Genomic DNA, 67,591 nt, shown 5'->3' with positions numbered 1-67,591 from the left:
GAGGCGGGGTACACCCTGGACAGGTCGCCAGACTATCAATTCAATTCAACTTTATTTATAGAGCTCATTTCATGCACAAAGCAGACTCAATGTGCTTCACCATGGATATACATAATTACAGTTAAAAAACAAAACAACAGAAAACAAACAAACAAAAACAAACAAACAATTAGAAAAATCAATTACAAATTAATTGAAGAGTGCAGGTAGACAAGCTATGCCATATTCACCACATACACACTTACTTAGTCACACATGTGCATGTGCACCCACTCCCACAACCACACATGCACACACGCACGCACACAGTTCAACTGAATGCTGTTGAAAAAAGATAGGTTTTTAATCTGTTTTTAAAAATGGCTACTGATGTGGCATGTTTAACTGTGTCAGGCAGGGTGTTCCACTTTCGCGGGGCATGAACACTAAAAGCTGCTTCTCCTTCTTTGTATGTGGTGTGAGGGATGAGTAAGTTGCCACTGCCTGTTGACCGAAGTGTTCTTGCTGGGGTGTAAGTGATGAGCATATCTGTGATGTACTGAGGTGCAAGGCCGTGTAGTGCTTTATAAACCAGGAGCAGTATTTTGAAATTGATTCTTGTTCTAAGAATCACAGGGCTGACACACAGAAACAGATAATCACACTCTCATTCACACCTAAGGCAAATTTAGAGTAGCCAATTATACATAAGTGCATGTTTTTGGTCTGAGGGAGGAAGCCAGAGTACTCGGTGAGAACCCGCACTGACACAGGGAGATTGGCATTGTTACTTTGTTCAGATTACTTAGTTTGTCATTTGGAGACTCGTTCAGATCGGCAGCTGTCTGTGAGGGCTAATGTTAGCTAATGTTAGTTGGATACAACCTGTTACCTCACAAATCCATAGCTAGGTAATGTTCACCTGATAACGACTGATATCACTCATCAATCCATTTGATATAATAAAACCGGTAACGCTTTATATTAAAGTCCTTGTAATAACCATTAATTAACAAGTAATGAGGCCTTGAAAGTCCTTACAAGATGCTTATTAACATTATTGTGTGTTTATAAGCTTATATAAGTGTTAATAATGGCATTACAAACACCCATGACCCACCCATTATGTCTTTGCCATGCCTTTATTAATCTTATTTTGTTTGCTTATTGATATTCAAATATACTTTATTGCTCATCTATTATAAGTTAACTATAAGTTAACTATGCTTTTTGCAACGACCGGATCTAAAGCGAGAACAATGCCTTATTACTTGTTAATTAATGGTTATTAAGGACCTTAAAACCTTGTAACGGTACGTTTCTGTTGTAACAGTAACATTGTGACATGTCATTTAATGCTGCATTGAATGACCATTATCTGTGGAATAATTAAGTTTTAGTTCCAAAAAGTACACTGTAAATTGGGCAGAACTACACTGAGGCTCCTAATCTATAAAAAAAAATCCAATTATGTTTATAACTTAACATAATACAATTTCCATAGTATTAAAAAATCATATTTAATGAGCTGTAAATGAATGCACTGCTGCTCTGTTGGGATCTCCCAGTGTCTCCTTAAACCACTAACATTTCTCATTCCTCTGTTTGGGGTCTCCTAGCTACCTTTAAGATCTATTTCTGCCAAGTTTGAAGTCCCCGTTTGGTCTGTAACTATCACTTCTTGCCAAAACAACAGAGCTATTTGTCTTTTGTTCAGCTAGTTCACTGTTTGTGTCTCTGCATTAATTAGCCTTGTATTTACTGGTCTGTGTCTGTGACGACCAAAGTTGTAGAGGATTTGAAGACCAAGGCCAATGCCCTGATCATTCTGACCTCCAAAAAAGCAACCATTTATAAAGCTGTTTGCTTGTTGTCTTGCAGATAGATCTGACAAAGCATGAATTCAGACATTATACACACCTGTATCATGATGTAGTCACATATCGATGGCATATTTTTAATCAGTTTATTGCAAATAATAGCAAAATCAGTTTATTTTGAGTACATACTGCTGTAGTAGTGCTGTAGTCAGTCATCCAGATGCAGGTCCTGGAAAAGGCAATGACATTCACCAAACTGTATGCACCTCCAGATGATATTATTAATCCAGGCATGATAGAGTTTGGTTTTCCGATGAAGCTGGGACCACAACAGCTACAAATCAGCAATAGGCCATGGTTAATCACAGCTGTGGTGGTGCTATGTACACTAGTGTATATTGTGAGAGTAACGTGAATAAACAGAAATATAATCCTGTGGTAGAATTTGCAGAACGCTTAAATGAAAATAATTATGTTCAGCAATGCACTTGTGCTGCATAGGCAAACATTTGGCCTACAGCAGACTACATAAGGCTTGTTTTAGCTTAGCTGATTACTGTAAATGCCTTTGCAATGTAAGTGAATCCGTTTTGGGTTACTTTTTAAAGGATTTAAAAGAATCAAAACCTGTGAATCACCACAACCATGAGAGGTCTTTGAGCAAACAGTCATAAATATGCACTAAAAGCACTGGTCCAGAAGTAAGAGCAATTAGACGCCGATAATAGACGTTTAAAGAGCTCCAATTATTGTTCTTTTTCGCTCATTTTTTTTCGGCCGTCCCATTCATTTCAATGCAAAATTTTGGGCAGTTTTTCGCAACTTACGTCGCGAAAAATTCATATTCTGTAGAGAAAAGTAATAGCACACCGATCCCTATCAAACCGCACGTTTTGATATATAATTTGTCTTGCAACTCTTCAAGTTGTAGGACTAGTAGTGGGACGAAATTGCGTCCGGAAGAGGAAGAAGAAGAAATCCACAGTATAACAGGACTGGTCCCTACGTGCTCGGTGCGATTGCCCCGAGGCCCTAATAACAAGAAAACTTAAAAGAAAAAAAGTACTGTTCTTCTCTACATTCCGTTTTAATTAAATCTTTCAAAAATATTCACCCATTATTAATACTTGTTAAAAAAATATTTTAATGATGCAATGTTTCTTTTTCTAGTCCAGTCTTAACCTGATATATTGATCAATACCACTAATCTGGAGTTAGACATCTCAACTCTCTTCTGTGTTACTGCTGACTAACCCTAAAATATGTCAGAGGTCAGGTGCCCTCCCCCGGGACCACCTTTCAAAAAACTGAATCATAACACAGTTTAATTATGAACAAGAAATGTTGGGATAGTTGCCAACTCAAGTCAGATTGAACAAGGTTTAATCCCCTCAGAATGACCTGACCGGACCCCCAACATCCCATAAAAACATGTTTAATATTAAAGCCTAGATCTAGTGGGAGATTTTGATGTCTTGTGCATCATGTGGCCACATATTCAGTAGGCTGGAGGGAACAATGGAGACAGCATCAGTCGACCTCAGTGATGCTGACATTGCCCAGTTATATATATATACACACACACACACACACACACACACACACACACACCCAGACACACACATTCACCTGCAGCAGCCAGGGATTATTACTAAACCAACACTGCCCTCCAGTGGAATTATAAAAAATGTTTCATTAAATTCTATAAAAAGTGGGATTGGGTTCAAGGCAGGTCATGGATTATTTGACCAACCCCTCATGAGAACAGTCTTATTAAAGCAATTGGAAGAAACTTTGTTTTATCCACAAAGCCTCAGACATAACATTCGCCACATCAATAAAGATCATCCTATCCCTCAAGCACTTAACATTCTCCAGGCATCTACTTCCTTACCCAACGGAAATACCACCTAAGCCACCGTGAGCCTTTTTCTGTTTAAAGCATCATAAGACTCTTATTTTTTTATCTGTTTGTGTGATGGAAGGCGCATATTTTCAGACAGCGTCACGCCAATAAAGCCATAAAGTAATGACGGAAATCTAGAACGCTATGGGAAACGTTACGTTCACTCTATATGATTTACATAAACAATAAATGGAAAGACTGAATGCTTCTCCGCAATGAGTCACTTTTGGAGCAGACTGCATCATGGGAGAGTTTGTGCAGGCAAAAAGAGGGCAGCAGAGTGCTTTGTGATATGTTTGCTGTAACATCTGACTGTGTATCAACAATATTAAAGTGGATATATAATGTGATTATTACTAACCGCCAAACACACTCACACAAACACACACAGCTGCACCACACAGGCATGCAGGATGCAGCCAGATGCGCACACATGCATACACATGGCGGTACACCCACGAGTCCACACACACACATACACGAGTTCGAGTGCGAAACCACATATACACACAGGACCACTCGCTCGCCATAAACCACATTCATACACACACGCACACTCCTGCAGTGAATACCTCCCCACTATTGGTCCAGACCCAGACACCGCATGCCAGTGCACCTCGCTCCCTGAGCCGCAGGCCGCAGGAGTAGAAGAAGAAACAGATGGGTACCAGCTGTTTGGATGAGAGCCTCGGGTACACAGCTACTGTATTGCAACCCACACACACATGCATGCATGAACACGAACTCATTCAAGTTGTTTAACTGTGCCCCTGCCTATACTGCTTCTAGTATTTACTCACACAGCATTTACAGGTGATGTATTGTTAGTGCGCTGCTAAACAACTGAAGATGTGAGGTCATCCACTTTCAACTGATGTTAAAATGCAACACAGACCAACCTTAAAGAGGATATGCAGTGTAGTTTGTAAGCGTTTGGACTTCTGCATTATTTTAGCTCTCTACCAAAGCAAGAAGACCTTATTTAAGACAAGAGAAAATGGGAGATAAGAGAAGTTATACAAAAAGGAATATGTAATCTACAAAATCAAAGCTGCAAAGTCAAGAAAAATCCAAAGGAAACAAATGGGTTTTGAGATGTGCACTGATTTGGTTTCTGTGAGACGAGCCCATTGCATTGAAAATGAAAGAATAACTATGAGGTTAAAGTGCTGACTTTGAATGTGTTCACATCCATATTAAACAGAGCAGGAATGGTACAAAGCAACCAAAGAGGTTCTTCGGCCAAAATGTTAAAAGCTATTGACTGACCGAGCCAGTCACCCCAATGAACATGTGTTTCACTTTGTGAAGAAAAGACAGAATGTTAGAAGTCCTCAGAAAAAAGACTGCTGTACTACAGGCTTGACCGGGTAGAAGTTTCTGCCAACTTCAGACAAAGAATTTGGGACCAAATATGAGATTGTGTCAGTGTGAAAGCTTTCCTAGCCTCAGGCTAGTAGCTCCCTTTGCCTTGGGCTAAGTGCAGTGTTGAAAGCCCTAGCACACAGCTAGTATACATAGTGGTTTAGGATTGCACCAGTGTGAAAAGTTTTCTTAGCTTCAGGCTAACAGCTACCTTAGATACACAAACCCTGAGATAACTTTCTGTGTAACATACTTATTTAAATCCATAGCAAACCTTTATCTAAACCTAACTAAGTAGTTTTTGTGCCTAAACCTAACTAAGTAGTTTTAACCTTAACCCTAACCAAACTGTGGCCGAGTGGGTGTCTCATGTACTGTGTCTGGGCAGATAGACCTACCTGCTTAAGCCTGATTTCCACCGGATGCATAACGGCCGTGCCGCGGTCACCATTGCTGATCGCTGCCACTCCGCTCAGCTGCGCAAGCATTCCGTAGCATTTCTATTTTCTCCGCCAGCCGAAAACCTAAACCTCACACCAAACCTCAAAAGCTAAACCTCGTAGATCTCAACAGAGCAGATCGCATCAGAAAGGAAAACCGACACAGAATCAACATAATACACATCTGCCCCCTTTGAAAATAAAACACAATACGCAGTTCATGCAGCCTAAAACTACTTCACATCAACATTACATCTTGATAGGGTGCACCAGATCAGCAATCAATCAATCAATCAAAGGATCTCAGAGGATCGGCGACACGGACAACAAGAGTCAGATTTTTGAAGTGGAACAGCATACAATCATTTATGACATAACACATTCTTTCTAAAAGGATAGATGGTCAGATCAACAGATCTTCCATGTCGGAGAAGCAAAGTAAGCTGTTTGTTTTTGTAGTTGTTTACTTTATACACAGTTTATCACAGGATCTCGCAGTCTCCCGTATGTTCAGGATTATTGCATGTTCTCGTTATCTCGCGTGTATATGGCTGGCTCGCTACGCGGCCGTTCTGCGCCTGGGGTGAATTGATGCTGGACATAAGACGGAGTGAAACCGCGGCAGAGCTGTTCCGCGCCCGATGGAAATCCCCAGTTAGCCTTGGGCTAAGTGCAGGATATAAAGCCCAAAAGTAAGCACGTAGCTGGTGAAGACAGCAGAGAATTAAGAGGCTAAAAGAGACAGATTTTTCCTTTAGGAAATGGTGGGGACCAAAAAAATAGCTAAAAGGGAGACAGTAGGCCTACTCACATTTGTAAGCTGAATGAATGTTAATGTTACTTCCAATCTAACGGATGTGTAAATGCTGTAGGTTACGTGATTGCAATAACAACTTTATATGGCGTGTCTTTATATGGTTACATATCATGTAACATGGTGTTTACAGCTTCTGCTGACCCCAACCGTCATTTAAAAATATGTTTTTATTAGGATGACTTCAAATGTTTATCAACTGTTAACATTATCAATGGTCCACTAAACATGGGGGCTACAATTCCATGTATAAATGATTAGTTGTAACTAACACCCTAAACTGAGGTACTATAAATGTTAAATGTTATCATTACAAAGCAGCAGAATGTATCTCATGACTGTTTAGACAGCAGGTGTATAGGCCTATGTTAGAATAGTTTCTCTTCATAACAATAAGTCAAGTATAGTATATTAAAAATAGGATATGAAATGAATTTATCTTAAGATGTTTGTTTTCTCTACAACTGTGACCACTGTTCCCTAAATTGACATCAAGTTAACTGTCCACAATGAGGGCACTGGATGCTGTTTTCGTTCTTTGTTTCCTCCCAGAACCCAGCAATTTCTGATCCAACCTCAGCTATCAACTTTCTTCCTATGAGTCAACCGAGGTGGTGACTCTTTCAGCTCATTACAACATGACTTATTGAAACCAAAAACTCTGCCTCTAATGCCCGAAATGCACGTTTCCTCTGTCTGATGCCATTAGTTACAGCCAGTGGTTGTTCCCTCTTATTACATTCACTTTGAACACAATCTGTCTCATTAAATAAAAACTCAGCATTGTGTGAAGTACAGTAAATTTAGGGTTTAATTCATCAGTATTTGAGGGTTTCTGTGACAATCCTGCCACTACAAACGTGACACTAAACATCACAGAATGCCATCTGCGCAGCTTACCGGCATCCTGGGGCAACACTCGCTGCTGTACCAGCTATTGAACACTGTACAGGAAAGAAATGACAAATGGAAACGGTATTGTGTGTATGGTTGACCACGGCCGTCCTGTGATTTCCAGCTTCAGCGCTGATGTGGTCTGGCCAGTGTGGGTTTAGAGGGCAGACCGGAGCAACAGTAGGCTGGTTCGGGATCTTTTTCCCTCTTGAAGCCAACAGGATGTCTTTAATGAACCACAGTGTGTTTGAACTGTCGCATCTCACCATACTGCAGTCCAGCCCTCATCGCTGGCGTGCACAACATGAAAAGGAAGACGCAGTGAAATAAGAAACATGCTAAAATCTGAAGATGTATCAAATCCAGGAAACGCAGTCTCCGAGACAAAGACCACAAATCAAACGTTGGCCATAATGGAGGGGAATGTCTTTGGGTAACATATTGTGGAGGTTTCAAGTGACTGGGGCAGCCCTGTTCTTGTTGTGTCCAGGCAAGTGTTTTTTACTTCCCTGCCGCAAACGTCTTCATGTCAGACTTGATGTGACCTCAGAATCAGATTGCAGCCAATGTTTTAGTGAAGACTGTAGTCGCTTGTTGATTTATTTCTGAGGGTTTTTAGGGAAACACTGTTGTTTACCACAGGTTCCACTGTACTGGGGTTGACCCTGCTTGATTTTGACTTGCTGGTGAGTGAGTTTACCTGTTCTGTCCACAAGATGGTGTTGCTGGTGTATCATATAACTGACCGAGCTGTGGCGCTGCCAGCTATTGTGGCAGCAAACAAAGAGAAAACAAGCTTGCATCATTATCACGATATCTGCAAACTGGTGATGGTTCAGTAACTGTGAGTGTTGATATGCTGCATATTGTTTCAATTACTCCAAACTGTTGTTCCAGACCATGCCATAGGAAAATGCTCAAAATACTCCATGTTTGATCTTGTGGGCTCTTGTGAAACTGGAAATGAATGGTGATTAACTATAATGATGATCATCATGGTGAAAGGTTTTGTGCCACAGGTTATTTGACTGTGTGAGCCAGTCAACGTAGAGTAAGCTTAAAAAAGGAAAGCCCCTTAACCCGTTCAGAACCCAATTATGTTACAAACACAAATAATATTGTTATGGTGGGGTTATACTACAAATGCTCTCACAAATCATTAGCAATAAAAAAAAATATTGAAATACTTATAACTTGATTTGTTTTCCCTGTTAATTCCAATGGATGGAGAATCTGAATGAAGAAACCACCTAATAGTTAAAATGACCTTTTTCAACAAAAACATGAGTTTATCCTCATTTCATGAACGGTAACTTATGATTACACACTGCATGTGTACGGTCGCCCGTAAAGTAGGAATAATTTTGTTTTCAGACACAATCCTCCTGTTAATTTTAGTCTTGGCGGAACATGCCCATGATTGTATCATTAGAAAATCTAATCTAATCAGATCCTTCAACCATTCCATTGGAGAGTTGTTGTTTTTTTTTAATCCTGTGAGTAAAAGTAATACATCTTTAATGTGATATTATGACATCAGCGATTGGCTTAAATACATCCAACCTGTTAAGTTTGTGCATTTGGGTGGAGTCAGTAATCATAGATCTAGACATCCTTGAAAAGTGATATTGCACGTGGAGACACATTCTAGGTGATTAAAACAAAATGAAATCATCACAGTCAGCAAATAAACTTTTGTTTTATTTATTCAAAGAATGACTTCAACAAATTCTAAAAACGTGTGACAAAGTTGTTTTCCTTTCCACGTTGCATGGCAGTTGGAAATATATATGAAGTGCTTTGGTCGAGCTCAGTTTTATTTGTGTGTGCGTGTGTGTGGTGTTGTAGTGGGAGACTTTGTAGTGTTGAGTGAGAAAAAAAGGATATGGCTATGATTAAAGTAGGCACTAAAGCAAAGGTGGTAATTGAGATCATAAACACTCACTTTTCCATTTACCCCTCTAATGAAGCGTTCCTGTTTATTCTGAGCAGCAGATTCATCAGAAAAACAGCATCCACTCTGAGCTAGTCTGAGTGTTTAGCACAATTCAAATCTGCTTATATTATGGCGGCAGCATGATGAAGGATGTCAGCAAATACAGATTGTTATGTACAGGATGCAGCATAAACAGGCTTACACTGTTTGTGTGCAAAATTAAAAAAAAAACAGTTCTACTGTGCCAGTGCTATGTGCTAAGTCTGCTGCAGACTGATGTTACACGCCAGTTCCAACATTTGAGATGAAAAAATGAAATGAAAAAAAAAAGAGGATAGTTGAAACAGCCACATACAGTATTACACATTTCCATCTAAATGTAGCAGAAACTTTGAATGGATTGCCAGAAATTCTGAAAAACAAAATGCTAATATATTTACATTTTTATTCACTGGTATAAGCAGATATCAAATTAATGAACCGGTACATGCACAGAACGGATCGAGAACCAGAATAATGCTATGTTTTTTATAATTTGTCTACTAAATGAACAGCTGACTCCTTAGAGTGTCCTTTAGTCCAACCAAACACTGAACAACATATTTTTAAGCCACCATAATGTTCCATTTAACTTTGATGAAGTGAAAACACACTGTCAAAGTGTCAAAGTTGGAAGACAAAAGCACACAGCATGCTATAGTAGTGACCTCTCAATCACAAGGTAGCCCGCTCTAAGCATACCCTGCTTTATTGTCTATTTTACTCTAAATGAGAAAATAATTTACAAAATGATCGTTATGCTGTATTGGAGAAGACTTGTAACCAGCGAAAGCATGAACTCATTGAGATAATGTTTACTGAAGTAATAAATGAGGTAAGAAGTAATTTTCCTTATTAGACTTTTATACAAACAAACTTCTTTTTGCAACCGTGGACCCGCCCCCTGCTGGTCATTAGAAAGAATGCAGGTTAAAGGTACTTCCACACTGGTTCATGCCCAGAGGTTGCAGCTTGATGAAAACAAAAAATTACCATCTTCAAGATTTCCATTTCGTTTTCTTTAGTGGCACCTGTGGCGATAAACTGTAGGTGCAGGTGTGTTTTTCAATCACATTTCCTGGAGATCCAAACGGATTGTGATTTTTTTAAGGGAATGTCGCCACTCTCTGTAATATTTGCAAATTCAAGGGCCACAGGGGTATTCACTCTTGTGTATTTCAAATCCTAGATAGTACTTTAACACTAAGCTTTCTATTGAAAATTGTGGCCGTCCATCCTTTCTCAATTTTGAAAATGTAATATGGAGTTTTAAAGTGAGCTGATATATGATTTAGTGACAAAAAATGTAGACAAGATGAAGACGACCTGCTGAAGTTCAAAGCGAGAGTATTTCACAAGCTGCTGATCTACTGGGTTTTTCCACACACAACCAGAAAATGGTCTGAAAAAGAGAAAATATCCAGTGAGCCAAAATGCCTTGTTAATGCCAGAGTTCAGAGGAGAATGGCCAGACTGGTTGGAGATGATAGAAAGGCAACAGTAACTGAAATAACCACTTGTTATAACCAAGGTCTGCAGAAGACCATCTCTGAATGCACAACACATCTAACCTTGAAGCAGCTGGACTTCAGCAGCAGAAGACCACACCGCCACTTTAGCTAGTTAATACAGTGGGCGGTGTGTGTGTGTGTGTGTGTGTGTGTGTGTATTTATATATTTGTTGGCGTTGTAAGTAATCAAAATGAAAGCAGTATCAAGTTAGTTAGGACATGATCTCACTTCCTACAGTGATAACTACACCCCAATTTCCAGTAGTGGGCAGTATTTATGGTGTCTAATGTTCATTTGTTAAGCCATGTTGACCTTTCTGAAGCCTCAAGTTTGCCATTTTGGCTATTGCTATCTTGTTTTTTCAGAGCTAAAAGTGATAGAAATCCAGAGCTACATGGCAATTTAAATGCACCTGGTTCCTGGCTAAGTTGTGTTAAAGTTGCTGCTAGTGAAGTTATCTTCCATGATTCATGGTGTACAAAAAAAACAAGTTCAGAGGCTTTTTAAAAGCACACCATGCCTCCATCCTGATTAATAAATCACAGTGGTAGTGACCTGTCAATCACAAGGTAGCCATGCACTAAAGCACACCATGCTTTATGGTGTATTTTACTCTGAATGGGACCATCATTTATTAAATGGACATCATGGTGTACTGAAGAAAACTTGAAACTAGAGATTGAAACCATAAACTTACTAGGAAAATAGTTAGGTAAGAAATACATTGAGAAGTGGGTTCATTTTCTCATAGATTTCTATACAATCAGAGTTCTATTTGCAGTCAATGCAGTGGCCTCCTGCTGGCCATTATCCCATTTCCCCCCCTCTGTTTATTCATAATAAACACCTTGAGATATATAACACGTCTCTCTCGGGAGAGCCCTATCAGAGCACCACTGAGCAGAACAGCAAATACAAAATTGGTAAAGGTTGAGTCACTGTTGTGGAAACTGGCAATATAATTGAAGATTTAATCACAGGAAAATATTAAAGATAATTACTTTTTGGCAGGTTGAGGTCAGTTTTAATTGCAGGTTTTTACTCTGAAGCTGTTAATCAAAAGATGGGGGAAACATGCTCAAAAATCATACAATATCTAAACATTATAAAGAATTGTTTCTGTAAACTGATATATTGGTTTCAGCCTCACACACACACACACACACACACACACACACAGCAGTGCAAGAAGATGTAGTGTCTTTCGTCTTTGGGAAACTGCGATCATAAAACATACTTTATAGCTAAGATATGGGAAAGTAAAACTTAAGATTTGGGGGTTATGACAGGGACAAACCTTATTCTTAGCTAAACATTTTTCATGAATTTTTCTGCAATTAACCTTGCATTTGTGACTCTGTCTGGTCTCCAATTGTGTCTTTGTACAGGTAGTTATCACTAGAGGACAAAGCTGTCAGACCGGGCAAAACACAGGCTTACTTTACTTTACTACTAATGCAGAGTGTCAGACAGAAGAGATTTAAAGTAACCGGCTGCTCATAATTGTAAATATCAGGAGGGAAATTCCACTGTTGCAGTATTAGAGTTAAAAAATTATGAGCAGCTCATCAACCGTGGCTGTATTTTCACTGCTTTGACAGATGCTTTATTACAACTGGAAGTGTTTAACTAAATATTACGCCTGCCCTCTGGCTGCTTATATTAGGATCTGTTTAACATTCTTCTCTTTCCCTTTAAAAAGCAACATATATCTATTAGGCCATCTGCGTTTCTAGTTCGACCCCACTCTTAAACATGATTCTTTTCGACTTTGCCGCTCACCCAGTACAAGGAACGTTAATTTATCGTAATCCTTTGAAGAGGGGACCTGGAGGAAGCTCGCCCAGTCAGTGCGCTCCCTTCAACCTTTCCTAGTCCAAATGCTGTGTGGCATGTTTGACATAGCGAATGAAAAGAATAACGCAGGTTGTCAGGTAGGAAAGAGCCAGGCTACAAGGCCACAGCAATCAGGAAAACTCGGTCCTGCACTAGGCATGACTTCAATAAAATACCTCCAGTCCTACTTTTAAAAGCATTAGTCGAGGGCAAATTAAAAAGTAGAGTGCAATTAAAAGAAATCACTGTGTAAATGTTAGCATGTGGAAGTTTTTCTTTTCCTTTTCCCCCTTTTTTCCCCTTTCCTCGTAGTTGAACAAAGAATGCCCCAGAGGCAGAGCTACGCAGCTGCTGAATATTACTTCACCCATGTGTTTTAAATAAGACCCCATTATAATCAAAATCATAAAAAAGGTAATGTGGCTCTCTTAAACATTTAAATTTAAGTTAACCAATGTAGGGTTCAAGCCTTTGTGAGCATTTTTGTAGTTCCTAATTTAATCTTTGGAAGAAACAGATCAAAGAAGTCGTTATTTGTAATTGTAACAAATATATTGTTCTGTTGAAAGTATTTAAAGAAACAGTACATGTGATTACACGTTTTATTTCTGTAAACATGAATGTTTGCCTTTTTGACTAGAGGATGCAAACAGGGAAATGCCTCTGTGATGCAAGACCAGTGACTGATACAATCAGCTGTAGCTCATTGAAAATGTGTTAGGTGTGCTGTCAATTCCAACTATGCACAATAATAACATTAGAGTTATGGGACGTCCTGATGCTTACATAATGGATTCCTTAGTCAATACGAGATAAATTTCATCCTCCCTTTATTTCCTCTCACTCTTCACTGCCAAATGTTTGTTTGCAGGTGGTTGGTAGTCTTACCCAGATTTAATTCAAGATTGGTGGAGGAATGAGGTGGAGGGCAGAGTTACCCTGACTGAAACATATTTGTGATTATGTCAAAAAGAAACATAATGCAGGAGAATATACATTTTTCTCGAAAATATATTTTTTGTTAAGCAGTGCCCCCTTGTGGCTGTGGTAGTTATGATCAAAGTGAAACAGGAAGTGATGTGAAAGACCAAGAGAATCTGTTTCTGGTAGCTGAAACAATCAAAGGACTTTAACCCAGGAGACCTGTGTTCATGTCTTGTATTGATATCCCGTTACCTACGGGAATTAAGTAACCCTAAAAAATGCAGTTATTTTAACCCAAGTCATGATCTTCCCCTAAACCTAATTTTGTTGTCTTGAAATAACCAAAATGCAACCTAGTCGCCAGAATAAATGTTGGTATTTTACCTGCAAACCACAGATATGTTTTTGATATAATATAATTTCAATATTTTTAAACATAAATATGTTAAATATGAATGTTTCTGGAACTCTGCAAGCCCTTCTCATTGTGACACACGATGACTGCCACTTTAATTAAACCTGCTGAAAATATGTGACGACTGCATCACATTGTATTCACGTGACAGTTGCTGTTTTATACATGTGAAGATCACTGTTTCGAAAACTTTAAAAACAGTTTGGTTAAGGTTAGGTTCCATCAACAGAACACAAACACAGAACTTCTGGACAAAACTTCCAACAACAAATTTCCCAGTTTAAAGTTTGGGGTTGGTCGATCTCATCTGCCTCCCTATCACCCACCTGACCATGGACCTACGTGGCTTTTAACTCCACGACTTTGTCACTGGACAAAAAAAAGTTACAGATCATCGTATCTGTAGTTCAGAATACCAACATTAATTTAATTTCAGTCTGTTAACCTTGTGTTTGAAATTAATTTAATTTCGTCTGTTACAGTTAGGTATAAGGAAGTGTTGATCTCCTGACACTGGTAATGATGCTTATCTAGGATACGCTCCTCTAGGTCATATTAGAAGGTTAGAAAAATCTCTTTGTGCTTGCTTGCATGGATTAGAGGACTTGTTGATATCCTCAGGTTGTAGACTTTGGGGGAAAAAAAAGACATAGTTATAATAGGATCAACTGTCATTACACTTGACATTTATAACCTTATTGGAGAGAAGGTGAAAAAAATAACACAAAAGGAACATATGTTATATATATATATATATATATATATATATTATTTTATTTTATTTTATTTTTTAAATAAGAACATTAAAAACAGCTTAGGCAACCTGCAGTAGTCAGAGGAGCTCATACAAAGTGGATTTGAAGTGAATTAATTTTCAAAGAAACCAGAGGACCAAATTGCAGATACATTCTGTGGGGCCTACTGGTCTGCAGAAGTCTGCTGTGCTCAACCCTTTAGTTAAAAGTCACTGAGGGTGTCGCCTCACACCAGGACAGATGAGTTTCCATGGGAGGAACGAAGATGTCTGGCCAAATCCACTTTTCCCCCTTATTAAAATGGATATTTCCGAGCTGTCAGAGGGTGAAGTCTGGGTTTTTCAGAGACTCTCGCTGACTTCTCGCTGACAGTGGGCTTCCTTTCCCCATAGGTTCAATATCTCCTGTGGCTCTCCCTCCCACCGTGCGGTATAGCGGGTTCCCTATGGGTACCAAGCCAGTACAGCTCTGGCAAGCTGTTCACTTTTCACTTAGCGGCACACACTAATTTACTGAGACTCTACACTGTTTTGGGTCCGCGGTGCATTTCCCACGTTCCAGCTGAGAAAATATATCATTAGTCCCTCATCGTGTAATGCTTGCCACGTTACGTTATAAAAGCTGGGTGTAAAGCGACATGGATAAAACAGGAGCGATTTCCAGTGTGCCTCATTTTCACCGCCTGCTTGGAATAAGTGGTGGGCGTTAAGAATTTGAAAAGGGGACAAGATGCGGTGTTGAAAAGGCCATTTTGCTTACTAAATGCTCCTGGGTGGCTGGAAGAGTAAGCGTTTCCATTGCAAATGTCTCCAATAACGCATTACAGCCATACGAGTCTTTACGAGCCAGCCTTGAAAGTTATATGGATTAATTAACTTTCCAGGCAAATTAAGATTCCATGCTAATTGTAGTCTAGGTACATTTAATGAGATCTAAACAGAAGATGGGTACTGCACAAATAAGCTCAACCCCCCCAAACACATATGCACACATGTTTACTCTCTGCTTTAATGCTCGATAAAAGAATAAAAAGAAGTTTGTTTACAGCTCCGAGGCAAAGACGGAGCGACTTCACAGCAGAGCTGTCGCCGAGTGTGTTGCTCTGTCATTACGCGCTGAGAGTGAGTGAAGACCCTTTTTTGGCACAGGACCACAGTTTTCTGGGTTCCTCACTTCACAAACATTTTTACAGCCGTGACAGGCTGCGACCAAGTGGGCCGCAACAGACAGCTCTGTCACCTCAAAACAACCACCCCGCAGGGCCACACGAGACGGCTAAATATATCGCCTCCCAGGAAGCGAAGCGAAAAAAAACAACTGTTGAGTCTGACTGGCTATCTTGTGGCTTAATTAACTAACACAGGACACAGTCGCAGCAAATTAGAGGCCAGTGGAAGCTCTTTGACTGGATGCTTTGTAGGCTTTACCACATGGCGACCACAATAGAAATGGCTTCTCATATCAGTCATCGATGCCATATTTCACACCCAGTCATGTTTACTCTCTTTTTGAGTATTTTCTTTAGTGCTCCTACCTATCAGGATAACTTCAAAAACATCTCCTACACCTACATCCGTCTAGTTCCTTAATCACAAGTGCACGAGTCATTCATGTGGCAGTAATTTGGGCCGGCCGACACCCAGTGGTGAATGTGCCTGACCCCCTTTCTGCCCCCTCTAGCTCCCACCTCCCCCCCAACCCCAACACCCTCTGGAAAGCCACATCTATCGCAGGAGCCTTCAGGGCCCTGACTGGCGGCCCCAGCCCATTAAAGTCAGGCTGTCAGGGTTGTGTGTGTGTGTGTGTGTGTGTGTGTGTGTGTGTGCATCCATGAATTAGAGGTATTACAGGTTACAAAATGAAACTCTGGGAATGTACATCATTAAACTCATGCAACAGTTTCAGAAGCTCCATAATCCTATTTAAACAACCTTTCAAACACAATCCCAGTTCCAAAAAAGTTGGGTCATTGTCAAAAATGTAAATGCAACAGAATGTGAACATTTTTGAAAACTGCACAAAGACAACGTATTAAATGATCAAAGTGATACATTTTTGTTTGTAAATATACACTGAATTTTGAATTAGATGCATTGTTGTTGTTTTTTCCGTGTTTCATTATTTTTGCAATTGGTTTTGTAGCCAAAGATTGAAAGATTAAAGAATATTTAATATAATTATACATTATACATATACAGTTTTGCATTGTCAACCAATGAAAACTGAGTAAATAAAGAATAAATAAAAATAAGATAATGAACTAACTCCATGTCTAAATCACACCATTGTTTTTGGCATGTTTTGATAAAAATAAAAAATAAAATTGGTGCTTATCAGACAACTTACTGTATATGCCAATACAGACAGATATAGACAATATTTTTTGATTGGCCAATATCAGCTAATAGATTCAGCTGACCGTTAAAGGTTAAAGTTTTAATGAAAGTCATTAAAATCAATGTTATCTAATTATAACCCCTGTGGTGTTGCAGTGTTTTTCATATATTTTATGAGGATTCGTTGAAAAGTATATAAGGATCTTAAAGAAATACTTTTGCCCTTAAAATGACCATTTGTCTGTAAATTACTTATTGTGTGTTATCTTAAATTTTTGGAAGGAAACTTCTGGCATGCCTCAACAGTGAATGAAGAATCTGAAAACGAACGAATGAGTGATGTTTTGATTTAGTTTTGCTGTTGTTGAACCTGTCCTCGATTTACATGAATCCATTGAGGATTTACGATTTTTTTTGGATGTTATTGGATTCTCCGTTCACTGTGGAGGCATGTGAGGCAAAGGTAACACTAGATGAGTAACGATATCCCATTGCTTATTTTAATGATGAAGTATTCCTTTTAATTTCAAGCAAAAATCCATTTATTGCATCCTCATATCAGGAAATAGAGTAGGGTTTTTTTGCATCCACAGTAGCAGAACTCAGGTTTTGTTAGTGCAAGGGCTCCTGTTAAATTGTTTCATTGGCACAGAAAAGCAGTGGCCTTTGACTCTGTGCAGAAGACATCATCCGCTTACAAGCTCTTACAATAAAACCCATGCGCCATAATAAGCACCGCTTTGTTTCGAATACATCCAAGTGAAAACATTTATTGGACTAATTACAATGGTCTCTTATTGGATTTTCTTCCTGCGTTACACATGCTTTGGCAACGTTCCCAGTATTGTGTCAAAGCGTCTCACTGGTCCTGCCTGTGCTACTAACTGCCATGCATGGAGAGGCAAGGAAAGAGGGGGAAGCACAACGGAAGCAAACTAAGAATACTGGATTAAAATTATCAGTTCTCATTTTTGTTTTCACACAGAAATGTAAATGAAGTACCAAACCTGTTTCTGAGGTCAAATTTAATGATCCAGAGCACCAGAACCCAACGTACCACTCCTACCAGCATGGGTGCTGTACGTAGTGGGTTTGGTAACAATTAACCCTATATCAGGCAAAGAACTATATTTGGTAGTTAGAGTCAGGTAATATTTTGAGAAAAAAGTTGCAAATTTACTAGATTAAAGTGGCAAACCTACAAGAAAAAAAGTTGCAGATTTAAGAGATTTAAAGTGGCAAATCTGCGCGAAAAAAGTTGCAGATTTGCGTAAACTTTTTTCACAATGTTATTTTCGTATGTTTTTTTTTTTTTTAATACATTCTGGCACTATGTAATATCCTCCAATATTCTCTAGGGTTGACATTTTGAATTTGCAAGTATTTCAATGAGTCCTATTAAGGGTTAAAGTGGTGAATCTGGGAGAAAAAAAGTTGCTCTTTCCCCACTTTTTTCTCGTAAATCTGCGACTTTTTTCGCGCAGATTTGCCACTTTAAATCTCTTAAATCTGCGACTTTTTTTCTTGTAGATTTGCCACTTTAATCTAGTAAATTTGCAACTTCTTTCTCGAAATATTACCTGAAGTTACCAAATATAGTTCTTTGCCTGATAAAGGGTTAAGCTGTCATACAAGTTGAAGTTATTGCTTGAAGGAACAGAAATGAGGTAAAACAGGGTGTAAGAACTGAACACACACAAACAGGAGCATGTTGAGACAGGGACAGACAGGGTCAGTGCCCCAGACCAGGGCATTGATCTGCCTGAAGAGGTGAATCTGTGATTGTGCCAACAGTCGCTTTATTTGGCCAATATATTGGTAGCCAAGGTATCTGACAAATATTCAGGAACACACAGGTCAATATAGGTAAGCATGTTGTTGAAAGCTACATATAAAAACGATATTAAACAACAAGTGTTTAATCAGTAATTTTGATTAAACGGCAAACCTAAGACCCATTGTCTGGCGGCTTCAAGTTGAAAATGAGCAGTTTCTCATAACCACCAGTGTATATTTTGGTTCAGTCAAGTTTTATCTGTCTCACACCCAATCAAACATGGTACTATTAGTACACGAGACTGCTTCAACAAAGCCATCCGTTACTATCCTTCTGAGGCTGTTCTGTATTCTGTACTAGTGGAAGTTGACCCTACACAAACATTTGGCAGGAAAAAATCCTGGAGTGGCAAGACTTCTGCAGCTGTCACTCCATGCTACAGCAGTTGATCTGCTCCTGCCTAGATTACAGTTGTGGTTTTAAAAATGGTTAAACATGGTTAATGTTTTACATCCAAGTTTGCATAGGTTTAGGCACCAAAACTACTTGGTTAGGCTGGGGGAAAAGATCATGGTAAAATCAGTCAGATGTGATGCACAGTTGATTACTGGAAGCAGGAGAGCTGTCCCTTGGGTATTTGTTTCCCTTAACATACATTTTTGTTTGTGGCATTAATCTTAAAACCAGACTAAGCCCTCAAACAGGCCTTCAAAGAAGTGAGGACAAATCAACATGTCCTCACTTGGTTAAAGAATTGTTTCGGTCCTCACTTAATGGAAGTGCAAGTAAACACAGACACACACAGAGCTTTTGCCAAAACAGCAGATCCATCTTACTCTCATGTCACTGCACAGCTTGTCATCATGCCTTCACAAGCTTCAAATTTATATTAAAACTATTTTCAAAAAAATAATTTGCTGTGTTCACATGATAAACATTCTTTAGACTTTAGACACTTGTTTTGCAGGTTTGTTCAACAGATCAGGTGATATTTGACAAAATATGGTCTGAATCCAACAGATTTGGAGCAATGTGTGGTTGTTTACATGGGTGTTGTTGAAGTCAGCACCTGGGCCAGCAGTGAAATAGGTCATTTTCATTATTGCAAGGGATATTTAAAATAATAAGGTCTTTCAACTATTTTTTGTAAAATAAAATTTAAAAAAGGATAATCCTAGCAAGCCAAATATGGTTTGGATCTTTTGAAAAATTATTCTGGATACAATCTGGATATGCAAAAAAAGATCAATCAAAGGTGGATTTTCTCAAACTTCCCCAGACAGTTAAAATGCATCCACTACCCTAAAAGAGGGATCAATCTGTCTTTTTAAATTATAATGTTCACATGATTAAACTTTTTAGACTGAGCAAGATAAGATCAAGTAATATTTAACAAAATATGGTCAGAATCCAACAGATTTGGAGCCAATTTGTGGTTGTTGACACCAATGTTTTGGTCACCTGAAGTTGGCACATGGTTCTGCAAATAGGGGAATTTGATAAGCCTTTTTAATGCAATAGATGTCTGAATAAATAAGGTATTTAAAAAAATCTTTCTTAATTATACATATTAAGCAAAAACACCCGAGACAGTGCGACTATAAAAGACGATTTAAAACTTCCTTTCGCCTCCCCATTGATTGGGATCCAAAGTCTGTTACTGGAAGCAGATAAGTTTCTGCCAATGATGAGGCAACAATGACCCAACTTAGTATAAATACCAGTACTTTTTACACACTTAATCATCAGAGAGATAGAATTTTAAAGACCCGACAAAAGTCACCAGAAGATCTGAAAAGAAGATGAAGACATTCAGTGTTGCAGTTGCAGTGGCCATCGTTGTCATCTTCATATGCATTCATGAGAACTCTGCTGTCCCTGCTGGGGTAAGAACATAACTTCATTCGTTTAATTTACTTATTTGATATTTGTGTTGAAATATAAAGATGTCATTCCTTAACCCTTTATCGGGCGAAGAACTGTATTTGGTAACTTCAACGGATATCCAAAATGGGGTCCCCATGTCTCTCTGTGAGGTCATAGAACCACACGGATTTTGGGTAATATTTCGAGAATTTACTAGATTAAAGTGCTAAATCTACAAGAAATAAGTGGCAGATTTAAGAGATTTACAGTGGCAAATCTACGCGAAAAAAGTCACATATTTCAAGGAAAAAGTGGGAAAAAAGCAACTATTTTCTCGCAGATTCACCACTTTAAATCTCATAAATCTGTGCATTTTTTTCTCGTAGATTTGCCACTTTAATCTTGTAAACTTTTTTCTCAAAATATTACCTCCCCTCTCCCGGGTCCGTATGTTGTTTTTTTTACACATTCTGGCAGTATTTAATATCCTCCAATATTCTCTTGGGTTGAAATTTGGAATTTGCAAGTATTTCAATGAGTGCCCTATTAAGGGTTAACATTGAAAATGATTAACAGGTGCAAAAGCCGGAGGAGCTGATGAGCAATGACAATCCAGCTGCTGAACATCAAGAGTTGCCAGGGAGACCGGAGAAGGTACGTTCAGTTAACTGAACCAGTTGATGTTGTCTCCAGAGAAGGACGGAGAACAAACGCAGTGAATGATAATGTTGGAGGTGAAAGCTTTACTCATGTCTCTTGTCTTTCACACAGATGCCATCTAACATCAGGAAGAAGAGGGGATGCAGTTGCGAATGCTGGCCTGATCCTGATCCTAAGCTCTTCGTTGTATGAGTCGTATAGTCGTACAGTCTGTGAAGCCCTTTGAGGCAAATCTGTGATTTGTGATTTTGGGCTATATAAATAAAATTGATTTGATTTGATTCCAGATGCATGAATGAAAATGGGTACCATTTTGCTGTGGTGTTGCACAGATCTCGGTGTATAAATGTATTTTTCTGGAGGGGCTTTGGACCATTTCTTTCTATTCTCAATAAAAAATGGCAAAATTTAAGACCAAATGTGTGTAACAAATGGTGTCAACCCAAAATATTGCTCCAATTTATAACAGATATGATGAGGAGAAGTTGAAACACAGTCCTGAGTTGCAAATTAAACTTTTTAATTAAACACTTTTGTGTGAGATCGACTGTTGACTTGCTATCTCCCTGAAAAAATCCTCTGACCCAGCGAATTTTGTACACAGAATGGGGCTCAACCTCAATACACTGATTTCAAGCTCAATTTCTCACTTATTTTCTAATCCCACACAAAAAAACAAAACAACAACAAAAAACAACAACATTTAGTTGCACTGTCAGGTGTTTTTGCGATACAACAGTATGTCCCCATTTTATGTTTTGAAAAAAAAGATCAAAAAGTAAAGTTGAAATAACAGGATTCCTTCGTTTTAGGCATTCTCAAGTGGCCAGCAGCAGCTGAAATGTTACTTTTCAGGAGCAAAGTCTTGAAGGGCATCAAGTTGTAGGAAGGATGTCAAATAGATTAATATGTAATAAATTGTTTTCCATAATTTCTGTCATGTTTTAAAGTAAATGTTAATTAGAAGTTATTGTCATTGTTACTTCTCGTATAATCTTATGTATAATAACATAAAACACAAAACACTGTGAATTAATGTAGCCTATTTATTACTTTAAAATCTTCTAAAATCTTCTATTCACATGATTACACACAATTTGGAGTAAAAATACTTCTATATTTTGCCAGTTTGTTTACAGGACACAATGGCCCTCATTTATCAAGCGAGCGTAGAAACGAGCGCAGATCTGAGTGTATATTTCGTCTTACGACAGGGTCCACGTGTGATTTATCAAACGATCGTATCTCTCCAATCACAGCGTAAGAATGATCGGCTGTTGATGAATGTGGCGGCTCGAAACATGCGTAATTTAAATACCACGCCCTAATATATACCCGATTCAGAAGACTCGCCTTCAGAGTTTACGACACCGAAGGGCGCAATATGGCCAAAAAGAGGATTTTTTCACCCTCTATACTCAGCTTTATTAGCAAAGTGCACCGTTACAATTAACAATAGGGGTAATATAGACATATTAAAGAAATACGCAGCGACGGAGGATTATGAAATAAAAGTACTTATAGTTATAAACTCAAACAAGTTCACTGAATATTTTACATTTGGAGCACGGACTTAACAGTTTTCAGCTTTTTTTTTTTACTTATAGTTATAAACTCAAACAAGTTCACTGAATATTTTACATTTGGAGCACGGACTTAACAGTTTTCAGCTTTTTGGTTGAAGGAGGTAAACAATGTTTTAAAGTAAGTTTTAATTCTAAAAGAAGAGGAATTTCTCAGTCAGAAAGTGAAACGCTGACGTCCAACAGCTGCAACACAACAAACTGGTTTTGTTTGGCAGCAAAAAAAGTGAAAAAGAAGGAAATGACTTCCGGTTATGGCGCTGTGCTGAACACACGTGTGACGGAGCTCCCATGAAAATTCAGAGAATAATCTAACCAAATAGCCAGTGTAGGACTTGTGAATTGTCACAATTTGTGCGGAATCAAGAACAACCAGCCCTAATGCCTCCGAAATATGCTGCAAAAACTCAGAAATCATCTAAAGCAGAAGCTACGGGTGATCCGGGAATGGCAGATACTAATGCTAGCAGTTGCGACTCAGATGTGGCGGCTAGCCCAATTCTTAACGCCATTAGCGCAATGAAAGGAGAATTTGTACTAAGGTTTGACGGCCTGCTCAGTGCCATTGAAGGAATACAGAGTGATCTAAAGGCAGTGTCAGCACGTGTCACTGAAGCGGAGGACAGAATTAGCACCAATCAAGACGATGTAGCATCATTGAAAACTCAGACCAACACCATGAAAGCGGCCATCGAAGAGCTAGTTTCAAAGGTGGATGACCTGGAAAACCGAGCCCGCCGCTCGAATCTTCGCCTGGTCGGTCTCCCAGAGAAGGTAGAAGGGTCTGATATGTGTGCATTTCTGGAAAGGTGGATCCCTGAAATGCTAGGTGAACATAATTTTCCACGACCCGCACTGATAGAGAGGGCGCATAGAATCGGCGGAGCCGGCGCTAACGAGGCTGCGGCAGGCGGCCGCTCTGGTGTGCGTCCCAGAGTGGTAATAATGAAGTTCCTAAACTACGCGGACAAGTCTCGGGTCATGAAGGCTGCCAGGAGCAAGGGGGAAATATTCTACGACAACCAGAGAGTCATGTTCTTCCCCGACGTTTCTGCCGATCTGGTCAGACGGAGGAAAATCTTTGACTCGGTGAAAAAAGAGCTGGCTTCCCTCTCCATTCCGACTCTGCGCTATGGGATAATTCATCCGGCTAAACTTCTGGTGACTGTTAAGGGGAGACGACACATCTTTGATACCGCAGCGGGAGCAAAGGTCTTTGTGCGTGGATTGAAGGACTGTGTCCCCGGATCCGCGGAAAAAGAGACTACCTGAGACCTGACTGTATGGCTGGTATGTTTGTTTAAGTCACTGAACTACGCTCTCTGACTTCCCAGGGAGCTAATTTAAACACTGTTTAAATCGTGCAAATAGCTGTTTGGTTGCTATAAACGTAGTTTTACCTATATCAATAATATCTCATGTGGAGCTCTGCTACGGTTGTTGGGCATGCTGTTCCTCGCTGCGCGGTGGACGCAGGCGGACCAGTTAGGCTCCATGGTTTGGATGTGTGTATTGTGGGAGGGATGGGTGTATCTCAGTTGGGGATGTACTCAGTTATGTTCATAGTGTTATAAGGCACATATTTTTCACTTCATTTATTTATTATCTTTTGCCTTTAGTTTTCAGTCATTCCGAGTTTATTACAGCCAATTTCTTTGTCATTATATGTCATCTGAACTTCAGTTTACATCTTGGAATGTAAGAGGTTTAAACAAACTTGTCAAGCTAAAAGAGGTTATGAGTAGGATCAAACATTTAAAAGCTAAAATAATTTTTATTCAGGAGACGCATTTGACCCCTGAAGATGTAATCAAAGTGAGGAGGAGGTGGCCTGGTCGAGTATTCTCAGCTTCTTTCAGTTCACACTCACGTGGAGTAATTACATTGATACACAATTCTGTGCCTTTTCACCTTATTAGAGTGGATGAAGATCGATTAGGCAGATACCTCATTATTCAGTGTGAAATTCTCTCAGTTCGATTAAATCTGGTTAATATATATGGGCCCAATGAAGATAATCCGTCTTTTTTTAGACACCTGTTTTTGTCCTTGGCCACTTTATCTGGCAACTTTATCATAGGTGGGGACTTTAATTGCGCTCTACAGCCTGGAATGGATAGATCTACTGGAATCGATGTTTCCCATAATCAGACAAGAAAGGAGCTGCTACAGTATATGAAAGAATTTAATTTAATTGACATTTGGAGAAAGAACCATCCTGACCAACTAACTTTCTCTTGTTATTCTAGTACATGTCAGACATTCTCCAGAATCGATTATTATTTGGTTTCTGCCTCCTTGGTATCTACAATCTCACGATCCTGGTATGATAGCATTATAATTTCAGATCATGCTTCGGTTTCATTTATCCTGAACATGCCCCAATCTTTGAATTACTCCCCAAGGTGGCGTCTCCAGGCATTTTGGCTTAGGGATCCAAAATTTATAGAATTTATTGGAACACAAATTGATTATTATTTTGAAATTAATACAAATCAGACATCAGCTGCTATACGTTGGGAGGCTTTTAAGGCCTTTTTGAGGGGCCAGATGATTAGCTTCACAAGCTTTAAACACAAGCAATTTAGATTGGAGATGGAACAACTGGAAAAAAAGATAAAGGATACTGAAACAAACTACTTTGCAAATCCTTCTCAACACTTATTTGTGGAACTTAATGAGCTAAGAGCTAAATACAATGTTTTATCTACAAATAAGGCAACTAAAAACTTGATGAAACTGAAGCAGTCCTATTACGAACAGGGTGAGAAAGCTAGTAAGCTCCTAGCTTGGCGTATTAAACAGATGGAAACTGAAAGGGCAATAAATGCAATACAAACAGATGAAGGCTTGGTAACTAGTGACCCTAAAGAAATTAATAAGACTTTTTCAAGCTTCTATGAAAATTTATACAGTTCGGATTATTCAACCTTAGCTTTTCAAAAACAAAAGGATTTTCTTGATTTATTAGACTTTTTCCCCTTAAAGGAAGACTCTCAGGCTGCTCTAGAGCTAGACCTAGTGGCCGAAGAATTGTCTGCGGCTATATGTAGCATGAAGGGGGGGAAAACCCCTGGACCGGACGGGATTCCCATTGAGATATATAAAACCTTTAGAACTAAACTAATACCACCTTTGCTTGATATGTATCGTGAGTCTTTAGTTAGCGGATCCCTTCCTCCTTCTCTCAATACAGCGGTAATTACTTTGTTGTTGAAGCCAGGGAAGACACCCACTCTCTGTGGATCTTACAGACCAATTTCATTGCTTAATAATGATCTCAAAATTCTTTGTAAAGTATTGGCTAGGCGGCTTGAACTGAGTTTGCCGGAAATAATTCACTCTGACCAGAATGGCTTTGTGCAGGGAAGGCAGGGCTTTCACAATATCCGTAGAGTACTTAATATAGTGTTTAACAAATCTGGCTGTACGGACACTGCCATTCTGTCATTGGATGCCGAGAAGGGCCTTGACAGGGTGGAGTGGCTGTATTTATTCGAGACTCTGCAAAGGTTTGGTATAGGGGGTACATTTCTTCGCTGGATTCGACTTCTTTATGCTGCTCCACAGGCCGTAGTTTTAACAAACGGATTATTTTCAACACCTTTTGAACTACACCGGGGGACAAGACAGGGTTGTCCCCTGTCGCCCCTGTTATTTACCCTTGCTATCGAGCCACTTGCTATGGCGATTCGAAAAAGCACCAACCTGAATGGAATAAAGATAGGAGATATCGAACATCGCATAGCTTTATATGCAGATGATGTTATTCTGTTTTGTTCTAACTTGAAACAGACCCTACCTACTTTACTTTCTCTCACAAACACTTTTGGGGTCTTTGCAGGTTACAAAATAAATAGCACCAAATCAGTAATATTATTTATGAATGAAAATGAGAGGATCAACCCTCCAATTCATACTTCTTTTATGGTTTCATTGAAAGGCTTTGTATATTTGGGTGTGATGATCACTCCTACCATTGACAAAATTGTCCCAGTGAACTACAATCCCTTAACAGATAGAGTTACAGAGCTCATAAACAGGTGGACGAGATTACCTATGTCTATGTTCGGGCGCATCAATGTTTTGAAAATGTCAATTTTACCCAAGTATTTGTATCTCTTCCAATCTATTCCACTTGCTCCCCCACTTTCTTTTTTCCGGTCACTTGAAAAGCTTTTCTCCTCTTTCATTTGGAACAACAGGCGTCCCAGGCTTAGGCTTACATTGTTATATCTACCATATGATAGAGGTGGGTTACAGCTGCCAAATCTTATGTGGTATTACTGGGCAGCTCAAATCAGAGCAGGAATATTTTATTTTGTGAAGGACCATCCCCCAGCCTGGGTTTCATTAGAATCTCACTCAATTAATATTCCTTTGAATTTGTATTTATATTCAGCCAACAAAAACAAATTAGTCAAACAGACCAAAAACCCCTTCCTCAAAAATACAGTAATGATTTGGCACAGTGCTTTGGAATACTTGGGAGAGACTTCCAAGTTATCACAGTTTTCTCCTATCTTTGGTAATGACGAGTTTCAGCCTGGAAGAGCAGACAGCGGGTTTAAAATCTGGTCATCTCGAGGCGTAGCTAAAATAGCTGACCTCTTTAAAGACAATCATACTTTCATGTCTTTCGAAGAACTTAAGGCCAGGTATGAAATGCCCTCAAAACACTTCTTTAAATATCTTCAATTGAGAAGTTTCATACTGTCTAGGCAATGTAATAGGTTGAAACTTCCCCGGCTGTCTACTCTTGAAGATTTTTCAATGAGATTTTCAGACTCCAAGGGGCAGGTGTCCTTTCTTTACAACTTGTTTGTAAGTAAATCCAAAGAGTCATCACAAAACATATTACAATCATGGAGATCCGATGTGCAAGAAAATCTAACAGAGGAAGAATGGGGTAGAGCTTGTTTAACAGCTCAAACTCAAACAGTGAATACAAACTCTAAATTATTACAATACAAATGGATAAGCAGACAGTATATAACCCCAAGTAAGCTGCACCTTTTCAACCCAAATATTCCAGATACTTGCATTAAATGCAAGCAACAAATAGGTTCTTTATTCCATTGCATGTGGGAATGCCCTCTTATACTTTCTTTTTGGGGAAAAGTGTTGAACCTGGCCAGTCAAATCATCAAAAAAGAAATACCTCTCATACCAAAATTATGTTTACTGAATATTTACCCGGACAATTTTGTGACCTCCAAAAATGAACAATCCTTACTCAATATTTGTTTTCTGGAAGCTAAAAGATGTATAGCCTGTGCATGGAAAAAGGATAAACCTTGTACTACTTCACAGTGGCTAACAGGGATGTCTTTCTACTTGGCTTTAGAAAAAATAAGCTACACCTCGAAAAACAAGCTTGACAAGTTTTGGAAAATCTGGAAGGTTTTCTGTAATTTCCTTGAGAAAAATGATATTGAAGTAGATGGCTGGAATGATGAGCTGAACTGAAGATTTATTTATCTTTATCTTTTTATCTTTTTATTTTATCTTGATTTAGCATACACATTTAGAGCTTTACGGACATGTATATGTATCTGTGTGTGTGTATAGATATAAGTATGTATATATTTATTTACTTATTTTTTTATTTTTTTTATTTTGTGGTTATAAAGCCCCCCCCCCCCCCCCCCTTTTTTTTTCTCTCTCTCTCTCTTTCTTTCCCCAGTTATTTATTTATTATTTTTATTTATTTATTTATTTTTTATCATAATTATTGCTATCATTATTGTTATTATTTTTTTCTTGTATGTGCCTTCTTGTTCTATGTTGTTCACCGTTTGTAAATTAACAAAATGTGCAATAAACATATGTTTAAAAAAAAAAAAAGAAGGAAATCAGTGCTGCTGTCAGCAGAGTAGCGGACTATTAAACTCCCAGCGAGGTTTGAGTAATTACATCGTGATATATAAAGCCTAATAACCTATGTAATATCCGAATATTGCTATTATTATGATGGAGAGATATTATTCACCTCTTTACATTTACTAATAATGATGTCCTATTCAGAGGAACGTGTGACAGCGCTGATTGGAAATGTTTCTATTCGGGCAGCACCGCTGGTGAAGGAGACGCTGACACTCCGGTGTCGGAGCTGGATAATAATAATAATAATAATAATAATAATAATAATAATAATAATAACAGTAAACAGCAGAAGACAACAACATTTAATATCCTCGGCTGGTATTCTGTTGAAAGAATTTCACGATCGCAGGGTGTATTTATTTTTGGATGATGTTTTAATGATAAATGATGTAGTCTTAACATGTTTTGCCTGTCACTATTAAAAATCAAAACACCACAGAGTTTTATCAGCTCCAGGCATCGATACAATAGTCTAAGATCAATTCTCCGACTCAGACGTGTGCACTTCACGCTGACTCAAATTTGCGTACACGAGCTGAGAGCAGACGTGAGATCTGATCGTACCGTCCGCTCACGTCCAAATTGATAAATGCCGAGGCTTGCGTAGAAATCATCTTACGCCCACTTTACGCACACTTTCTGACGTACGCTCGTTTGATAAATGAGGGCCAATGTGCCTAAAAGAGAAGATATGGTAATATTTATAACACATTTGGAGCCATGTGTGGTTGTTGACACTGACACTGTGTTCAGCTGAAGCCAGGACATGGGTCAGCAGGGTTATCAAAAGAATAATTCACATTAATAGCCCATGGTTCATTTGCTTTTGTGTAACAGATAATATGTCAAACGATCAAAAGCTGAAAATTTCCCATTTCTGTTTGAACATCAGTCAGTCATGATGCAAAGTCCATCAGTGGAAGCAGGTAAGATTCTGCCAGTGATGAGGGAACAATGACCTGACTGAGTATAAATAACAGTACTCTTTACACACCTAACCATCAGACAGACAGAACTCAAAGACCTGACAAGCGTCAAAGCAATTGCTGCCATTGCTGCCATGGCTGTGAAGGCAGCCATTGCCATCACTGCGATGACTGCCATCACAGCTGCTCTCATGGCCACATGCCCTTAAGATACTACTGTGTACTATCACAATAAAGTTTATTGTTACTTATATACAATGTGTGAACACTTTCCTTTAACAATGAGTACAAAAATATAATCTGATAGCATTAACAGGATGATTTGTCTTGTGGTGTTAATGGTGAGCACAAACTTTTCTTTAACTGTCACACATAAACAAAAGTATGAAAAGTTGTATAAATGTTTAAAAAAATATAATGTACCACTGATTTGTGTAAATTGTAAAACCAGATGAGATAATTGGAGAATGTATTTGATTAATTAGATTAACTTGAAGTCTGAATGGACAGGAAGTACCAATATATACTAAATACCCAAAAAGCTGAATAATTTTAGGTGAAAATATGTTTTAAACGAGTGTGCAATTATTCTATGGTAAATGGACTGCACTTGTATAGCACTTTTCTAGTTATCACGACTACTCAAATTAATTTTACACTTAAGATCATCAATCCCCCGTTCACACACACATTCATACATTGGTGGCAAAGGCTACCCTCCAAGGAACCACCTACTAATCACTAAATAACCATTTACACAAACTCACACACCAATTCAGTTATATATAACATAGTTTTACATGGAAATAACAGGACAGAACTGTTTAAGACTGAGATGACTGAGACACTTTTTTTATTCCTTCAAAGAAAGGGAACCTTGTTGAATGTCTTTGCTCAGTGTAAAAGAAGCACTTAAACAGAATAATTCTGAGTAACTTCATTTCTTCTTTCATACACAGGAATCTGCATTAAGACATAATGGTAAATGGACTACACTTATATAGCGCTTTTCTAGTCTTTACGACCACTCAAAGCACTTTATACTACAGACAGTCCTCTTTCACCCATTACAACACACATTCATTAGCCTGGCTAACGCCAGACTATATCACAAATGAGATATAGTCTGGAGACCATCTATTCATTTTTCCGTAGAGGAGGCGTGGTTTACGATCGTCCAGAGCCGTTTATTGGGCGCTATGAATGTCTATCAGAAGTGTCTGTACGTAGCTCTTAGCCAATCGATGACCACAATGACCGGGGTCTCACTAAACCCCATTAGCTCAGCCACTAACAGGGGTTAGTTGGTAGATTAGGCTTTTGCCAAATCCTGTTGGAAGCAAGGCTAAAACATCCTTTTTGGTGGTGATAAAGGAGTGTAAAGCCAACCGTTGTTCTTCTTTTAAAATAAACTTTCACTCTAAACTATCTAGAACACTGTCTACAGCTAGATCGAAAGAGAGCTTCGCGTCTGCTGCAGCCATGTTGGATCCGTAAGCAAACTACAAGCATCCGTCCCTCCCCGTTCTGTGATTGGATACCAAAAGCAGGGCTAAGAATCGGCCATGGACACCATGCCCCCTTGCAGTTCGAAACGAAATTGTGCATGCTAGGCAGCATGGGTATACCCAGACTACACATTCATATTGGTGGCAGAGGTTACCCTAAACAGTGCCACCATCGGGAATTCATTCACACACCGATGAACACAGCATCAGGAGCAATTTGGTATTGCTTGCCAAAGGATACTTCGACATGTAGGCTGTTATGGTCAGGCAATTGAACGACCGACCTTCGGATCAATGGGCGCCCACTCTACCAACTGAGCCACAGTATAGCAAAGCCCCCCATAATGACTCCTCTTGAGAGCAGAGAAATACTATGTATAATAAAGATGAACAATGTATCAATTGCAACTAGAAAATTTCCTCTGGGGAAATTCTGAAAGGGCCACAGTGTGTGTGTGTGTGTGTGTGTGTGTGTGTGTGTGTGTGTGTAATTAAAATCACATAAAGTTACCTGTGTGTGTGTGTGTGTGTGTGTGTGTGTGTGTGTGTGTGTGTGCGTGTGTTTGAAGCATGTGTGAGGAGTGTGCGTGCTTACGCGCATGTGTGTGTGTGTGTGTGTGTATCTGTAACTGTAATCACATCAAAGATCAAAGGCAATCAGATCAAAGCAATCAACAGAATTTACTGACACCTGTTAATGAAAGAGTGACAGCAGCCAGAGGTGGACTGGAATTTCTGGCCTCGAACAGAAAGCATTTTTGGCAAAACCATAATACCTATCATTGATCCGACTTCACTTTGAGCGTCCTTAGTTTTTCCTGAACGTCTACATATGTTGGTTTTTTTTAAGAAAAATGAAAAAATAGCTTTGTTAGAGCGATCTAAAAAAACTGCTCCATCTCCCTTTTTCCGAAATCTCCCTGCGTTTTTAATATGGGAGCCAATGAGGCTGTTGGTGGTGTTGGTGGATCATCTGTGCGTTCTACGCCCAAACTATAACTCTGGCAGCTTTACCAGAGGATTGTGAGGGAGAAGACAAATTTTCCTACGTTTCTATTTATAAATTATTTCTGTAGAGTGGAATTTGCGGCCTGGAGCGCAGTTTTCAAATTTATTTTTTGACAATTTTTTCTCTCCCTCTACACTCTGGCGATGATGTCACACACTGTGACACGAACATTCCGTGCAATACACACCCATTATAATCTCATAATTTCTCCAAAAATGATCATGGTCATTGAACAGGGACTGATAAAAAACTATATCACCTATCGAAACGTGGATTAATACACCGATACACAAGACTTGTGTCTACTGTTTAAAGTTTAAATGGAGTCTCTAGGTGAAATTATGCCGGAGAAGTAGATGTTTAAAAATCTCCAATGATTGTTCTTTTTCGCTCATTTTTTGTCGGCCCCGAGCACTGGTCCCTACAGCTATTGCTGTATGGGACCAGTGCTCGGTGCGATTGCCCCGAGGCCCTAATAACCAAAATCCCCCATTTATGTGAACTACTTATTTAATAACCCTGCTGGCGCATGTGCTGGCTTCAGCTGAACAAAGTGTCAGTGTCAACAACCACAAATGGCTCCAAACCTTTTGGATTCAGCCCACATTTAGATCAATATTGCCTTATCTTCTCTTTCAGGCACATTGTGTCTCGTAAACAGTTCTGCAAAATAGAAAAGTATAAAGTCCAAATATTGGGTAACATTGTGAACAGAACAGCATTACAAAAAGTTATTTTCAAGTGTTATTTGAATAATAAATAGGTTACAGTATATTACAGTGTAGTGTGTTCTAGTTATTACTTTTTTATATTTTCTTCTCCAAACATCAAATAGGGACACATTGTATTGCAAAAAGACCTGAGACGGTGCAACTACAAAGGGGCTTTAAATCTTACATGTTGTTTTACATTTGTACAGTTCTTTTCTGTTTCCCTCAGGTAAATAGGTTTAAGTTTATTCCATATAGTATGATTTATTTTAAGTCACGATGCAAAGTCCATCAGTGGAAGCGGATAAGATTCTGCCAGTTATGAGGCAACAATGACCTTGCTGAGTATAAATAACAGTACTTTTTCCACACTTAACCATCAGACAGACAGAACTCAAAGACCTAACAAGAGTCACCAGAAGATCAGAAAAAATCTAGTTTCTATCTGCTGAACTAAACCACCTGTCCTCTCCTAAGATGAAGACATTCAGTGTTGCAGTTGCAGTGGCCGTCGTGCTCGCCTTCATTTGTATCCAGGAGAGCTCTGCTGACCCAATCACTGGGGTAAGAACATGACTTTACTCATTTCATGCTCAATAGCTTCATTTGCTGACTGAGTGTTTTGCTAAGTTCTTTCTAAAAGTGCAAAATTCATCAACAGGTACAAGAGCCTGAGGAGCCGATAAGCAACAGCAATCCAGCTGCTGAACATCAAGAGTTGCCAGGGAGATTGGTGCAGGTACGTTCAGTTAACTGAATGAATGAGGCCAAATACCATGAACCAGTTGATGTTGTGTCCAGAGAAAGAGAGAGGACAAACACAGTGAGAGGTCATGTTGGAGGTGAACACTTGACTATTGTCTCTTGTCTTTCACACAGATGCTGTCCAACATCAGAGAGAAGCGTGAAGTCATTTGCTGCCATAACTGCCATGGCAAGCCATCAGGCTGCGACGGCTGCCAACACTGCCATCAATGCCATAATGGCATCTGTCCATCGTAGAGCTTTTTTAGCTGAATTATCTGAGGATATTACTGTTCTTAGGGATGTGAGCATGATCCCCACACTCTTTGGAATATCTGCAGATACTACTGTGTACTACCACAGTAAAGTTTATTGTGACTTATATGTGAACATGTTCTTTTAACAATGAACATAAACAAACAATTCATGAAAGCAGTAAGAACATATTTAGTCTTGTAGTGTTGATAGTGAGTGCTAATTTTCTTTCAACTGTCACAAACAAAAAAGGTTTTATAAAATAAAAAACGTTATCTGAGAATGTTTTTTTATGCAGCATGTTTAACTTGAAGGCTGAATGGTCGGGAAATACCTGCTGAATACACACAAAGCTGAATTATCTGTGGTGAAAATCTGCGATAAATACCCTACTCTGCGATTATTCTACTAAGAGCACTGACCTCCTGATCAGAGGGCGACTGCTCTACCATCTGAGCCACAGCAGACCCTTGCCACTAGCCTCAATCCCCTCTTCTGTGAAAAACCACTTGGTTAGAGTTTGAAAAAGGACAATCTGTCAGATCAATGGGATATTGGAACAATGACACTCGTACTACACAACTACACTGCAAAAAAAGAAAAGTTGGGTGAACTCAAAATTTCAAGGCAACTTCAATAAAATTTTAAGTTGGACAATTAAACTAAATATTTTAAGTTTTGTTTTTGAGTTTGCTGAACTCTGAATTCAGATTTTTGTCAACTACTATAAGTTGTACTAACTTTTACATTGTAATAACTTTTAATCCTTACTTCTGCTAACTTCTTCAATGTGCTGAATTGGCCCGATTGTAACGCTGCTATGAAATGTCAGCTAATGTTGCGACCACAATTTTGAGTTAGCATTGATACCCTAATGGCTACTCTTGTAGCTGTAACATAGCCTGGCTAACACCAGACTAATTTGTGATTGTCTGGAAACCAGCCGTTCATTTCTCCGTAGAGGAGGCGTGGTTTACGATCCTCCGGAGCCATTTATTGGGCGCTTAGAATGTCGATCAAAAGCGTCTGTAGGTAGCTCTTAGCCAATCAGATCAGTTATACCAGATGACGTATGTAGAGCGACAGAAATTGATGTTTGTTGTGTGTGTGTCTGTGAGAGAGTGTTGCTCGCTGCTTTGCTTCTCCAGTTCTCGCTTTCTGCAAGATTATTTATTTTCACGCTTTATTCCCCCTCATGTCATTCAGCCACACACATCCACTGATTTTATGGGCAATAAACAAGCTGCTGTGGGTCTCTCGGCGGCCCCGATGTCCCCTGGCTCGTAGCGAGATCACCGGCGTTACGGTATATATATATATATATATATATATATATATATATATATTAATATATTTAATATATAAGGTACCAGTGATTTGTGGAAATTGTAAAACCAGATGAGATGAACATTTAACTTGAAGGCTGAATAGACAGGAAGTACCTGCTGAATACAGTTGAATTACCAGTGGTGAAAACCTGCTATAAAAACCCTACTCTGCAATTATTCTACTATGATAAATGGACTGCACTTGTACTCAAATTGCTTTTACACTTGAGATCATCATTCACCCGTTCACACACACATTCATACACTGGTGGCCAAGGCTGCCCTCCAATAAGCCACCTGCTAATCAGTAAATAACCATTTACACACACTCACACACCAAGCACAGCATCGGAAACAACTTGGGCTTCAGTGTCTTGCCCAAGAATACTTTGACATATAGACTGCCAGGAGCACTGACCTCCTGATCAGAGGGCGAGATTTATTTTAAGTCATGATGCAAAGTCCATCAGTGGAAGCGGATACGATTCTGCCAGTGATGAGGTAACAATGACCTGGCTGAGTATAAATAACAGTACTTTTTGCTCACTCAACCATCAGACAGACAGAACTCAAAGACCTGACAAGAGTCACCAGAAGATCAGAAAACATCTAGTTTCTATCTGCTGAACAACTAAACCACCTGTCCTCTCCTAAGATGAAGACATTCAGTGTTGCAGTTGCAGTGGCTGTCGTGCTCGCCTTCATTTGTATCCAGGAGAGCTCTGCTGACCCAATCACTGGGGTAAGAACATGACTTTACTCATTTCATTTGCTCAATAGCTACATTTGCTGACTGAGTGTTTTGCTAAGTTGTTTCTAAAAGTGCAAAATTCATCAACAGGTACAAGAGCCTGAGGAGCCGATAAGCAACAGCAATCCAGCTGCTGAACATCAAGAGTTGCCAGGGAGATTGGAGAAGGTACATTCAGTTAACTGAATGAATGAAGCCAAATACCATGAACCAGTTGATGTTGTGTCCAGAGAAAGAGAGAGGACAAACACAGTGAGAGGTCACGTTGGAGGTGAACACTTTACTATTGTCTCTTGTCTTTCACACAGATGCTGTCTAACATCAGAGAGATGCTTCAAATCAAGTGCTGCCATACCTGTCAGGGCATGAATTCAGGCTGTGACGGCTGCCAACACTGCCGTCAATGCCCTCATGCCTTCTGTCCGCCATTGTAGAGCTATTTTAGCTGAATTATCTGAGGATATTTCTGTTCTTAGGGATGTGAGCATGATCCCCACACTCTATGGAATATCTGCAGATACTACTGTGTACTACCACAATAAAGTTTATTGTGATTTATATGTGAACATGTTCTTTTAACAATGAACATAAACAAACAATTCATGAAAGCAGTAAGAACATATTTAGTCTTGTAGTATTGATAGTGAGTGCTAATTTTCTTTCAACTGTCACAAACAAAAAAGGTTTTATAAAATAAAAAACGTTATCTAAGAATGTTATTTCATGCAGCATATTTAACTTGAAGGCTGAATGGTCGGGAAATACCTGCTGAATACACACAAAGCTGAATTATCTGTGGTGAAAATCTGCTATAAATACCCTACTCTGCGATTATTCTACTAAGAGCACTGACCTCCTGATCAGAGGGCAACTGCTCTACCATCTGAGCCACAGCAGACCCTTGCCACAAGCCTCAATCCCCTCTTTCTGTGAAAAACCATTCGGTTAGAGTTTGAAAAAGGACAATCTGTCAGATCAATGGGATATTGGAACAATGACACTCGTACTACACAACTACACTGCAAAAAAAGAAAAGTTGGGTGAACTCAAAATTTCAAGGCAACTTCAATAAAATTTTAAGTTGGACAATTAAACTAAATATTTTAAGTTTTGTTTTTGAGTTTGCTCAACTCTGAATTCAGATTTTTGTCAACTACTATAAGTTGTACTAACTTTTACATTGTAATAACTTTTAATCCTTACTTCTGCTAACTTCTTCAATGTGCTGAATTGGCACGATTGTAACGCTGCTATGAAATGTCAGCTAATGTTGCGACCACAATTTTGAGTTAGCATTGATACCCTAATGGCTTCTCTTGTAGCTGTAACATAGCCTGGCTAACACCAGACTAAATTGTGATTAGTCTGGAAACCAGCCGTTCATTTCTCCGTAGAGGAGGCGTGGTTTACAATCCTCCGGAGCCGTTTATTGGGCCCTTAGAATGTCTATCAAAAGCGTCTGTAAGTAGCTCTTAGCCAATCGTATCAGTTATACCAGATGACGTATGTAGAGCAACAGAAATGGATGTTTGTTGTGTGTGTGTCTGTGAGAGAGTGTTGCTTGCTGATTTGCTTCTCCAGTTCTTGCTTTCTGCAAGATTATTTATTTTCACGCTTTATTCCCCCTCATGTCATTCAGCCACACACATCCACTGATTTTATGGGCAATAAACAAGCTGCTGCGGGTCTCTCGGCGGCTCCGCTGTCCCCTGGCTCGTAGCGAGATCACCGGCGTTACGGTATATATATATATATATATATATATATATATATATATATGCAATTATTGCTGCAATTATTCTACTATGATAAATGGACTGCACTTGTACTCAAAGTGCTTTTACACTTGAGATCATCATTCACCCGTTCACACACACATTCATACACTGGTGGCCAAGGCTGCCCTCCAATAAGCCACCTGCTAATCAGTAAATAACCATTTACACACACTCACACACCGAGCACAGCATCGGAAACAACTTGGGCTTCAGTGTCTTGCCCAAGAATACTTTGACATATAGACTGCCAGGAGCACTGACCTCCTGATCAGAGGGCGAGATTTATTTTAAGTCATGATGCAAAGTCCATCAGTGGAAGCGGATAGGATTCTGCCAGTGATGAGGCAACAATGACCTGGCTGAGTATAAATAACAGTACTTTTTCCACACTCAACCATCAGACAGACAGAACTCAAAGACCTGACAAGAGTCACCAGAAGATCAGAAAACATCTAGTTTCTATCTGCTGAACTAAACCACCTGTCCTCTCCTAAGATGAAGACATTCAGTGTTGCAGTTGCAGTGGCCGTCGTGCTCGCCTTCATTTGTATCCAGGAGAGCTCTGCTGACCCAATCACTGGGGTAAGAACATGACTTTACTCATTTCATTTGCTCAATAGCTACATTTGCTGACTGAGTGTTTTGCTAAGATGTTTCTAAAAGTGCAAAATTCATCAACAGGTACAAGAGCCGGAGGAGCCGATAAGCAACGACAATCCAGCTGCAGAACATCAAGAGTTGCCAGGGAGATTGGAGAAGGTACGTTCAGTTAACTGAATGAATGAAGCCAAATACCATGAACCAGTTGATGTTGTGTCCAGAGAAAGAGAGAGGACAAACACAGTGAGAGGTCATGTTGAAGGTGAACACTTTACTATTGTCTCTTGTCTTTCACACAGATGCTGTCTAACATCAGAGAGAAGCGTCAAATCATTTGCTGCCATAACTGCCATGAAAGGAAATCAGGCTGCGACGGCTGCCAACACTGCCATCAATGCCCTCATGGCCACTGTCGGCCATCGTAGAGCTTTTTTAGCTGAATTATCTGAGGATATTACTGTTCTTAGGGATGTGAGCATGATCCCCACACTCTATGGAATATCTGCAGATACTATTGTGTACTACCACAGTAAAGTTTATTGTGATTTATATGTGAACATGTTCTTTTAACAATGAACATAAACAAACAATTCATGAAAGCAGTAAGAACATATTTAGTCTTGTAGTGTTGATAGTGAGTGCTAATTTTCTTTCAACTGTCACAAACAAAAAAGGTTTTATAAAATAAAAAACGTTATCTAAGAATGTTATTTCATGCAGCATATTTAGCTTGAAGGCTGAATGGTCGGGAAATACCTGCTGAATACACACAAAGCTGAATTATCTGTGGTGAAAATCTGCTATAAATACCCTACTCTGCGATTATTCTACTAAGAGCACTGACCTCCTGATCAGAGGGCGACTGCTCTACCATCTGAGCCACAGCAGACCCTTGCCACAAGCCTCAATCCCCTCTTTCTGTGGAAAAACCATTCAGTTAGAGTTTGAAAAAGGACAATCTGTCAGATCAATGGGATATTGGAACAATGACACTCGTACTACACAACTACACTGCAAAAAAAGAAAAGTTGGGTGAACTCAAAATTTCAAGGCAACTTCAATAAAATTTTAAGTTGGACAATTAAACTAAATATTTTAAGTTTTGTTTTTGAGTTTGCTCAACTCTGAATTCAGATTTTTGTCAACTACTATAAGTTGTACTAACTTTTACATTGTAATAACTTTTAATCCTTACTTCTGCTAACTTCTTCAATGTGCTGAATTGGCACGATTGTAACGCTGCTACGAAATGTCAGCTAATGTTGCGACCACAATTTTGAGTTAGCATTGATACCCTAATGGCTTCTCTTGTAGCTGTAACATAGCCTGGCTAACACCAGACTAAATTGTAATTAGTCTGGAAACCAGCCGTTCATTTCTCCGTAGAGGAGGCGTGGTTTACAATCCTCCGGAGCCGTTTATTGGGCCCTTAGAATGTCTATCAAAAGCGTCTGTAAGTAGCTCTTAGCCAATCGTATCAGTTATACCAGATGACGTATGTAGAGCGACAGAAATGGATGTTTGTTGTGTGTGTGTCTGTGAGAGAGTGTTGCTTGCTGATTTGCTTCTCCAGTTCTCGCTTTCTGCAAGATTATTTATTTTCACGCTTTATTCCCCCTCATGTCATTCAGCCACACACATCCACTGATTTTATGGGCAATAAACAAGCTGCTGTGGGTCTCTCGGCGGCCCCGCTGTCCCCTGGCTCGTAGCGAGATCACCGGCGTTACGGTATATATATATATATATATATATATATATATATATATATGTGTGTGTATATATATATATATATATATATATATGTATATATATATATATATATATATATATGTATATATATATATATATATATATATATATATATATATACACACACATATATTTAATATATAAGGTCCCAGTGATTTGTGGAAATTGTAGAACCCGATGAGATGAACATTTAACTTGAAGGCTGAATAGACAGGAAGTACCTGCTGAATACAGTTGAATTATCAGTGGTGAAAACCTGCTATAAAAACCCTACTCTGCAATTATTCTACTATGATAAATGGACTGCACTTGTACTCAAATTGCTTTTACACTTGAGATCATCATTCACCCGTTCACACACACATTCATACACTGGTGGCCAAGGCTGCCCTCCAATAAGCCACCTGCTAATCAGTAAATAACCATTTACACACACTCACACACCGAGCACAGCATCGGAAACAACTTGGGCTTCAGTGTCTTGCCCAAGAATACTTTGACATATAGACTGCCAGGAGCACTGACCTCCTGATCAGAGGGCGAGATTTATTTTAAGTCATGATGCAAAGTCCATCAGTGGAAGCGGATAGGATTCTGCCAGTGATGAGGCAACAATGACCTGGCTGAGTATAAATAACAGTACTTTTTCCACACTCAACCATCAGACAGACAGAACTCAAAGACCTGACAAGAGTCACCAGAAGATCAGAAAACATCTAGTTTCTATCTGCTGAACTAAACCACCTGTCCTCTCCTAAGATGAAGACATTCAGTGTTGCAGTTGCAGTGGCCGTCGTGCTCGCCTTCATTTGTATCCAGGAGAGCTCTGCTGACCCAATCACTGGGGTAAGAACATGACTTTACTCATTTCATTTGCTCAATAGCTACATTTGCTGACTGAGTGTTTTGCTAAGATGTTTCTAAAAGTGCAAAATTCATCAACAGGTACAAGAGCCGGAGGAGCCGATAAGCAACGACAATCCAGCTGCAGAACATCAAGAGTTGCCAGGGAGATTGGAGAAGGTACGTTCAGTTAACTGAATGAATGAAGCCAAATACCATGAACCAGTTGATGTTGTGTCCAGAGAAAGAGAGAGGACAAACACAGTGAGAGGTCATGTTGAAGGTGAACACTTTACTATTGTCTCTTGTCTTTCACACAGATGCTGTCTAACATCAGAGAGAAGCATCAAATCATTTGCTGCCATAACTGCCATGAAAGGAAATCAGGCTGCGACGGCTGCCAACACTGCCATCAATGCCCTCATGGCCACTGTCGGCCATCGTAGAGCTTTTTTAGCTGAATTATCTGAGGATATTACTGTTCTTAGGGATGTGAGCATGATCCCCACACTCTATGGAATATCTGCAGATACTATTGTGTACTACCACAGTAAAGTTTATTGTGATTTATATGTGAACATGTTCTTTTAACAATGAACATAAACAAACAATTCATGAAAGCAGTAAGAACATATTTAGTCTTGTAGTGTTGATAGTGAGTGCTAATTTTCTTTCAACTGTCACAAACAAAAAAGGTTTTATAAAATAAAAAACGTTATCTAAGAATGTTATTTCATGCAGCATATTTAGCTTGAAGGCTGAATGGTCGGGAAATACCTGCTGAATACACACAAAGCTGAATTATCTGTGGTGAAAATCTGCTATAAATACCCTACTCTGCAATTATTCTACTAAGAGCACTGACCTCCTGATCAGAGGGCGACTGCTCTACCATCTGAGCCACAGCAGACCCTTGCCACAAGCCTCAATCCCCTCTTTCTGTGGAAAAACCATTCAGTTAGAGTTTGAAAAAGGACAATCTGTCAGATCAATGGGATATTGGAACAATGACACTCGTACTACACAACTACACTGCAAAAAAAGAAAAGTTGGGTGAACTCAAAATTTCAAGGCAACTTCAATAAAATTTTAAGTTGGACAATTAAACTAAATATTTTAAGTTTTGTTTTTGAGTTTGCTCAACTCTGAATTCAGATTTTTGTCAACTACTATAAGTTGTACTAACTTTTACATTGTAATAACTTTTAATCCTTACTTCTGCTAACTTCTTCAATGTGCTGAATTGGCACGATTGTAACGCTGCTACGAAATGTCAGCTAATGTTGCGACCACAATTTTGAGTTAGCATTGATACCCTAATGGCTTCTCTTGTAGCTGTAACATAGCCTGGCTAACACCAGACTAAATTGTAATTAGTCTGGAAACCAGCCGTTCATTTCTCCGTAGAGGAGGCGTGGTTTACAATCCTCCGGAGCCGTTTATTGGGCCCTTAGAATGTCTATCAAAAGCGTCTGTAAGTAGCTCTTAGCCAATCGTATCAGTTATACCAGATGACGTTTGTAGAGCGACAGAAATGGATGTTTGTTGTGTGTGTGTCTGTGAGAGAGTGTTGCTTGCTGATTTGCTTCTCCAGTTCTCGCTTTCTGCAAGATTATTTATTTTCACGCTTTATTCCCCCTCATGTCATTCAGCCACACACATCCACTGATTTTATGGGCAATAAACAAGCTGCTGTGGGTCTCTCGGCGGCCCCGCTGTCCCCTGGCTCGTAGCGAGATCACCGGCGTTACGGTATATATATATATATATATATATATATATATATATATATGTGTGTGTATATATATATATATATATATATATGTATATATATATATATATATATATATATGTATATATATATATATATATATATATATATATATATATACACACACATATATTTAATATATAAGGTCCCAGTGATTTGTGGAAATTGTAGAACCCGATGAGATGAACATTTAACTTGAAGGCTGAATAGACAGGAAGTACCTGCTGAATACAGTTGAATTATCAGTGGTGAAAACCTGCTATAAAAACCCTACTCTGCAATTATTCTACTATGATAAATGGACTGCACTTGTACTCAAATTGCTTTTACACTTGAGATCATCATTCACCCGTTCACACACACATTCATACACTGGTGGCCAAGGCTACCCTCCAATAAGCCACCTGCTAATCAGTAAATAACCATTTACACACACTCACACACCGAGCACAGCATCGGAAACAACTTGGGCTTCAGTGTCTTGCCCAAGAATACTTTGACATATAGACTGCCAGGAGCACTGACCTCCTGATCAGAGGGCGAGATTTATTTTAAGTCATGATGCAAAGTCCATCAGTGGAAGCGGATAGGATTCTGCCAGTGATGAGGTAACAATGACCTGGCTGAGTATAAATAACAGTACTTTTTCCACACTCAACCATCAGACAGACAGAACTCAAAGACCTGACAAGAGTCACCAGAAGATCAGAAAAAATCTAGTTTCTATCTGCTGAACTAAACCACCTGTCCTCTCCTAAGATGAAGACATTCAGTGTTGCAGTTGCAGTGGCCGTCGTGCTCGCCTTCATTTGTATCCAGGAGAGCTCTGCTGACCCAATCACTGGGGTAAGAACATGACTTTACTCATTTCATTTGCTCAATAGCTACATTTGCCGACTGAGTGTTTTGCTAAGTTCTTTCTAAAAGTGCAAAATTCATCAACAGGTCCAAGAGCCGGAGGAGCCGATAAGCAACGACAATCCAGCTGCTGAACATCAAGAGTTGCCAGGGAGATTGGAGAAGGTACGTTCAGTTAACTGAATGAATGAAGCCAAATACCATGAACCAGTTGATGTTGTGTCCAGAGAAAGAGAGAGGACAAACACAGTGAGAGGTCATGTTGGAGGTGAACACTTGACTATTGTCTCTTGTCTTTCACACAGATGCTGTCTAACATCAGAGAGAAGCGTCAAGTCATTTGCTGCGATAACTGCCATGACAGGAAATCAGGCTGCGATGGCTGCCAACACTGCCATATCTCTTGGCTATCGTAGAGCTTTTTTAGCTGAATTATCTGAGGATATTACTGTTCTTAGGGATGTGAGCATGATCCCCACACTCTATGGAATATCTGCAGATACTACTGTGTACTCCCACAATAAAGTGTATTGTGACTTATATGTGAACAGGTTCTTTTAACAATGAACATAAACAAACTTCGGTCAGACAACTCACGTGATACAAAATGTGTTTATTGGACAATAAACATAGATTAGATTTGGCGTCTAGGCTCCGACTAAATCACTCCTCAGCAGTTACATGAGGTATTGAGGAGTGATGCAATAAATCCCCCAGTCGGAGCCTACAGTTGGATGCTGGGGTGGTGGTGGGACTGAGAAAGCAAGCGGCAGTACAGATGTAGCAGCAGCATAGGCAGGCAGAGGAGAGCGAGGATTACTCTCATTTTAAATAGAGCGCCAGATTGGATAGAGGGTGTGTTTTAGTGGAGGATGTATGAGGAGTGGGGCATGTCATGTGTATGGCAGCACAGCTCGAGTTGCCTGCCTGAACTAGCTCGCAGGCGTCGCTCCATAATTCGTGAAAGCAGTTAGAACATATATAGTCTTGTAGTGTTGATAGTGAGTGCTAATTTTCTTTCAACTGTCACAAACAAAAAAGGTTTTATAAAATAAAAAACGTTATCTGAGAAAGTTATTTTATGCAGCATGTTTAACATGAAGGCTGAATGGTCGTAAAATACCTGCTGAATACACACAAAGCTGAATTATCTGTGGTGAAAATCTGCTATAAATACCCTACTCTGCGATTATTCTATTAATATAATAATAATTCTACCTTTTTTGAAAAAGGACAATCTGTCAGATCAATGGGATATTGGAACAATGACACTCGTACTACACAACTACTTTAACTTAAGATTCAGTCAATTCAGAACTATTTCAAATCTGGTAAGAGCACATTTTAATAGTATTCACACCATGAACAACTGTGTAATGACCATAAATGTGTTTTTAACTGCAAATGAGCTCATGATGCTGTGATTGTCCTAGAGGTAACAACAGGTCATTTTACACAGTGAGGTCAAGTTTCAAGAAATGCTCTCACTGCAATTAAATTGCTGCTATGGAGATTAGCCTCATCAAATGTGTTTATAATTGGGATCATTTAACCCACAAGAGTCTCAGTTTTCCAATCATACCCAACTTATGCAAATCTAAGATTGTTTAGGGACCCCAGTATGCAGTAATATTAAAATACAATAGTTGATTTTAACTCAGATATCTTGAGGTCAGAGGTCAAGGGACTTCTTTAAAAATGGCCATGACTTTTTCCCTCGTTAAAATTTATGTTCACTTTGGAACATTATTTCTGCCTCTTTCCTACAACCACAACATCACAACATGGTTAGCACCAGCAGCTTCCAAACTGAGCCCACTACAGCCTCTGAAAGAAAGAATCAGTAAAAAAGCATCTTAACCCCTGAGTGGTGGGCCGTCAGAAGGCAAAGAGGTTTAGAAACATTAATGATCATCACATAGTTGTTGATGATGTAAATCTTATTAAAATGTGATTTACCAGTCTCAATTAGATATGCTGACTGATGATTTGACCCACACACCAGGCAAGTGCATCCATGTCTGTCCAGACTCATGTACAGCCATGACAGTAAACAATGCCTCAAATGTGGACGATGCTGCAGAGAAGCTACAAATTATACAATGTGGATGTTTCACACATGTTTAACCCAGAGGCTCAGAAGTTCTACAATCACAACATATTCAACATTGGTGTTACCACGTCACTGTCCAACCAAATGACCCTCTTCTGTTCCTGAGTTATGATGATGAATAATGGCCATAAAAGCCTTTTTGCAGTTATATTGATATCACAGTGAACTTGACCTTTGATCTTTAGAATGTGAGAAAAACAACCTGATATTGATACTAGAATGAACTGTTTGTCTGTCAATTGTTTATTGTCAAAAGAACATGTTCACACATTGTATAGAAGTCAATTGAAACTTTATTGTGATAAAACACATCAGTATCTGTAGATATTCAGTGTAGTGTGTGGATGATGCAGTCACATCACTGAGAACATATGAACTACATCATGACCAAATCCAGTAACATCCTCACATACTTACAATCACAAGTTGAAAGTTGTTGAATTGTATTAAGAGAAAAAATCTCTACTCGGGCGCTTTGAGTATGGGGTCGTGGCCATGAGAGCCGCCGCAGAGTATACACTCATGGCCGCCATGGGTGGTGTAAGGGCAGCAATTGGTTTGGCGCTTCTGTCTGATGTCGGACAGCATCTGTATGAAAGACAAGAGACACAAGTAAAGATCTCTCACTGTGTTTGTCCTCTCTCTTTTTCTGGACACAACATCAACTGGTTCATGGTATTTGGCTTCATTCATTCAGTTAACTGAACGTTCCTTCTCCAATCTCCCTGGCAACTCTTGATGTTCAGCAGCTGGATTGTCGTTGCTCATCGGCTCCTCCGGCTCCTCTGGCTCTTGTACCTGTTGATTCATTTTTACTATTAGAAACAACATCATAGCATTTTGACGAAATGCTCAAGGTGTGGCTAATAGGCAAATAAAATGAGTAAAGTCATGTTCTTACCCCAGTGATTGGGTCAGCAGAGCTCTCCTGGATACAAATGAAGGCGAGCACAACGGCCAATGCAACTGCAACACTGAATGTCTTCATCTTAGGAGAGGACAGGTGGTTTAGTTCAGCAGATAGAAACTAGATGTTTTCTGATCTTCTGGTGACTCTCGTGTCAGGTCTTTGAGTTCTGTCTGTTTGATGGTTGAGTGAGCAAAAAGTACTGTTATTTATACTCAGCCAGGTCATTGTTCCCTCATCACTGGCAGAATCTTACCTGCTTCCACTGATGGACTTTGCATCATGACTGACTGATGTTCAAACAGAAATGGGAAATTTTCAGCTTTTGACCTTTGGACATATTGTCTGTTTCTGTTCACAACAGTAAATGAACCATGGACTATTAACTAAAATTAAACGATATTTAATGTAGTTTTACCTGAAAGAAACAAGACAGGCCTGTTTAAGACTGAGATGACTGAGCCACATTTTTTTCCACAAAGAAAGAGAACCCTGTTCAATGTCTTTGCTCATTGTAAAAGAAGCACTTTATTAGAATAAATCTGAGTAACTTCAGTTCTTCCATCATACACAGGAAGCAGTATAACATAATCCATTTAATAAATCCCCTTAAGAGCACAGAAACAATATATATAATTAAGACGTATCAATTGCAAAAACCAAAATCCCCCATTTATGTGAATTACTCTTTTGATAACCCTGCTGACCCATGTGCTGGCTTCGGCTGAACACAGTGTCAATGTCAACAACCATAAATGGCTCCAAATGTGTTTGATTCAGCCCACCTTTAGTTAAATATTACCATATGTTCTCTTTCTAGCACGTTCTGTCATGTAAACAAACTGGCAAAACAGAGAAGCACTTTTATTCTAAATGGTGTGTAATCATGTGAACATTTCAAATAGTAAATAAATAGGCTACAATAATTCACAGTGTAGTGTGTTTTACATCATTATAGATTAAGATTATACAAAAGTAAGAATTACATAACTTCTCATTAACATTATTTATTTTAGACATGATGTATATGGAATATATATACGGAATATGGAAAACAGTTAATTAAACTATGTTACATCCTTCTTAAAACTTGATGCTCTTCAAGACTTGAAAAGTAACATTTCTGCTGCTGCTGGCCACTTGAGGATTCCCAAAACGTATGAATCCTGTTATTTCCGTACTCAATTAGCTTCAACTTTACTTTTCGATCATTTATTCTCCAAACATCATATGGGGACATATTGCTGTATCACAAAACCTCCGGACAGTGCAACTAAACAGCTAACAGTTATTTTCTGTTTCCCTCAGGAAAAAGTGTATTCCATATAAAACACTGTAATAAATTATTCTGTAGTCATTTCATTTTACTTAGTATATTTGATAAAATGTATTAAATATAAATGTGTCCTTGATTTTGAGGTAGCTGTTTAAGTAGCTTAATATAAAAATGTTTGAGATAGAATCTACTTATTTTGATCACATTAAATATAATCTTCATGTGTATGTAATTCTAAATCAAGAGAATTTTCAATGAATCCAACACAATAGAATTAGTCCGTTTTTAATTGACAGGCACTTCCTGTTAAGTTGTGATTTTCTGAACTTCTAACGTAGTTAGATTTAATTAATAATATTGCCTGCAATCTGTTGCCTCAATTTTATTGAGTAGTTATTGTTTATCTTTTTTTACAGTGTACGATTAAATTTAGGAGTTCATAATTGCTTTGCTGTTTTGTAACATAAAAAATACGGTCAAGGTTAAAAGTTGAAAATGTCCCTTTGTTAGTCATGATGCAAAGTCCATCATTGGAATCAGGTAAGATTCTGCCAGTGATGAGGTAACAATGACCTGGCTGAGTATAAATAACAGTACTTTTTGCTCACTCAACCATCAGACAGACAGAACTCAAAGACCTGACAAGAGTCACCAGAAGATCAGAAAACATCTAGTTTCTATCTGCTGAACTAAACCACCTGTCCTCTCCTAAGATGAAGACATTCAGTGTTGCAGTTGCAGTGGCCATCATGCTCGCCTTCATTTGTATCCAGGAGAGCTCTGCTGACCCAATCACTGGGGTAAGAACATGACTTTACTCATTTTATTTGCTAAATAGCTACATTTGCTGCCTGAGTGTTTTGCTCAGTTGTTGTTTCTAAAAGAACAAAATTCATCAACAGGTACAAGAGCCGGAAGAGCCAAAGAGCAACGACAATCCAGTTGCTGAACATCAAGAGTTGCCAGGGAGATTGGGGAAGGTACGTTCAGTTAACTGAGTGGATAAAGCCAAAAACCATAAACTGTTGTCTCTAGAGAAGGAGAGAGGACAAACACAGTGAGAGGTCATGTTGTAGGTGTACACTTCACTAATGTCTCTTGTCTTTCACACAGATGCTGTCCAACATCAGAGAGAAGCGTCAAAGCAATTGCTGCCATAGCTGCCATGGCAACCATTGCCAACTGTGCCATCACTGCTGCTCCCATGGCCACTGCCCCTCAAGTGTCCAAGAGTAGAGCTTTTTTTTAATCTGAATTACTAAAGGATGATACTGTTCCATCCACACACTTTATGGGATATCTGCAGATACTACTGTATACTATCATAATAAAGTTCATTAATACTTATATACAATGTGTGAACATGTTCTTTTAATAATGAGTATAAACAAAGAACAGACAAACTGTGATAGCATAAACATGGTAATTTGTCTTGTGACTTTCTTTTAACTGTCACACATGAAAAAATTATAAAAAGTATATATATATATAGACAGGAAGTACCTGCTGAATACAGCTGAATTACCAGTGGTGAAAACCTGCTATAAAAAAACCTACTTTGCAATTATTCTACTATGATAAATGGACTGCACTTGTACTCAAATTGCTTTTACACTTGAGATCATCATGCACCCGTTCACACACACATTCATACACTGGTGGCCAAGGCTACCCTCCAATAAGCCACCTGCTAATCAGTAAATAACCATTTACACACACTCACACACCTAGCACAGCATCGGAAACAACTTGGGCTTCAGTGTCTTGCCCAAGAATACTTTGACATATAGACTGCCAGGAGCACTGACCTCCTGATCAGAGGGCAACTGCTCTACCATCTGAGCCACAGCAGACCCTTGCCACTAGCCTCAATCCCCTCTTTCTGTGAAAAAACCATTCAGTTAGAGTTTGAAAAAGCACATTATACTGAAACGTAATACTGGTTGTTAATGCTGCTGTTATGATCACATGAGCCAGCACATACACTGCAAAAAAGCCAACTTGTATTTTTTGGCCTAAAACAGTGATTTAAGTTGGTAGCCTAAACTTGGAAATATAAATGATTGACATTTAGGGCAATAATGCAAGTTAGCACAACAAGGAAGCCAGTTGTATGCTCAAAAACAAGTGTGTGAGTTGTTGTTACTTATATCTTTAAGTTGGGGTTCACAACAAGGGACAATAGTTCTGCTAACTCTTATTTCTTTGTTGTGAAATGCAGGAAAGCCGTGAAATTCATTAGCGAAAGCTAGCGGCTAACTGATGCTAGCGGCGCTGCTTGTTACACCTACAAGAGTAGCCATTAGCGTATCAATGCTAACTCAAAATTGTGGTTGCAACATTAGCTGACATTTCATAGCGGCGTTAATCGTGCCAATTCAGCACATTGCAGAAGTTAGCAGAAGTAAGAATTAAAAGTTATTACAATGTAAAATTATGAATTAGTACAACTTACAGTTGAGTTGACAAAAATCCGAATTCAGAGTTGAGCAAACTCAAAAACAAAACTTAAAATTTTATCGAAGTTTGTTGCCTTGAAATTTTGAGTTCACCCAACTTTTCTTTTTTTGCAGTGTAGGCCATATGGGTTTTCAGTGAAGGACAAAGTTAAAAGGGAGAGTTTAGTTGTTTCAATGCAGATAGTGATCATTAAATGGTTCCTTTTAAGTCATTATTGATTTATCATTCGCAACTGACACACAATTGATTAATAATTGATTTGGTCAGGCTGTAGTTCATACTCAGTGTTTTGAGTGCCCTCAGTAAACACACTAAATAGAATATTTGGGTTAGGTGCCTTCCTCAGCCATTGAGCTGTCAGTCAGGCCTGGGACTTGAACCAGCGATTCGCTGGTTACAAGACTGACACTTTACTTGTTGTCTCATTTGTCTCTCTGCTCTTCTTCGCACTGCTAACTTAAGACAAATAATTAGATATTATTCTATTATAATTACTCTTAGATGATCTCTCACTTCCACAGACACAACACACAAAAAATAATTTACATTTTCTTCATTAGAAATGGATCAAACTGTCATAAAATTACACCCGAAAATAACTACACGGTTGCTTTTTTTTTTTTTTATGTTTTGATTTTTTAGCTCTTTCCAGGAAATGACTGGGACAATGTGATTTATTATTGATAGATAAAGTGTATATCTTCTCAAACGTTAATAATCAATCACTTCCAAACATATCACAAAGAAAATAAAACCACAATTAACAGACAATTATTCCAACTTTATGGGCGACCGTGTATTTGTAATGTTATTATATTCACCTGATAACACCATTCATACTTATTTTGTTAGAAAGGTTAGATAAGGTATTATTTAACTAAATGTGGAGCCATTCCAACAGATAGAGTAAGTAGGGGATTTTGGTTATTGCAATAGATATTTGATCAAATAAGATCTTTCAAATATGTCATGAATTATTTTTTATTGAACTGCAGGTTCCTGTGTATTATCCAAGTAGTTGACAATGATTTTTTCTTTTTGTGTTAGTAATTAAAACCATCAATTACTCTGAGCAAACGATATTCAACATGGGTTCCCTTCTTGTGGAGGACTTTGCTCATAGGTCGAAGAGATAAGACTCACCTTGCAATATCTGGACCTGTGCAGTCTTTCGAAATCCAGTGCTTTTTCTACCACGGATAAAAACATTATATATAATATTACTGAATTCAAATGTTCATGGTTTATTTGCTGTTGTGGAACAAACAATATGGCCCAATGTCGAAAGAAGAAAAATTCCCAATGCCATTCCCAGTCAGTCATGATGCAAAGTTCATTCCTGGAAGCAAATCTGAGTATAAATAACAGTGCTTTTTACACACTCAACCATCAGACAGACAGAACTCAAAGACCTGACAAGAGTCACCAGAAGATCAGAAAACATCTAGTTTCTATCTGCTGAACAACTAAACCAGCTGTCCTCTCCTAAGATGAAGACATTCAGTGTTGCAGTTGCAGTGGCCGTCATGCTCGCCTTCATTTGTGTTCAGGAGAGCTCTGCTGTCCCAATCACTGGGGTAAGAACATGACTTTACTCATTTTATTTTCTTTGTAGCTGCAAGTGTAAAAAAAAATGCTAAGATGACGTTCTTAACGTGCAAAATTCATCAACAGGTACAAGAGCCAGAGGAGCTGATGAGCAACGACAATCCAGCTGCTGAACAGGAAGAGATGACAGAAGAATGGAAGGTACGTTCAGTTAACTGAACAAATGAAGTTAAATACCATGAACCAATTAATGTTGTTTGAAGAGAACGAGAGAGAAGAAACTAAATGATGTTGGAGGTGAACACTTCACTAATGTCTCTTGTCTTTCACACAGATGCCGTTGAACTTCAGGCAGAAACGCAGCAGAGGCATGAAATGCACACCTTACTGCTACCCGACTCGAGACGGGGTCATGTGTGGTGTCCGCTGTGATTTCTGAAGATTCCTGCGAGAAGATGAGATTTCCACAACAACAACTAAATTATGAGTGATGCAAATTTCTACAAAAGCAATTTTACCACTTTCAATTGTACTTGTGGTTGTAAATATCTGAGGATGTTACTGGATTTGGTCATGGTGTTATTTAATATTTGCTCAGTGATGTAACTGCATCATTCACACACTGTACTTACATACTATACTACTGTGTATTTTCACAATAAACTTTCATTTAACTAATATACAATGTGTGAACATGTTCTTTTGACAATAACTATGAAAAATAAAGAGGAAAAACATTTAATTATAGCATTAGATATGTTTTGTCTTTGAGTGTCCATTGAAAGCGTGAACTTTTCTTTTAATGGTGTATCAGATGCGTCTCCTGCTATAAGCATGTATGTTATAGATAATACAGAAATACTGAGCTTGTAAAGGGACCATGGATTTTTATAAACTGTAAACTCAGATAATATTACATAGATAAGACATTTCAGCCATACTAATGACACTGTATTGTATAAGCTCTGCATTTAAATATTATATATAATATATATATAATATGAGTGGGTTTTGATTTTACTGAAAATACAAACTTAAATATATTTTACTCATCTAGAGATGTTCACCTTTCATATTTCAAAACATGGTGCTGTTTGTTGATGCTAACATTGCTTCATGACAAATAAGTTCCATGCATGACAAAATAAAAGAAACAAGATTACAACAAGGGGACCTGCTGTTAATGCTCAGTTGGCAAATAACTTTGTTTAACATGACATGCTGATTCTACTCGTGGTTTAAGATGAGGTAATGCTCCCCTTTATTAAGAAAAATCTTAAATTCGATCAGATGTGGATCCAAACATGATGTTTGTAAATGCTGCTGTTGTGGTCACATGAGCCAGCAAACGGGACCAGAAGGGTTTTCAGTGAATGACAGGGTTAAAAGGGAGATTTTAGTTGTTGCAGGTAGTGATCAGGAAATGTTTCCTTTTTGTTATGTCATGTCCACCACTATTGATTTATCATTGGCAACCTGGTGTTTTACACTGACGTTAATAATTGATTTGGTAATGCTGTAATTCATATGTACTCAATGATCTGAGTGCACACAGTAAACACACTATACAGAATATCTGGGTTAGGTGACTTGCAGCCCTCAGACCGTGACCCGTCAGTCCTGGGATTTGAACCTTAGACCCTCTGGTTCCCAGATTTGACCTTCTTCCACAGGCTGAAACATCCTCATGCTTTACTTGTCTCGTTTGTCTCTCTTGGCTCTTCTGTTGACAAAGTATTAGGTATCATGTTATTATAAATACACTTAAATGCTCTCCCAATACATTATAGTCACAAAACAAAACACCATTTACATTTTCTTCATTAAACATGGATCAAACTGTCATGAAATTACACCTGAAAATATCTATTGGTAATGTTATTATTCACATAATTACACCCTTTATTCTTTTGTTAGAAAGGGCAGATAATATAATATTTGATAATAATTTAATGTGGGCCATTCCACCAGATAGAGCAAACAGGGGATTTTGGTTATTGCAATACATATTTGATCAAATGAGATCTTTCAAATATGGGTCATGAATTATTTTATGAACTGCAGGGTCCTGTTTATTATGCAATAACTGAAATAGTTAACAATGATGTTATTTGAGTGTTAGTAATTAAAACTGCCTAGCATATTCAGCTACCCCAGGGGATGTTAGGGAACTCCACTTATCATACAATGAATACATATTTTAAGCGCGACAAACAGAATTCAATGGCAAATGCAGCTGTATGTCAGACTTGTCTCTGTGATGCAATTGGTTAGCACGTTCGGTTGTTAAGGGACGTGTTGTGGGTAAAAAAATAAGTCAACTTGATGGAAAAGGAAAGAGCCACAGTCAGGGGAAGCACATTGTGCAAAGGTAAAGGTATGACTGTGACATATCATCATTGGCACCATGTCCTTGCATCCACAAGTATCTAATTCAATGTCAAAGTTTAATTTAAAGTTTAAAACCGTCATTTACACTGAGCAAAAGATATTCAACATGGGTTCTCTTCTTGACTTTTCTCATAGGTCGAGGAAATACAACTCAGTCAATATCAGGACCTGTGCAGTCTTTCGAAATACAGTGCTTTTTCTACCACAGACAAGAACATCATATCAAATATGATGGATTCAAAAGTTCATGTTTTTTTTTGCTGTTGTGGAACAAACAATATGGCCCAATGTCGAAAGAAGAAAAATTCCCAATGCCATTCCCAGTCAGTCATGATGCAAAGTTCATTCCTGGAAGCAAGTCTGAGTATAAATAACAGTGCTTCTTACAAACTCAACCATCAGACAGACAGAACTCAAAGACCTGACAAGAGTCACCAGAAGATCAGAAAACATCTAGTTTCTATCTGCTGAACAACTAAACCAGCTGTCCTCTCCTAAGATGAAGACATTCAGTGTTGCAGTTGCAGTGGCTGTCATGCTCGCCTTCATTTGTGTTCAGGAGAGCTCTGCTGTCCCAATCACTGGGGTAAGAACATGACTTTACTCATTTTATTTTATTTGTAGCTGTAAGTGTTAAAAAAAAGCTAAGATGTCGTTCTTAACGTGCAAAATTCATCAACAGGTACAAGAGCCAGAGGAGCTGATGAGCAACGACAATCCAGCTGCTGAACAAGAAGAGATGACAGAAGAATGGAAGGTACGTTCAGTTAACTGAATAAATGAAGTTAAATACCATGAGCCAGTTGAAGTTGTTTGAAGAGAACGAGAGAGAAGAAACTAAATGATGTTGGAGGTGAACACTTCACTAATGTCTCTTGTCTTTCACACAGATGCCGTTGAACTTCAGGCAGAAACGCAGCAGAGGCATGAAATGCACACCTTACTGCTACCCGACTCGAGACGGGGTCATGTGCGGTGTCCGCTGTGATTTCTGAAGATTCCTGCGAGAAGATGAGATTTCCACAAGAACAACTAAATTATGAGTGATGCAAATTTCTACAAAAGCAATTTTACCTCTTTCAATTGTACTTGTGGTTGTAAATATCTGAGGATGTTACTGGATTTGGTCATGGTGTTATTTAATATTTGCTCAGTGATGTAACTGCATCATTCACACACTGTACTTACATACTATACTACTGTGTATTTTCACAATAAACTTTCATTTAACTAATATACAATGTGTGAACATGTTCTTTTGACAATAACTATGAAAAATAAAGAGGAAAAACATTTAATTATAGCATTAGATATGTTTTGTCTTTGAGTGTCCATTGAAAGCGTGAACTTTTCTTTTAATGGTGTATCAGAGGCGTCTCCTGCTATAAGCATGTTTGTTATAGATAATACAGAAATACTGAGCTTGTAAAGGGACCATGGATTTTTATAAACTGTAAACTCAGATAATATTACATAGATAAGACATTTCAGCCATACTAATGACACTGTATTGTATAAGCTCTGCATTTAAATATTATGAGTGGGTTTTGATTTTACTGAAAATACAAACTTAAATATATTTTACTCATCTAGAGATGTTCACCTTTCATATTTCAAAATATGGTGCTGTTTGTTGATGCTAACATTGCTTCATGACAAATAAGTTCCATGCATGACAAAATAAAAGAAACAAGATTACAACAAGGGGACCTGCTGTTAATGCTCAGTTGGCAAATAACTTTGTTTAACATGACATGCTAATTCTACTCGTGGTTTAAGATGAGGTAATGTTCCCCTTTATTAAGAAAAATCTTAAGTTCCATCAGATGTGGATCCAAACATGATGTTTGTAAATGCTGCTGTTGTGGTCACATGAGCCAGCAAACGGGACCAGAAGGGTTTTCAGTGAATGACAGGGTTAAAAGGGAGATTTTAGTTGTTGCAGGTAGTGATCAGGAAATGTTTCCTTTTTGTTATGTCATGTCCACCACTATTGATTTATCATTGGCAACCTTGTGTTTTACACTGACGTTAATAATTGATTTGGTAATGCTGTAATTCATATGTACTCAATGATCTGAGTGCACACAGTAAACACACTAAACAGAATATCTGGGTTAGGTGACTTGCAGCCCTCAGACCGTGACCCGTCAGTCCTGGGATTTGAACCTTAGACCCTCTGGTTCCCAGATTTGACCTTCTTCCACAGGCTGAAACATCCTCATGCTTTACTTGTCTCGTTTGTCTCTCTTGGCTCTTCTGTTGACAAAGTATTAGGTATCATGTTATTATAAATACACTTAAATGCTCTCCCAATACATTATAGTCACAAAACAAAACACCATTTACATTTTCTTCATTAAACATGGATCAAACTGTCATGAAATGACACCTGAAAATATCTATTGGTAATGTTATTATTCACATAATTACACCCTTTATTCGTTTGTTAGAAAGGGCAGATAATATAATATTTGATAATAATTTAATGTGGGCCATTCCACCAGATAGAGCAAACAGGGGATTTTGGTTATTGCAACAGATATTTGATCAAATGAGATCTTTCAAATATGGGTCATGAATTATTTTATGAACTGCAGGGTCCTGTGTATTATGCAATAACTGAAATAGTTAACAATGATGTTATTTGAATGTTAGTAATTAAAACTGCCTAGCATATTCAGGTACCCCAGGGGATGTTAGGGAACTCCACTTATCATAAAATTAATACATATTTTAAGCGCGACAAACAGAATTCAATGTCAAATGCAGCTGTATGTCAGACTTGTCTCTGTGATGCAATTGGTTAGCACGTTCGGTTGTTAAGGGACGTGTTGTGGGTAAAAAAATAAGTCAACTTGATGGAAAAGGAAAGAGCCACAGTCAGGGGGAGCACATTCTGCAAAGGTAAAGGTATGACTGTGACATATCATCATTGGCACCATGTCCTTGCATCCACAAGTATCTAATTCAATGTCACAGTTTAATTTAAAGTTTAAAACCGTCATTTACACTGAGCAAAAGATATTCAACACCGGTTCTCTTCTTGACTTTTCTCATAGGTCGAGGAAATACAACTCAGTCAATATCAGGACCTGTGCAGTCTTTCGAAATCCAGGGCTTTTTCTACCACAGACAAGAACATTATATATAATATTACTGCATTCAAAAGTTCATGTTTTTTTTGCTGTTGTGGAACAAACAATATGGCCCAATGTCGAAAGAAGAAAAATTCCCAATGCCATTCCCAGTCAGTCATGATGCAAAATTCATTCCTGGAAGCAAGTCTGAGTATAAATAACAGTGCTTTTTACACACTCAACCATCAGACAGACAGAACTCAAAGACCTGACAAGAGTCACCAGAAGATCAGAAAACATCTAGTTTCTATCTGCTGAACAACTAAACCAGCTGTCCTCTCCCAAGATGAAGACATTCAGTGTTGCAGTTGCAGTGGCCGTCATGCTCGCCTTCATTTGTGTTCAGGAGAGCTCTGCTGTCCCAATCACTGGGGTAAGAACATGACTTTACTCATTTCATTTTCTTTGTAGCTGTAAGTGTTAAAAAATGCTAAGATGACGTTCTTAACGCGCAAAATTCATCAACAGGTACAAGAGCCAGAGGAGCTGATGAGCAACGACAATCCAGCTGCTGAACAAGAAGAGATGACAGAAGAATGGAAGGTACGTTCAGTTAACTGAATAAATGAAGTTAAATACCATGAACCAATTAATGTTGTTTGAAGAGAACGAGAGAGAAGAAACTAAATGATGTTGGAGGTGAACACTTCACTAATGTCTCTTGTCTTTCACACAGATGCCGTTGAACTTCAGGCAGAAACGCAGCAGAGGCATGAAATGCACACCTTACTGCTACCCGACTCGAGACGGGGTCATGTGTGGTGTCCGCTGTGATTTCTGAAGATTCCTGCGAGAAGATGAGATTTCTACAACAACAACTAAATTATGAGTGATGCAAATTTCTACAAAAGCAATTTTACCACTTTCAATTGTACTTGTGGTTGTAAATATCTGAGGATGTTACTGGATTTGGTCATGGTGTTATTTAATATTTGCTCAGTGATGTAACTGCATCATTCACACACTGTACTTACATACTATACTACTGTGTATTTTCACAATAAACTTTCATTTAACTAATATACAATGTGTGAACATGTTCTTTTGACAATAACTATGAAAAATAAAGAGGAAAAACATTTAATTATCGCATTAGATATGTTTTGTCTTTTGGTGTCTATTGAAAGCGTGAACTTTTCTTTTAATGGTGTATCAGATGCGTCTCCTGCTATAAGCATGTATGTTATAGATAATACAGAAATACTGAGCTCTTAAAGGGACCATGGATTTTTGTGAACTGTAAACTCAGATAATATTATATAGATAATAATAAATTAAAAATAACTTTCAACAGCACAACATTGTGAGATGCCTTTCTGATCGGATTCCCATCTAATCTTATTTTCCTAGTTCGGAATACAAGGAGGGGTGGGATGGCATTTTAGCCATACTAATGACACTGTATTGTATAAGCTCTGCATTTAAATATTATGAATGGTTTTGATTTTACTGAAAATACTAACTTAAATTTATTTTAGTAATCTAGGGATGTTCACCTTTCATATTTCAAAATATGGTGCTGTTTATTGATGCTAACATTGCTTCATGACAAATAAGTTCCATCCATGACAAAATAAAAGAAGCAAGATTACAACAAGGGGACCTGCTGTTAATGCTCAGTTGGCAAATAACTTTGTTTAACATGACATGCTAATTCTACTCGTGGTTGAAGATGAGGTAATGCTCCCCTTTATTAAGAAAAATCTTAAATTCCATCAGATGTGGAGCCAAATATGATGTTTGTAAATGCTGCTGTTGTGGTCACATGAGCCAGCAAACGGGACCAGAAGGGTTTTCAGTGAATGACAGGGTTAAAAGGGAGATTTTAGTTGTTGCAGGTAGTGATCAGGAAATGCTTCCTTTTTGTTATGTCATGTCCACCACTATTGATTTATCATTGGCAACCTTGTGTTTTACACTGACGTTAATAATTGATTTGGTAATGCTGTAATTCATATGTATCAATGATCTGAGTGCACACAGTAAACACACTATACAGAATATCTGGGTTAGGTGACTTGCAGCCCTCAGACCGTGACCCGTCAGTCCTGGGATTTGAACCTTAGACCCTCTGGTTCCCAGATTTGACCTTCTTCCACAGGCTGAAACATCCTCATGCTTTACTTGTCTCGTTTGTCTCTCTTGGCTCTTCTGTTGACAAAGTATTAGGTATCATGTTATTATAAATACACTTAAATGCTCTCCCAATACATTATAGTCACAAAACAAAACACCATTTACATTTTCTTCATTAAACATGGATCAAACTGTCATGAAATTACACCTGAAAATAACTAGTGGTAATGTTATTATTCACATAATTACACCCTTTATTCTTTTGTTAGAAAGGGCAGATAATGTAATATTTGATCATAATTTAATGTGGGCCATTCCAACAGATAGAGCAAACAGGGGATTTTGGTTATTGCAACAGATATTTGATCAAATGAGATCTTTCAAATATGGGTCATGAATTATTTTATGAACTGCAGGGTCCTGTGTATTATGCAATAACTGAAATAGTTGACAATGATGTTATTTGAGTGTTAGTGATTAAAACTGCCTAGCATATTCACCTGCCCCAGGGGATGTTAGGGAACTCCACTTATCATAAAATTAATACATATTTTAAGCGCGACAAACAGAATTCAATGGCAAATGCAGCTGTATGTCAGACTTGTCTCTGTGATGCAATTGGTTAGCACGTTCGGTTGTTAAGGGACGTGTTATGGGTAAAAAAATAAGTCAACTTGATGGAAAAGGAAAGAGCCACAGTCAGGGGGAACACATTGTGCAAAGGTAAAGGTATGACTGTGACATATCATCATTGGCACCATGTCCTTGCATCCACAAGTATCTAATTCAATGTCAAAGTTTAATTTAAAGTTTAAAACCGTCATTTACACTGAGCAAAAGATATTCAACATGGGTTCTCTTCTTGACTTTTCTCATAGGTCGAGGAAATACAACTCAGTCAATATCAGGACCTGTGCAGTCTTTCGAAATACAGTGCTTTTTCTACCATAGACAAGAACATCATATCAAATATGATGGATTCAAAAGTTCATGTTTTTTTTTGCTGTTGTGGAACAAACAATATGGCCCAATGTCGAAAGAAGAAAAATTCCCAATGCCATTCCCAGTCAGTCATGATGCAAAGTTCATTCCTGGAAGCAAGTCTGAGTATAAATAACAGTGCTTTTTACACACTCAACCATCAGACAGACAGAACTCAAAGACCTGACAAGAGTCACCCGAAGATCAGAAAACATCTAGTTTCTATCTGCTGAACAACTAAACCAGCTGTCCTCTCCTAAGATGAAGACATTCAGTGTTGCAGTTGCAGTTGCCGTCATGCTCGCCTTCATTTGTGTTCAGGAGAGCTCTGCTGTCCCAATCACTGGGGTAAGAACATGACTTTACTCATTTTATTTTCTTTGTAGCTGTAAGTGTTAAAAAATGCTAAGATGACGTTCTTAACGTGCAAAATTCATCAACAGGTACAAGAGCCAGAGGAGCTGATGAGCAACGACAATCCAGCTGCTGAACAGGAAGAGATGACAGAAGAATGGAAGGTACGTTCAGTTAACTGAATAAATGAAGTTAAATACCATGAACCAATTAATGTTGTTGAAGAGAACGAGAGAGAAGAAACTAAATGATGTTGGAGGTGAACACTTCACTAATGTCTCTTGTCTTTCTCACAGATGCCGTTGAACTTCAGGCAGAAACGCAGCAGAGGCATGAAATGCACACCTTACTGCTACCCGACTCGAGACGGGGTCATGTGTGGTGTCCGCTGTGATTTCTGAAGATTCCTGCGAGAAGATGAGATTTCCACAACAACAACTAAATTATGAGTGATGCAAATTTCTACAAAAGCAATTTTACCACTTTCAATTGTACTTGTGGTTGTAAATATCTGAGGATGTTACTGGATTTGGTCATGGTGTTATTTAATATTTGCTCAGTGATGTAACTGCATCATTCACACACTGTACAAACATACTATACTACTGTGTCTTTTCACAATAAACTTTCATTTAACTAATGAATGTGTGAACATGTTCTTTTGACAATAACTATGAAAAATAAAGAGGAAAAACATTTAATCATCGCATTAGATATGTTTTGTCTTTTGGTGTCCATTGAAAGCGTGAACTTTTCTTTTAATGGTGTATCAGATGCGTCTCCTGCTATAAGCATGTATGTTATAGATAATACATGAGCTTTTAAAGGGACCATGGGTTTTTGTAAACTGTAAACTCAGATAATATTACCTAGATAATAATAAATTAAAAAATAACTTTCAACAGCACAACATTGTGAGATGCTTTCTGATCGGATTCCCATCTGATCATATTTTCCTAGTTTGGAATACAAGGAGGGGTGGGATGGTGTGTGTGTGTGTGTGTAGGGGGGGACATTTTAGCCATACTAATGACACTGTATTTTATAAGCTCTGCATTTAAATATTATGAATGGTTTTGATTTTACTGAAAATACTAACTTAAATATTTTTGGTAATCTAGGGGTGTTCACCTTTCATATTTCAAAATATGGTGCTGTTTGTTGATGCTAACATTGCTTCATGACAAATAAGTTCCATGCATGACAAAATAAAAGAAACAAGATTACAACAAGGGGACCTGCTGTTAATGCTCAGTTGGCAAATAACTTTGTTTAACATGACATGCTGATTCTACTCTTGGTTTAAGATGAGGTTATGCTCCCCTTTATTAAGAAAAATTTCAAATTCCATCAGATGTGGAGCCAAACATGATGTTTGTAAATGCTGCTGTTGTGGTCACATGAGCCAGCACACAGGACCAGAAGGGTTTTCAGTGAATGACAGGGTTAAAAGGGAGATTTTAGTTGTTGCAGGTAGTGATCAGGAAATGTTTCCTTTTTGTTATGTCATGTCCACCACTATTGATTTATCATTGGCAACCTTGTGTTTTACACTGACGTTAATAATTGATTTGGTAATGCTGTAATTCATATGTACTCAATGATCTGAGTGCACACAGTAAACACACTAAACAGAATATCTGGGTTAGGTGACTTGCAGCCCTCAGACCGTGACCCGTCAGTCCTGGGATTTGAACCTTAGACCCTCTGGTTCCCAGATTTGACCTTCTTCCACAGGCTGAAACATCCTCATGCTTTACTTGTCTCGTTTGTCTCTCTTGGCTCTTCTGTTGACAAAGTATTAGGTATCATGTTATTATAAATACACTTAAATGCTCTCCCAATACATTATAGTCACAAAACAAAACACCATTTACATTTTCTTCATTAAACATGGATCAAACTGTCATGAAATTACACCTGAAAATATCTATTGGTAATGTTATTATTCACATAATTACACCCTTTATTCTTTTGTTAGAAAGGGCAGATAATATAATATTTGATAATAATTTAATGTGGGCCATTCCACCAGATAGAGCAAACAGGGGATTTTGGTTATTGCAATACATATTTGATCAAATGAGATCTTTCAAATATGGGTCATGAATTATTTTATGAACTGCAGGGTCCTGTTTATTATGCAATAACTGAAATAGTTAACAATGATGTTATTTGAGTGTTAGTAATTAAAACTGCCTAGCATATTCAGCTACCCCAGGGGATGTTAGGGAACTCCACTTATCATACAATGAATACATATTTTAAGCGCGACAAACAGAATTCAATGGCAAATGCAGCTGTATGTCAGACTTGTCTCTGTGATGCAATTGGTTAGCACGTTCGGTTGTTAAGGGACGTGTTGTGGGTAAAAAAATAAGTCAACTTGATGGAAAAGGAAAGAGCCACAGTCAGGGGAAGCACATTGTGCAAAGGTAAAGGTATGACTGTGACATATCATCATTGGCACCATGTCCTTGCATCCACAAGTATCTAATTCAATGTCAAAGTTTAATTTAAAGTTTAAAACCGTCATTTACACTGAGCAAAAGATATTCAACATGGGTTCTCTTCTTGACTTTTCTCATAGGTCGAGGAAATACAACTCAGTCAATATCAGGACCTGTGCAGTCTTTCGAAATACAGTGCTTTTTCTACCACAGACAAGAACATCATATCAAATATGATGGATTCAAAAGTTCATGTTTTTTTTTGCTGTTGTGGAACAAACAATATGGCCCAATGTCGAAAGAAGAAAAATTCCCAATGCCATTCCCAGTCAGTCATGATGCAAAGTTCATTCCTGGAAGCAAGTCTGAGTATAAATAACAGTGCTTCTTACAAACTCAACCATCAGACAGACAGAACTCAAAGACCTGACAAGAGTCACCAGAAGATCAGAAAACATCTAGTTTCTATCTGCTGAACAACTAAACCAGCTGTCCTCTCCTAAGATGAAGACATTCAGTGTTGCAGTTGCAGTGGCCGTCATGCTCGCCTTCATTTGTGTCCAGGAGAGCTCTGCTGTCCCAATCACTGGGGTAAGAACATAACTTTACTCATTTCATTTTCTTTGTAGCTGTAAGTGTTAAAAAATGCTAAGATGACGTTCTTAATGTGCAAAATTCATCAACAGGTACAAGAGCCAGAGGAGCTGATGAGCAACGACAATCCAGCTGCTGAACAAGAAGAGATGACAGAAGAATGGAAGGTACGTTCAGTTAACTGAATAAATGAAGTTAAATACCATGAACCAATTAATGTTGTTTGAAGAGAACGAGAGAGAAGAAACTAAATGATGTTGGAGGTGAACACTTCACTAATGTCTCGTCTTTCACACAGATGCCGTTGAACTTCAGGCAGAAACGCAGCAGAGGCATGAAATGCACACCTTACTGCTACCCGACTCGAGACGGGGTCATGTGCGGTGTCCGCTGTGATTTCTGAAGATTCCTGCGAGAAGATGAGATTTCTACAACACCAACTAAATTATGAGTGATACAAATTTCTACAAAAGCAATTTTACCACTTTCAATTGTACTTGTGGTTGTAAATATCTGAGGATGTTACTGGATTTGGTCATGGTGTTATTTAATATTTGCTCAGTGATGTAACTGCATCATTCACACACTGTACAAACACACTATACTACTGTGTATTTTCACAATAAACTTTCATTTAACTAATATACAATGTGTGAACATGTTCTTTTGACAATAACTATGAAAAATAAAGAGAAAAACATTTAATTATCGCATTAGATATGTTTTGTCTTTTGGTGTCTATTGAAAGCGTGAACTTTTCTTTTAATGGTGTATCAGATGCGTCTCCTGCGATAAGCATGTATGTTATAGATAATACAGAAATACTGAGCTTGTAAAGGGATCATGGATTTTTGTAAACTGTAAACTCAGATAATATTACATAGATATTTTAGCCATACTAATGACACTGTATTGTATAAGCTGTGCATTTAAATATTATGAATGGGTTTTGATTTTACTGAAAGTACTAACTTTAAGATATTTTAGTAATCTAGGGGTGTTCGCCTTTCATGTTTCAAAATATGGTGCTGTTTGTTGATGCTAACATTGCTTCATGACAAATAGTTGCCATGCATGACAAAATAAAATAAAAAAGATGACAACAAGGACCAACGAGGACCTGCTGTTAATGCTCAGTTGGCAAGCAATAACTGTATTTAACATGACATGCTAATTCAACTGTTGGTTTAAGGATGAGGTAATCTTCCTCTTTTTTTAAGAAAAATCTTGAATTCCATCAGATGTGGAGCCAAACATGATGTTTGTAAATGCTGCTGTTGTGGTCACATAAGCCAGCACACGGGGCCAGATTTTTCAGTGAATGACAGGGTTGAAAGGGAAATTTTGTTGTTGCAGATAGTGATCATGAAATGTTTCCTTTTTTTATGTTCTGTTTATTGATTTATCATTGGCAACCTGGTGTTTTACACTGACGTCAATAATTGATTTGGTAATGCTGTAATTCATATGTTCTCAATTGTCTAACTTCTACCTTCTTCCACAAGCTGAAACATCCTCATGCTTTACTTGTTGTCTCATCTGTCTCTCTGCTCTTCTGTTGACAAAGTATTAGGTATCATTTTATTAAAATCACACTTAAATTCTCTCCCCATCAATTAGTCACAAAATATTATTAGATTTTCTTCATTAAACATTGATCAAACTGTGGAGCGAACCCAGCCAGACAATGGTGAAGCATACTGATGGTTCCAGATGTATTTATTTATGTACAGCCGTTTGATTTGATTTTGTACACAATCTCCTTCCGTTCTGGATCACCGTAAGAGCTAAGGGCAGATAAAACAAAATGAGCTCTTACTAACAAATAAACCATAAAAATATAAAAAATGACAGCTTAACCATGGACTGACCCAAAGGATCCCTCCAGCCCAACATCACCACATACACACACACTAGCACCCCACAGAGGCAACAATTAGCTTGACCAGCAACACAACAAACTAGCATGGAGAAAACAAACACTCTCCTACAAAAAGTTAATTAAACACACACAACTCCCTGCAAACATATCTTTTCAACACACCTTGTTCCCAGTTCCAGCTAGGCGCTTAAACATTTAGTGAAATCCTTAAATCGCGGAGCTATATTGATCTCTGGCCTCTGTGTCATCGTCTGCTCCGTGCGAAGTCAATTGCTCCGTTTTACACACAACCCGAACTTCCGGTCCGGGAGCGCCAAAATAAAAGCATGGAATAATCAAAACGAAAACAACAAATAAAATCATACAGGAAGCAACAATCAGTTATCAAAACCCCTTTTAAGAGTTACTTACACTCCCACCAATCATGAGTGAATAATGGAACAGTATTCAATTTACATTAATCACGAGTGATTTTAACTGAAAATTACCTTCTTATGTAAGAATACACATAGAGTAGCTTAGAACACAGGTAGAACTTCCTCATAAAGTGTTAAGATTATAAGGTACGTGGAGGAGGTATAAGATTTTAAAGGGGGAACCTGGTTTTAGTCAGCCTCTAGCAACAAAACTAGTTTTTGGACTGGGCGCTCTACTTCAGACATCTTGTGGAGACGCTCCCCCCCTTTACCAAGATTCCTGTCCCCAAGGCAGATCTTAACTCTCCTTACAAGTCCATCTTTCCCAACAGTGGTTCCTGTGACTCTAGCCAATCTCCATTTATTTCTGCTGACATCATCTCCTTTCATCATCACAATGTCTCCAACTTGAAGATTCCTCCTGGGGGCGTGCCACCTCTGTCTGAGAGCGATATTGGCAAGATACTCCTTACGCCATCGGCTCCAAAACTGTTCTGCTAAGTATTGAACATGCCTCCACCTTTTCTTTCCGTACATGTCTTCCCTGACGAATTCTCCAGGGGGAGGTAAGGCCTTGGCAGATTTCATTGTCAGGAGATGGTTTGGAGTGAGTGGCTCCAGGCCATGGGGATCATTGAGACTGGTAACAGTCAGTGGGCGACCATTGACGATCGCCATAGCTTCGTAGAGAAAAGCTCGGAGAGAAGCATCACTTAGCCTACCAGAGGAAAGGGCAAGTGTGGTACTGAGGACGCTTTTCACAGTTCTGATTTGCCTCTCCCACACCCCTCCAGCGTGACTTGAATGGGGTGCATTCATGACAAAGTCACACTGTTTGTCTGCAAGAAATGCAGCAAGCCGATCTGCATTAACTTCCTTGAGAGCCTCTTTGAATTCGTTTTTGGCTCCAACAAAGTTGGTTCCTTGGTCGGACTTAATCTGACGAACAGCACCACGTATGGCAATGAAACATCTCAGGCCATTGATGAGAGCGTCCGTTGACATACTGTCAAGCATCTCAATATGGATGGCACGGGAACTAAGGCAAGTAAAGAGAAGGCCGTATCTCTTGCTCTCCTTTCTTCCTTGCTTGGTGAGGAATGGGCCAAAGCAGTCCATTCCGCAGAAGGTAAAGGGGGGTGATGGTTCCACACGTTCAGGGGGAAGATCAGCCATCCTTTGCTCTTCAGTCGGTTTCCTGTGCCGTCTACAGGTGACGCATTGGTGAATGTAGGATGCTACAGCGCGATTAATCCCTGGAATCCAGTAGCCATTGGACCTGATCTCATTAATGGTAAGACCTTTACCTTGATGTTTCACCCTTTCATGAAAGTGAGCAATCAACATCCTTGTGATGTGATGATTCTTGGGAATGATTGCAGGGTGCTTGATGGAGTTGGGAAGAGAGGAGTTGCCCAGTCTTCCTC

The 67,591-nt window shown here is 38.6% G+C and overlaps 12 protein-coding genes across 14 annotated transcripts; 11 read left to right on the top strand and 1 right to left on the bottom strand.

The window, feature by feature from the left end:
* Positions 1-20,476: 20,476 nt before the first annotated feature.
* On the top strand, positions 20,477-21,693 carry LOC131976005 (hepcidin-like). Its single transcript, XM_059338861.1, has 3 exons — positions 20,477-20,634; positions 21,191-21,268; positions 21,386-21,693. The coding sequence occupies exons 1-3, from the start codon at positions 20,551-20,553 to the stop codon at positions 21,464-21,466; spliced, it is 243 nt and encodes an 80-aa protein (XP_059194844.1). The 5' UTR covers positions 20,477-20,550; the 3' UTR covers positions 21,467-21,693.
* An 11,572-nt stretch (positions 21,694-33,265) lies between these two features.
* Positions 33,266-34,182, top strand: LOC131975993 (hepcidin-like). The gene is made up of 3 exons (XM_059338849.1): positions 33,266-33,460; positions 33,558-33,635; positions 33,776-34,182. Exons 1-3 carry the CDS (start codon positions 33,374-33,376, stop codon positions 33,896-33,898), a joined length of 288 nt encoding a protein of 95 aa, XP_059194832.1. The 5' UTR covers positions 33,266-33,373; the 3' UTR covers positions 33,899-34,182.
* Positions 34,183-35,245: 1,063 nt separating this feature from the next.
* On the top strand, positions 35,246-36,661 carry LOC131975991 (hepcidin-like). Its single transcript, XM_059338845.1, has 3 exons — positions 35,246-35,965; positions 36,065-36,142; positions 36,283-36,661. The coding sequence occupies exons 1-3, from the start codon at positions 35,879-35,881 to the stop codon at positions 36,406-36,408; spliced, it is 291 nt and encodes a 96-aa protein (XP_059194828.1). The 5' UTR covers positions 35,246-35,878; the 3' UTR covers positions 36,409-36,661.
* Positions 36,662-38,139: 1,478 nt separating this feature from the next.
* Positions 38,140-40,160, top strand: LOC131975990 (hepcidin-like). The gene is made up of 3 exons (XM_059338843.1): positions 38,140-38,334; positions 38,434-38,511; positions 38,652-40,160. The coding sequence occupies exons 1-3, from the start codon at positions 38,248-38,250 to the stop codon at positions 38,775-38,777; spliced, it is 291 nt and encodes a 96-aa protein (XP_059194826.1). The 5' UTR covers positions 38,140-38,247; the 3' UTR covers positions 38,778-40,160.
* Positions 40,161-40,752: 592 nt separating this feature from the next.
* Positions 40,753-42,776, top strand: LOC131975989 (hepcidin-like). Its single transcript, XM_059338842.1, has 3 exons — positions 40,753-40,950; positions 41,050-41,127; positions 41,268-42,776. Exons 1-3 carry the CDS (start codon positions 40,864-40,866, stop codon positions 41,391-41,393), a joined length of 291 nt encoding a protein of 96 aa, XP_059194825.1. The 5' UTR covers positions 40,753-40,863; the 3' UTR covers positions 41,394-42,776.
* A 586-nt stretch (positions 42,777-43,362) lies between these two features.
* Positions 43,363-49,226, top strand: LOC131975992 (hepcidin-like). Of its 3 annotated transcripts, none has more exons than XM_059338847.1 (3): positions 43,363-43,564; positions 48,775-48,852; positions 48,986-49,226. In XM_059338847.1, exons 1-3 carry the CDS (start codon positions 43,478-43,480, stop codon positions 49,106-49,108), a joined length of 288 nt encoding a protein of 95 aa, XP_059194830.1. In that variant the 5' UTR covers positions 43,363-43,477; the 3' UTR covers positions 49,109-49,226. The 3 variants fall into 3 exon arrangements, with proteins under 3 accessions (XP_059194830.1, XP_059194831.1, XP_059194829.1); XM_059338848.1 differs by lacking the exons at positions 48,775-48,852; positions 48,986-49,226 and adding exons at positions 43,664-43,741; positions 43,882-44,116 and having other exon boundaries at positions 43,365-43,564; XM_059338846.1 differs by lacking the exon at positions 43,363-43,564 and adding an exon at positions 48,482-48,672.
* On the bottom strand, positions 45,946-46,790 carry LOC131975988 (hepcidin-like). The gene is made up of 3 exons (XM_059338841.1): positions 46,591-46,790; positions 46,403-46,487; positions 45,946-46,279 (listed from the first exon to the last, which is right to left on the bottom strand). Exons 1-3 carry the CDS (start codon positions 46,675-46,677, stop codon positions 46,152-46,154), a joined length of 300 nt encoding a protein of 99 aa, XP_059194824.1. The 5' UTR covers positions 46,678-46,790; the 3' UTR covers positions 45,946-46,151.
* Positions 49,227-51,708: 2,482 nt separating the features above from the next.
* Positions 51,709-52,565, top strand: LOC131975996 (hepcidin-like). The gene is made up of 3 exons (XM_059338852.1): positions 51,709-51,909; positions 52,007-52,081; positions 52,215-52,565. Exons 1-3 carry the CDS (start codon positions 51,823-51,825, stop codon positions 52,317-52,319), a joined length of 267 nt encoding a protein of 88 aa, XP_059194835.1. The 5' UTR covers positions 51,709-51,822; the 3' UTR covers positions 52,320-52,565.
* A 1,983-nt stretch (positions 52,566-54,548) lies between these two features.
* Positions 54,549-55,512, top strand: LOC131975999 (hepcidin-like). The gene is made up of 3 exons (XM_059338854.1): positions 54,549-54,857; positions 54,954-55,028; positions 55,162-55,512. Exons 1-3 carry the CDS (start codon positions 54,771-54,773, stop codon positions 55,264-55,266), a joined length of 267 nt encoding a protein of 88 aa, XP_059194837.1. The 5' UTR covers positions 54,549-54,770; the 3' UTR covers positions 55,267-55,512.
* A 2,088-nt stretch (positions 55,513-57,600) lies between these two features.
* Positions 57,601-58,438, top strand: LOC131976000 (hepcidin-like). The gene is made up of 3 exons (XM_059338855.1): positions 57,601-57,784; positions 57,880-57,954; positions 58,088-58,438. Exons 1-3 carry the CDS (start codon positions 57,698-57,700, stop codon positions 58,190-58,192), a joined length of 267 nt encoding a protein of 88 aa, XP_059194838.1. The 5' UTR covers positions 57,601-57,697; the 3' UTR covers positions 58,193-58,438.
* A 2,276-nt stretch (positions 58,439-60,714) lies between these two features.
* LOC131976001 (hepcidin-like) lies at positions 60,715-61,436 on the top strand. The gene is made up of 3 exons (XM_059338857.1): positions 60,715-60,816; positions 60,912-60,986; positions 61,119-61,436. Exons 1-3 carry the CDS (start codon positions 60,730-60,732, stop codon positions 61,221-61,223), a joined length of 267 nt encoding a protein of 88 aa, XP_059194840.1. The 5' UTR covers positions 60,715-60,729; the 3' UTR covers positions 61,224-61,436.
* A 2,099-nt stretch (positions 61,437-63,535) lies between these two features.
* On the top strand, positions 63,536-64,517 carry LOC131976002 (hepcidin-like). Its single transcript, XM_059338858.1, has 3 exons — positions 63,536-63,863; positions 63,959-64,033; positions 64,165-64,517. Exons 1-3 carry the CDS (start codon positions 63,777-63,779, stop codon positions 64,267-64,269), a joined length of 267 nt encoding a protein of 88 aa, XP_059194841.1. The 5' UTR covers positions 63,536-63,776; the 3' UTR covers positions 64,270-64,517.
* Positions 64,518-67,591: the final 3,074 nt, after the last annotated feature.

The sequence above is a fragment of the Centropristis striata genome, chromosome 8 (genome assembly GCF_030273125.1).
Source record: "Centropristis striata isolate RG_2023a ecotype Rhode Island chromosome 8, C.striata_1.0, whole genome shotgun sequence".
Classification (NCBI taxonomy): domain Eukaryota; kingdom Metazoa; phylum Chordata; class Actinopteri; order Perciformes; family Serranidae; genus Centropristis; species Centropristis striata.
This window is presented reverse-complemented; position numbering and strand designations above follow the sequence as displayed.

What these genes read in the sequence shown, in the direction of transcription:
- LOC131976005 (XM_059338861.1), top strand. Translation starts at nt 20,551, where the DNA reads ATGAAGACATTCAGTGTTGCAGTTGCAGTGGCCATCGTTGTCATCTTC. An exon ending in ACTCTGCTGTCCCTGCTGGG is followed by an intron (nt 20,635 to 21,190) that starts GTAAGAACATAA and finishes AATGATTAACAG; the next exon opens with GTGCAAAAGCCGGAGGAGCT. An exon ending in TGCCAGGGAGACCGGAGAAG is followed by an intron (nt 21,269 to 21,385) that starts GTACGTTCAGTT and finishes TCTTTCACACAG; the next exon opens with ATGCCATCTAACATCAGGAA.
- LOC131975993 (XM_059338849.1), top strand. Translation starts at nt 33,374, where the DNA reads ATGAAGACATTCAGTGTTGCAGTTGCAGTGGCCGTCGTGCTCGCCTTC. An exon ending in CTGCTGACCCAATCACTGGG is followed by an intron (nt 33,461 to 33,557) that starts GTAAGAACATGA and finishes ATTCATCAACAG; the next exon opens with GTACAAGAGCCTGAGGAGCC. An exon ending in TGCCAGGGAGATTGGTGCAG is followed by an intron (nt 33,636 to 33,775) that starts GTACGTTCAGTT and finishes TCTTTCACACAG; the next exon opens with ATGCTGTCCAACATCAGAGA.
- LOC131975991 (XM_059338845.1), top strand. Translation starts at nt 35,879, where the DNA reads ATGAAGACATTCAGTGTTGCAGTTGCAGTGGCTGTCGTGCTCGCCTTC. An exon ending in CTGCTGACCCAATCACTGGG is followed by an intron (nt 35,966 to 36,064) that starts GTAAGAACATGA and finishes ATTCATCAACAG; the next exon opens with GTACAAGAGCCTGAGGAGCC. An exon ending in TGCCAGGGAGATTGGAGAAG is followed by an intron (nt 36,143 to 36,282) that starts GTACATTCAGTT and finishes TCTTTCACACAG; the next exon opens with ATGCTGTCTAACATCAGAGA.
- LOC131975990 (XM_059338843.1), top strand. Translation starts at nt 38,248, where the DNA reads ATGAAGACATTCAGTGTTGCAGTTGCAGTGGCCGTCGTGCTCGCCTTC. An exon ending in CTGCTGACCCAATCACTGGG is followed by an intron (nt 38,335 to 38,433) that starts GTAAGAACATGA and finishes ATTCATCAACAG; the next exon opens with GTACAAGAGCCGGAGGAGCC. An exon ending in TGCCAGGGAGATTGGAGAAG is followed by an intron (nt 38,512 to 38,651) that starts GTACGTTCAGTT and finishes TCTTTCACACAG; the next exon opens with ATGCTGTCTAACATCAGAGA.
- LOC131975989 (XM_059338842.1), top strand. Translation starts at nt 40,864, where the DNA reads ATGAAGACATTCAGTGTTGCAGTTGCAGTGGCCGTCGTGCTCGCCTTC. An exon ending in CTGCTGACCCAATCACTGGG is followed by an intron (nt 40,951 to 41,049) that starts GTAAGAACATGA and finishes ATTCATCAACAG; the next exon opens with GTACAAGAGCCGGAGGAGCC. An exon ending in TGCCAGGGAGATTGGAGAAG is followed by an intron (nt 41,128 to 41,267) that starts GTACGTTCAGTT and finishes TCTTTCACACAG; the next exon opens with ATGCTGTCTAACATCAGAGA.
- LOC131975992 (XM_059338847.1), top strand. Translation starts at nt 43,478, where the DNA reads ATGAAGACATTCAGTGTTGCAGTTGCAGTGGCCGTCGTGCTCGCCTTC. An exon ending in CTGCTGACCCAATCACTGGG is followed by an intron (nt 43,565 to 48,774) that starts GTAAGAACATGA and finishes ATTCATCAACAG; the next exon opens with GTACAAGAGCCGGAAGAGCC. An exon ending in TGCCAGGGAGATTGGGGAAG is followed by an intron (nt 48,853 to 48,985) that starts GTACGTTCAGTT and finishes TCTTTCACACAG; the next exon opens with ATGCTGTCCAACATCAGAGA.
- LOC131975988 (XM_059338841.1), bottom strand. Translation starts at nt 46,677, where the DNA reads ATGAAGACATTCAGTGTTGCAGTTGCATTGGCCGTTGTGCTCGCCTTC. An exon ending in CTGCTGACCCAATCACTGGG is followed by an intron (nt 46,488 to 46,590) that starts GTAAGAACATGA and finishes ATGAATCAACAG; the next exon opens with GTACAAGAGCCAGAGGAGCC. An exon ending in GTTGCCAGGGAGATTGGAGA is followed by an intron (nt 46,280 to 46,402) that starts AGGAACGTTCAG and finishes TGTCTTTCATAC; the next exon opens with AGATGCTGTCCGACATCAGA.
- LOC131975996 (XM_059338852.1), top strand. Translation starts at nt 51,823, where the DNA reads ATGAAGACATTCAGTGTTGCAGTTGCAGTGGCCGTCATGCTCGCCTTC. An exon ending in CTGCTGTCCCAATCACTGGG is followed by an intron (nt 51,910 to 52,006) that starts GTAAGAACATGA and finishes ATTCATCAACAG; the next exon opens with GTACAAGAGCCAGAGGAGCT. An exon ending in AGATGACAGAAGAATGGAAG is followed by an intron (nt 52,082 to 52,214) that starts GTACGTTCAGTT and finishes TCTTTCACACAG; the next exon opens with ATGCCGTTGAACTTCAGGCA.
- LOC131975999 (XM_059338854.1), top strand. Translation starts at nt 54,771, where the DNA reads ATGAAGACATTCAGTGTTGCAGTTGCAGTGGCTGTCATGCTCGCCTTC. An exon ending in CTGCTGTCCCAATCACTGGG is followed by an intron (nt 54,858 to 54,953) that starts GTAAGAACATGA and finishes ATTCATCAACAG; the next exon opens with GTACAAGAGCCAGAGGAGCT. An exon ending in AGATGACAGAAGAATGGAAG is followed by an intron (nt 55,029 to 55,161) that starts GTACGTTCAGTT and finishes TCTTTCACACAG; the next exon opens with ATGCCGTTGAACTTCAGGCA.
- LOC131976000 (XM_059338855.1), top strand. Translation starts at nt 57,698, where the DNA reads ATGAAGACATTCAGTGTTGCAGTTGCAGTGGCCGTCATGCTCGCCTTC. An exon ending in CTGCTGTCCCAATCACTGGG is followed by an intron (nt 57,785 to 57,879) that starts GTAAGAACATGA and finishes ATTCATCAACAG; the next exon opens with GTACAAGAGCCAGAGGAGCT. An exon ending in AGATGACAGAAGAATGGAAG is followed by an intron (nt 57,955 to 58,087) that starts GTACGTTCAGTT and finishes TCTTTCACACAG; the next exon opens with ATGCCGTTGAACTTCAGGCA.
- LOC131976001 (XM_059338857.1), top strand. Translation starts at nt 60,730, where the DNA reads ATGAAGACATTCAGTGTTGCAGTTGCAGTTGCCGTCATGCTCGCCTTC. An exon ending in CTGCTGTCCCAATCACTGGG is followed by an intron (nt 60,817 to 60,911) that starts GTAAGAACATGA and finishes ATTCATCAACAG; the next exon opens with GTACAAGAGCCAGAGGAGCT. An exon ending in AGATGACAGAAGAATGGAAG is followed by an intron (nt 60,987 to 61,118) that starts GTACGTTCAGTT and finishes TCTTTCTCACAG; the next exon opens with ATGCCGTTGAACTTCAGGCA.
- LOC131976002 (XM_059338858.1), top strand. Translation starts at nt 63,777, where the DNA reads ATGAAGACATTCAGTGTTGCAGTTGCAGTGGCCGTCATGCTCGCCTTC. An exon ending in CTGCTGTCCCAATCACTGGG is followed by an intron (nt 63,864 to 63,958) that starts GTAAGAACATAA and finishes ATTCATCAACAG; the next exon opens with GTACAAGAGCCAGAGGAGCT. An exon ending in AGATGACAGAAGAATGGAAG is followed by an intron (nt 64,034 to 64,164) that starts GTACGTTCAGTT and finishes TCTTTCACACAG; the next exon opens with ATGCCGTTGAACTTCAGGCA.